Here is a 67,322-nt window from a genome sequence, read left to right as displayed (position 1 = left end):
CATACAGACAGAGCTTATGTTCTACAGAAGGTAGCGTGAGGAGCGTGGTTTACAGAAATAAGGACAAAAATAAAAGAAACATGATAAATGCTATGAAAGGAAAAGTTTAGGAATTCATGAGAGCATACACAAGGGGGCTCCAAAAAGTCTTCCCTGGAGACGTGAAATTTGATCAGAGACTTGAAGGATGGTGGGATTTAACTAGACAAAACATGCAAGGAAAAGCATTTTCGGGGAGCAGGTGGTGTGGTAGAGCACCTGGTGTGGTGGACATAGAGCCAGCTCGCCCGTGACCATAGGGGGCAGAATGAGGACTGTCAGATGGCAATATAAGGACGCTGCTTTCGACCAAAATTAAGACTGTCTTCCTTGACCAGCCAGAAGCATGACTCCTTCCATTCTGCCTCGTAAGACATTGCTCTTGGCTAACCTGTACCAGGGGAATCAGGGGATGTGACTTTTGCCACACATGAGCAGTCCTCAGTCACTGTTGTCACGATGTTATGGGCATTCCTTTCCAACTGATGCTTCTTACTTAGTGTGTAAGCTTGAGGTGATTGCCTAAGCTCTCCACATTAATAAAACATGGGGGCCATTTTGGTATCCACCTCCTAGGGTTGTTCTGAGGATTATAAGAGATAATACATGTAGTATATTATCTGGCACATAATAAGTGCTCAATAAAGTTAGCTGCCACCGTTAGTGGAATCTCCAGCCTCCCTGCTGCTGCTGCTGCTGCTAAGTCACTTCAGTCGTGTCCGACTCTGTGTGACCCCATAGATGGCAGCCCACCAGGCTCCCCCGTCCCTGGGATTCTCCAGGCAAGAACACTGGAGTGGGTTGCCATTTCCTTCTCCAATGCACGAAAGTGAAAAGTGAAAGTGAAGTTGCTCAGTCCTGTCTGACTCTTCCTGACCCCATGGACTGTAATCTACCAGGCTCCTCCGTCCATGGGATTTTCTAGGCAACAGTACTGGAGTGGGGTACCATTGCCTTCTCCTACTCTCCCCTCAAATGATACATCTTAGATATGAGGCAAGTTTAAACAAGTTCTTTTGCTGAGAGATTAATTTATTAGTTTTTACCCTGTTGCCAGCATCAGAACCCTATGTTCAAATAGACTTAAACAAAATAACGACAAAGGAGATGGAACTTACTGGTACACTAAAAAGTCCCGATGTGTTTGACTTCAGATGTAGTTGGATCCAGGTGCTCGGAGGACCACACTATTCCTTTTCCCTGCTCAATGTGACTCTGTGTTGACCTCCTTCTCAAGCTGATTCCTCCCGGCTGGGAGAAACAATGGCCCTTGGCAGTTTCAGGATCAGCTCCTATCAGCTGAGGAACGCAGACAAAACAACAGCAAAGGCCCCCAGAATTGCCTCATTTGTCCAGCATAAACACACACCCATCTCAGAAACAGTGACAATGGCCGGAGGTACAGCTGGCTGGGCACAGTGCATATGCCCATTCCTGGAGGTGGGAAAGAGGGCCATACACAAAACCGTAGGAGCTGAACATGTGGGTAAGGATTCCCCGAAGGAAAATATGGGTGCTGTTACCCAAAGAGGAGAGAATTGTTGTTGGGCAGGGGGAATACAAAAGTTATCCCCTACAGTTGAATAGACATCTGCTTGGAGGACTCAGGGCTTCCCAGGGGGCGCTAGTGTTAAAGAACCCTATGATGGATGCAGGGGCTTCCCTGATAGCTCAATTGGTAAAGAATCTGCTTGCAATGTAGGAGACTTGGGTTCGATTCCTAGGTCAGGAAGATCCCCTGGAGAAGGAAATGGCAACCCACTCCAGTATCCTTGCCTGAAGAATCCCATGGACGGGGGAGCCTGGTGGGCTGCCATCTATGGGGTCGCACAGAGTCGAACATGACTGAAGCGACTTAGCAGCAGCAGCAGGGAGGTTGGAGATTCCACTAACGGTGGCAGCTAACTTTATTGAGCACTTATTATGTGCCAGATAATATACTACATGTATTATCTCTTATAATCCTCAGAACAACCCTAGGAGGTGGGTACCAAGATGGCCTGCATGTTTTATTAATGTGGAGAGCTTAGGCAATCACCTCAAGCTTACACACTAAGTAAGAAGCATCAGTTGGAAAGGAATGCCCATAACATCGTGACAACAGTGACTGAGGACTGCTCATGTGTGGCAAAAGTCACATCCCCGATTCCCCTGGTACAGGTTAGCCAAGAGCAATGTCTTGGCTAAGAGTCAGGTACGACTTAGCGACTAAATCACCAATGCAGGAGGCTTAAGACGTGCAGATTCAATCCCTGGGTCAGGAAGATTCCCTGGAGTAGGAAATGGCAACCCACTGCTGTATTCTTGTCTAGAGAATCCCATGGACAGAGGGGCCTGGCAGGCTACAGTCCGTGGGGTCACAAAGAGTTGGACATGACTGAAGCAATTTAACACACACGGAGGACTCAAGGGCATGAGTTTATCCACCTTTCTTGCCTCCTTGAACCACATCAGGGAAGGGAGCCACCCAAGCTGTGCTCTTGGGAAGGTAGGGGTCAGGAGGGAAAGACTCTCTTTCTTGCTCATTCTTTTCTCAATCTTCCGCCTATAATCCCCTTTTCAGACTTTGAATTTGGTATTCCTCCTCTCTTCCCTGTGAAATTCTATCCTCCTGTTTATTTTTTGGATCGAGGCTTCAGTCAGATGCTACTAGAAGCTCTCCTCTGACAGTTCTCCTCCTTCCAGTGGATGAGGCCCGCGTTTCAGAGTTTGGATTCACCAGAGAAGCAGGTGATAGGTGAATATCTATGAAGGAACTTGTATCTGGATTTGATCTTATCTAATCTGGGGAGATGAAACAGTCTCCATCAAGGTATTATCTTTGAATGACGCTCAAACCTGAGGTCCACAGGGCAGGTAGTCAGGAAGAAAGATAGATGTCAAGTTGATGAGGGTAAGAATAAGCTGGAACACAGAGCCCAGGCTGGACTCCATGAGGATGGGCTGAACCCCTTGCCCATTCTTGTCACCTCTGATGACCTTGGTGTTGTGGGTATCCTGCTGGAGTCAGGGCCCTTTGTGCCTGCGCGCTCCGTCCTGTCCGCCTCTTTGTGACCCCATGGACTGCAGCCCCAGGCCCTTCACCATGGGGCTAAACACACACCTGGAGGGATTTCCCTGGTGGTCCTGTGATTAAGAATTCACCTTCCAATGCAAGAGACCCTGTTTGGGGAACCAAGATCCCGCATGCCGTGCGGTGATGAAGCTGCGACTATGGAAGCCCTCTCACTCTAGAGTCCTCGCCACAACTAGAGAGAAGCCATGCACCACAGCTAAGACCCGATGCAGCCAAATAAGTAAATAAATATTTTTAAAACAAAGAAAAGCAAAAAAACACACACCTGGCCCAGAAGGAAGGAGGATTCAGAGGAAGGTGGAGCAGTGGCAGGACTAACAAAGTGAGCCAGCAGAAAAGAGATAGCATTAGGAGATGCTAAATGGAGGCTACTTCCCCTCTCCCCACTGCGTCCTTAAGTCTCCCATAGGAATCTCTCCTGTGGCTGAAAAAGGAATTCTGGGAAGTGTAGTTCTAATCTAAGTGAGTCATATTACAAAGCTGCCACGGTCTATGTCAGCTTGCACTTATGCATTTCTTTAAACCATATTTAATCTCCAAATAGAGTAATAAGAGAGTCAGGCTTTTAGCTAAAATTAACTACAGTTTACCATCCAAGCTTTCCCCTGGATGAGCCTTCAACAGACTCCAGAGTTCCAAAATAGCTGTGTCAGACAGAGCCTGCCAGCGCAATGTTGTCCGGATGGGAGACAGACAGATTGCTGCTGTTTTATACTCCACCATCTTCCAAGAATCCTCCCGAGGTTTCTTTTTGGGGTGAAGAAAATGTCCAAAATCGATGGTGGTGGTGGTTGTACATATCTGTGAATATACTAAAAATTACTATTTTTGTTGTTTTAATTTTATTGAAGTATATTTGATTTACCATGTGTTAGTTTGAGGTGTATACCACAATGATTCAGATATATCTATACGTGGATATATATAGATACATATTTTCAGATTATTCTCGCTGAGAGGTTATTGCGAAATACTGAGTATATTTCCCTGTGTTATCCAATAGGTCCTTGTTGATTATCTATTTCGTATATAGTAGTGTGATACTAAAAATTATTGATTTGTACACTTTAAAGATGTGAATTGTCTGACAGGTGAATTATACCACAATAAAGCTGTTACAAAAAAAGAACAAAATGTTGCTCTTTCCTTGAAGGAAGCAGTTCAATGAAATCAACCACCTCCACCTGGTTTATCCTCTTGAGGAATGAAAGTAAAGTGAAAGTGTTAGTTGCTCAGTGGTCTCTGACTTTTGCAACCCTATGGACTGTAGCCTGCCAGGCTCCTCTGTCCATAGAATTCTCCAGGCAAGAATACTGGAGTGGGTATGCCCTTCTCCAGGGGATCTTCCCAACTCAGGTATTGAACCTAGGTCTCCTGTACTGCAGGCAGAGAGACTCTTTACGCTCTGAGCCACCAGGGAGCGAATGGTGCCATATAAGGGTTCACTGCTGGTCTCTGCTGCTGGCAGATGGAGCACTTGTCAGTGGTGGCAGCTGGACTAGCCTTGGTAAGGGGAAGTTCTTATTGCTGAGCCTGTGTACAGCCTCCATTGCTGCCATACTGGCCTCCCACGAGCTGATGTAGATCCATACTTCTGGACATCTCTCCTTCCAGTCAAATGGACCACCAGATGCAACGCTCAAATTTCTGTCCTCTGGGAAAATTTCCCTTTAACCCTGTCCTTCAGGGGTGTCCCAGAATGGGGCTATATAGCTGCCCACTTTGGGGTGGTCCTTGCACGCCCAGCAGCACTGTATGTAAACCAGGTCTGAGTTTTTTTCTCCCTCTGTCAGCTGATCACAGGGAACGCCCCATGAGCCATCAATGTCTTTTGAGAAACAGAAGACAATGAATCAGACATCTGAGCAACTTCCTCATGCAAATTACTTGTGCCTCCAGGACCTGCTAGAGCCCAGCCTTGTATAAACCACTTCCACGGAGTGTTGCTGTGCACACCCAGCGTTATGGCTTGTTGGATCAGACAACGCACAGATAATGACGAATAGCTCAGATTACAGGGCATCTTGGCACCTGTGATCAAGCATTCAGTCTCTACTAAAGCCCAGTAGAAAGCGTAAAACTCTCAAAAGTAGAGTGATTAGGACTTCCCTGGGGATACAATGGCTAGCAATCCCTGGGGGTACAATGGCTAGCAATCCACCTGCCAATGCAGGGGAAGTGACAGTATTAGTCGCTCAGTTGTGTCAGACACTATGCGACCCCTTGGGCTGTAGCCCACCTGGTTCCTCTGTCCATGGATTGCTCCAGGCAAGAATAATGGAGCAGGTAGCCATTTCCTTCTCCAGGGGACAGGGGTTCCATTCCTGGCCCAGGAAGATCCCACATGCCTCGGAGCAGCTAAGCTCTCTTGGTGCAACCACTGAAGCTCATGTGCCTAGAGCCAGTGCTCCCACCACAAGAGAAGCCACGCTTGAAAAGCCTGTGTACCACAAGGAAGAGTACCCCTGCTTGACGCAACTGGAGAAAGCCTGTGTGCAGCAATGAAGACCCAGTGCAACCAAAAGTAAATAATTTTTTTTTTAAGTAGAGTGGTTTTTTTCAGTGAATGACATGACTTCCTTCCAAATCTTCTAGGTCTACACTGTGATTCTGCAGGTGGAGGCTGCCAAAATCTCCATCAGCATCCCTATTTTCCACCAACACATCAAACACCATCATATCAGCCTGAATCTGTGGCTGAGCTTTCTCCTGAGCATGCATGCTCAGTCGCTCAGTCGTGTCCAACTCTTTGCGACCTTAAGGACTGTAGCCTGCAAGCCTCCTCTGTTCATGGGATTTTCCGGGTGAGAATACTGGAGTGGGTTGCCATTTCCTTCTATAGGGGACCTTTCTGACTCAGGGATCGAGCCCGCATCCCTGGAGTGGATTATTTACCACTGAACCACCAGGGATGCCCTCTCGTGTTCGGGATCCCACTCAAAACTGAGCTTTTCAGGTCGCTCAGTAAATGAATCACACAACAAGTGAGATATCTGTTGACTCCAAAATCCGAAGGGGCTCCCGGGGTCTTTGCCTCTTTCTGAGTGTGAGAAGGGGCCAGGAGCAGCAACTCTTCCTCCTGCTCCAACATGCCTCAAGTCACTGGATCCTAAGAACTTTCACTCAAGCGACAGACCCCTGAATTTTTGTGGGTGGGATTGGTTTCCCACCTCTAGCATGTGAATGTCTTTCAATAGTGTCTAAAGAGGTGGCTACTTCTTGTTCGTCAGATCCAATCATCATAATATCATCAATGTAACAGATCAGCATGAAATCTTGTGGAAAAGGAAGAGAAAGTGAGTTCAAAGCATATTATGATACAGAACTGGAGCATCCTTGCGGGGGGACAGTGAAGGTGGATTGCTGCTTTTGCCAACTGAAAAACAAGCTTCGTCTTTCTTTACTTCCTTTACCAACAGGTGTCAATTAAAAAGCATTTTCCAGATCGATAACTGCAGACTAGATCCCAGGAGACGTGCTGATGGTTCCAGCAACAAAACTCCCTTCCAGAACAGCAGCTGCAACTGGTTGCTGTTGTTGCGCAGTTGCCCAGTCATGTCCGACTCTTGAGACCCCATGGGCTGCAGCACACCAGGCCTCCCTCTCCCTCACCATCTCCCGGAGTTTGCCCGAGTTCATGTCCATTGCATCGGTGATACCGTCCAGCCACCTCACCTTCTGATGCCCTCTTCTTCTGCCCTTGATCTCTCCCAGCATCAGAAACTTTTCCAATGAGTCGTCTGTTCGCATCAGATGACCGAAATACTGGAGCTTCAGCTTCAGCATCAGCCCTCCCAGCAAATATTCAGGGTTGATCTCCTTTAAGATTGATTGGTTTGATCTCCTTGCTGTCCAGCGGGCTTTCAGGAGTCTTCTTCAGCACCATAGTTTGAAGGCATTAAATCTTTGACATTCTGCCTTCTTTATGGTCCAGCTCTCACAACCATATGTGACCGCTGGGAAGACCATAGCCTTGGCTATACGGACCTTTGTCAGCAGGATAATGTCTCTGCTTTTCAACACTCTGACTAGGTTTGTCATCACTTTCCTGCCAAGAAGTAATCATCTTCTGATTTCATGGCTGCAGTCACTGTCCACAGTGATTTTGGAGTCCAAGAAGAGGAAATCTGTCACCACTTCCACCTTTTCCCCTTTTATTTGCCATGTAGTAATGGGGCTGGATGCCACGATCTTAGTTTTCTTAATATTTAGTCTTAAGCAGGCTCTTTCACTCTCCTTCACCCTCATCAAGAGGCTCTTTAGTTCCTGGATGGCTCTAGCAACAAAACTCCCTCTGCAACAGAAGCTGCAATTGGTTAAGTCTCTGATAATTCACTGCCATTCTTTAATGACCCATTTACCTTCTTCACTGGCCAGATAGGCAAGTTGAATGGGGATGTGATAGGAATCACTACGCTTGTATCCTTAAGGTCTTCAATGGTGGTGCCATTCTCTGCAATCCCTCCAACAATGTGGTATTGTCTTTGGCTTAGTGTTTTTATAGGTACAGAGAGTGCCAGTGGCTCCTGCCTGGCTTTTCCTATGATAAGATCCCTCATCCATGGGTCAGGGAATCAATGTTGGGATTCTTCTAGTTGCTCCAGATGTCTATTTCAATGATGCATTTCAGCTTTGAAGAAATATCTAGAAGGTGGATTCAGGAACCAGTTAGGCCTTCTGTGAGAAGTCTGTGCCCCCAGATTCCACTAATCATCTGACCAGAGCAATGCTTTGGGATCCTAGGAATTAGAGTCAGTAATCACTGTGTCCAGTAATCCTTAGAAAGTTTGATTATTTCCTTTTGCACACAGCTCCCCTGGTAGCTCAGATGGTAAAGAATCTGCCTGCAATGCAGGAGACCTGGGTTCAATCCCTGGGTTGGGAAGACCCCTGGAGAAAGGAAAGGCTACCCACTCCAGTATTCTTGCCTAGAGAATCCCATGGACAGAGGAACCTGGAGGGCTATAGTCCATGGGGTCGCAAGGAGTTGAACGTGACTAAATGATTAACACTATTGCACAAGCTCCTGGTGAGTAGACACAGGTCTCTGTGGAGAAGACTGGAAGGAAGGTTAACAGCATACATTTTTGGCAGTGTAACAGGGCCCTTCTTCAAGGAGTCACCTCTCCTTTGATCAAGGGCTCAAGTGTGGGAAGTGATTAAGGGTTTGTGACTCTCTGTTTTGGCCATTCAGGTTAGGCTTCTGTTCACCAAACCCAGAACTCCTCCACTTAGTCAGATCAAGCAAGACTTAACTTAGTAGGTTCCCCACTTATTTCATGTCTACAGGTACTGCTGTGATAAGCTAGTGAATGCTGAAGACCTCTTTCAGTCACACTGTGCTCCTTACTGTTTTGGCTTCACTATTCACTATGGTAACCATGCCCATCTTATCTTTGGCGTATAACTGCCACCAGGACCCATGCTACCTCTGGGTTCTAGTATGTCTATTGCTTTGAGAGGTCCCACTTAATCATAGCTATTTCCACTAGAATTTCTTTCTGACCTACAAAGAAGCACCACCCCAGAGCTCCTCAAGGATGTTCAGACTCTCCATCATGAATTTATTTCTGACAGCTATGGTGAAAGTTGCATCCCCTTGACCCTCCAGATGCGTGTGGGTATACAAGTCTTAAATGACAAAGCCACTTAACGTTTCAATCTGCCTAAGCCTGTGTGGTTTTCCCCCCAGTTTTATTGAGGTGAGTGCCTGCATGCTAAGTTACTTCAATCGTGTCAGACTATTTCTGATTCTATGGACCTATGTAGACCACTAGGCTCCTCTGTCCATGGAATTTTCCAGGTAAGAATACTGGAGTGGTTGCCACTTCCTACTTCAAGGGATATTTGTGATCCAGGGATTACACTCACCTTAACGTCTCTTGCATCTCTGCCATTGGCAGGCAGATTCTTTACCACCTCCGCCACCTGGGAAGCCCTTTTATTGAGGTATGAAAGTGAAAGTGAAGCCGCTCAGTTGTGTCCGACTCTTTGTGACCCCAGGGACTATAGCCTACCAGGCTCCTCTGTCCATGGGATTTTCCAGGCAAGAGTACTGGAGTGGGTTGCCATTTCCTTCTCCAGAGAATCTTCCCGACCCAGGGATCAAATCCGGGTCTCCTGAGTTGCAGGCAGATGCTTTACCATCTGAGCCAGCAGGGAAGCCCTTATTGAGGTATAACTAACAAATAAAAACAGTCTATGATTAAAGTGTACAATATGGTGTCCTGATAGATACGTATACAAAATGTGAAATAATTAGCTAATTAGCATTTCCATCATCTTACATCAGTCACTGCAGTTCAGTCACTCAGTCCTGTCCGACTCTTTGCGATCCTATGGACTGCAGCATACCAGGCTTCCCTGTCTATCACCAACTCCCGGAGCTTGCTCAGATTCATGTCCTTCGAGTCGGTGATGCCATCCAACCATCTCATCCTCTGTTGTCTCCTTCTCCTCCTGCCTTTAAACTTGCCCAGCATCACCTCATATAGTCACCCTTTTTTTTCCTCTGTGGATGAGAACACTAAAGATATATTCTGTTAACAAATTTCAGTATTACTCTAATAAACACAGTATCATTAACTATAATCACCACACTGTATACTAGATTTCCAGAATTTATCCCTCTTTTATAACTAAAATTTTATGCCCTTTGACCAACACCTCCCCGTTTCTCTCACTCTTCAATTCCTGGCAACCACCACCCCACTCTCTGCTTGACGTTTTTAGATTCCACTTAGAAGTCATATCATGCAGTATTTGTCTCTTTGTGTCTGGCTTCTTTTATTAGCATAGTGTCCTCCAGGTCCTAAGCCTTGGGATATCATCCCCCACAGCAGGGGTCAGCAAACTGCCGTTCAGGGGCCACCTCTAGCCCACAGTCTTTGTATGTCCTGCAGGCTAAAAGGGGTTATTACATTTTCAGTTGAAATTAAAATCAAACAAATAATATTTTGTACCATTTCAAAAAATGATACCAGCTGCCTGTTGCAGTGTTCATAAATCATATTGGAACACAGCCATGCTTATCCATTTACAGGTCATCTTTGGCTGCCTTCCAGCTATGACAGGAGAATTTGAATAGTCACAACTGACACTGGCCTGTGAAACCTAAAACACGTACTATCTGGCCTTTGACAGAAGAAGTTTGCCAACTCATGCTCTGCGGGTACCAAGGAACTTCTGACATTTCCACCCAGGATAGGCCATCTTCGGGAACATACACCAAGCCAACTGTCAGAGCAATTCCCAGCCCCTCAGCTTCAACCTCTGAATGCAGAGTCTCTGCTTAGTGGACCAATGTCAATACATTTGGTCTGAGCCACTTTGTAATCCTTCCACCTTGACGCACCTCTCTTAAGACCCATTTCCGTACATATGTTCCAGTTTTCTCTTGATATAGATTGGCAAACAGAAATTGGAGATTGTTCTGGTATTTTATCACACCTCCACATGGGTCATATTTTGATCTCATCCTTTGGGTTCTGTTGAGACTCGAGTCTAGTTATAGGTGTTGGGAGCAAGAAAAGGGAGTAGGTTCTGAGTAGGATTATCAGGGTCTTACCATGAAATTGCCTTGTGCAGACCAGTACAATAGGGCATAAGCTGCTGCTTTGGGGTAAAGAAGATGGCAGCATTAAGGGGTTGGAGGTACCCAGCCTTATTAGAATCTTCTCATACATCCTAATCCCAATTTTCAGGATCCTAGCGCTTCCCAGGTGGCTCAGTGGTAAAGAATCTGCCTGCAGTGTGGGAGACCTGGGTTTGATCCCTGGGTCGGGAAGGTCCCCTGGAGAAAGGAATGGCAATGCACTCCAGTATTCTTGTCTGGAGAATTCCATGGACAGAGGAGCCTGCAGGCTACAGTCCAAAGGGTTGCGAAGAATCAGACACAACCGAGGGACTAGCACTTTCACTTTTCAGTCTTTCCCAAGCAATGTCCTAACTTTAGCAAGAAAGACCCCATGAGGTTGGAAGTTCAATTTGTGTTATAATTCGGTCACCCACAGCATCAGACTTTAAACTTGGTCTTTAGAACTCTTGGTCCTGTGACAACGAGAAATAAGTTTCTTTTGATGCAAACTGTGCAAGCTTCCAAGTCCCTTATACAGGTCTTGACTAGGAATTTAAAGCTCTGAGCTCATCATTTCTTTTCCCCCATGTTTTCCAGCACAGTTAGAAGCAATCAACCAAACCAGCATGCTCTCTCATTTTACTGAACTGTTCTATGGAAGCAAATGTGGAGTCACCCAGAACCTTGTTTCCTGTAGAAGCTGATACAGGAAACTACAAGCATTGATCTGAGTAACTGCTCTGCTACTTCATGCCTCGGACTTCAGCGGCCCATTTTTCGCTGGAATCAGGGTCATTAACAACTTCAAATCTGATTAGATCAGAGATCCAATTTCGGAAAAACCCAAAACTCATCCTTTAGGGCCTGTTCTTCTGGAACCACTTGTAGATCCAATTCTGTATCAGCAAAGCAAAACCACTGATACATACACACGCGTGCATGCATGCACGCGTGCACACACACACACACACACACACACACACACTCATGATTTGTTATAGGGATTTCACCTTCCCCCCTTGTGGGAACTGAGCTAGCTGTCTCTGCAAGGCTGCTGTGTTTGGTGCTGGAACTTGAAATTCTTGGTGTAGAATGGGCAGATAGATATTAAGTCAGGGAGAGCGAGAACGATCTGAAATCCACAAGGGTGGACGGAACACCATCATTCTTTATTTTTCAAATTTATCAAAGTATAGTTGATATACAAAGTTGTGTTAATTTCTGCTAACAACGAAGTGGCTCAGTAAAAAAAATATATATATTTACACACACACATATATTCTTTTTCATATTCTTATCCATTATAGTTTATCACAAGTTATTGAATGTAGTTTCCTGTGCTACACAGTAGGACTTTATTATTTATCCAGTCTAAACACCTGTTTATCCTGTCTAAACTCCTGCACCTGTTAATCCCAAACTCCCGGTCTTTCCTTATCCCACCTCCCTCCCCTTTGGCCACCATGAGTCTGTTCTCTACGTCTGTGAGTCTTTTCTGTTGTGTAGATGAATTCATTTGTGTCCTATTTCAGATTTCACACAGAAGTGATATCTTATGGTGTCTTTGTCTTTCTGACTCACTTAAGTCAGTGTGATAATCTCTAGTCCATCCATGTTGCTGCAAATGACACTGTTTCATGCTTTGCTTATGGCTGAGTAGCATTCCATTTATATATATGTTCATACACGTACATATATACACACACACACGCATCCTCTTTATCCATTCTTTTGCCGATGGGCGTGTAGGTTGCTTCCGTGTCCTGGCTATAGGAAATAGTGCTGCTATGAACATAAGGGTGCGTGCATCTTTTTGAATAACAGTTTTATCCAGATATACGCCCGGGAGTGGGATTGCTAGATCATATGGCAGCTCTATTTTTAGTTTTTTGAGGAAATTCAATACTGTTCTCCAGAGTGGTTGCACCAATTTACATTTCCACCAATAAGGTAGGAGGTTAATCGCATCATTCTTGTCACCTCTGACCTGGGTGGCAGAGCCAGGGCCGCTGATCACAGGGCTAAACAGACACCTGGCCCAGGAGTTGGATCTGGGAGGAACAGGAGCACTCACAGGCCCTTTTGCTGCCTGACATCAAAGAGATGAATGGGCAGGTCAGTGACAACCAGTTTGAGCTGCAAAACAGCTATTGCCGTCATCTCCACCCAGCAGCCCTCCCTGGACGTCTCTCGTGGCCCACCCTCACCAGAAGCACACAGGGAAGGGGAGGACTCTGGAATATGTAGGTTAACCTTGCCAAGTGGACACGTCACAAAGCCACTCAGAGAGTTTTTGAAATCCTGCTTAATCTCCCACCAGCAGAAGCCAGAGTTCAGTCACTCATCAGCCTCTTCAGAGGCAGCACCCCTGCCTGAAGCAAGCATTTGGAGGACGCTCCTGGTGCCCAAGAAAAGCACAGTCTAGTCTCACATGAGCAGAGTAGATCTCTTCCAGTTACTGTGACTTGGCCTTACTTCTCCCAGAACCCGAAGCTCATCAGTATTGTACTCAGGAGCCTGGCTGTGTGACAAGAACGACTGCATTAGCTCTTGGCAAGAAACCTCGCCCCTGATGTCAGAGTAGAGGGTGAGGCTTCAGCTCAGATACTACACAGCAGAAAGAGGCGTCGGGCCAGAAAGGGTGCAGGCAGCAGATAACAGCTTTTAGGGGAGCCCTGGGGCACTAGTGGAGAGGTTTCTGGGTGTCTTTTCCGAGTCTGAGACCCAGTGCTGCGGTCTCCCAGAGGTTTCAGCAGACCCCAGTCTTAAGAATTGCCTTCTCTCTCTTTTTGCTTTGTTTTGTTTGATGTGGACCATTTTTAAAGTCTATTGAATTTGTTACAATGTTGCTTCTGTTGTTTATGTTCTGATTTTTGTTTGTGGGTTGGTTTTGTTGGGCTGTGAGGCGTGCAGGATCCTAGTTCCCTGATGGATCAAACTTGAACCGCCCAAACTGGAAGGTGAAGCCTTAATCGCTGGACGGCCAGCAAAGTCCCCCTCTCTTTTTATATTTGAATTAAAATTGCTTGAGCTCCTATCCCTCAACTTGTTGAGAATGAGAAGCTCCACCTCCTTCTCACCATCTCCACAAATTCCTCCAGGCTATCGTTTTCCTTGATGGTATTCAGGGTGCTGTAGACTCAGCTGAAAGACCACATTTCCCAGTTTCTTTTTGCTGATAGAAGTGGCCGATCGGAAGTAAGTATTAATGGAAGCCTTTGGGTGGGGATCCTGAAAAGACTCTTTTAAAGGAGCTGATTCATCTAGCGGTGAGTGGGCAGATCAGTGACAACCAGTGTGAGCCCCAAAACAGCTGTTGCTCTAATCTTCACCCCACAATTCTCCCAGTAGAACATCTCTCATGGCCCACCCTAACCAGAAGCACATGGGGAAGGGGAGGATTCTGGAAATATGGGTTAACCTGTCCAAGTGGTTAACCCCAATTATTTCTTTTCCTCTTGCTTTTTTTTCCTGGAATATGGTGTGATGGCTGAGGCTCCTGCAGTCATTTTGTGATCTTGAGGATTAGAGCCACATTCTAAGGATGACAGAACAGTAAATCAATAGGAGCCTGGTCCCTCAAGACATCAAGGAACCCCTTCCGCAGCCTTGGACTATGTGCTCCAGAGTTCTGTTATGTGAGACAGAAATAAATTACCTTGTTTACATCACTGATGTTTCTGGCTTATGTCTCTTGCAACAGTTTCTGTTTTCAGAATTCTTGCCATGTGAGATAATAAACTTCCTGTGCAGCAAGCTATATTACTGTTCAACAATACCCAGTTTCCTCCCTATAAGAAGGTTGTAGTTTCCTGCTCTCTCGACCGCCTCTATAGTCTTATGATTTGTTTTGGCCAAGAAATCTGAGCAAAAATGATGAGTATCTCTTCCTGGCAGAAGCTACAAGAGCCAGTATGTATTTCCTCTTGTCCTCTTTTCTTTCTGTCAATGATAAGTAGGAATATTTCTATAATAGCTTCTCCATCAGTTTAGGTCACATTATAGCTATTGGCTGACCCATGATGGACATGCAATGTAAGTGAGAAAAAGAATCTTCATTGTTGAAAGTCACTGAGATTTTGAGATTGTTTATTACTGTCAAATTTAAGGAAAAAATGGGCTGGCTTGATACAAGGGATTAGCAGCTGACGCGTTTTTTGAAAAGGGTGGTGGGAAAAGAAAAGGCTAGTGGAGTGGGTTCTAGGCTAAGACTTTGCAAATGAATCTCAGAACATAACTGTAATGAGAAACTCATTCCTCCTTCTTGCATTTTCCTTTATTTTCATGCTACCGTCACACTTCTGATACCAAGTATGGGTTTTTTTCCCCCCTCACCAAGCAATTGTGTGTCACCAGCTAGATGTCCTACAATTCAATTCAACTCTGACATTAGCCAGAATTAATGTTGACAACACAAGTTAAGGGCTTCAGATGCCAGTCCCTAGCAGGTCCCCAGGTTACCCACAACGTGTGTCCAACTTAGTTACTAACTGGAGGTTCCCATGACTCCCCCAAATCTTCGATTCAATTGTTTCCAGAACAGTTTATGGAACTCCAGGAAACATTTACATTGACTGGTTTATTATATAATAAAGAATGTGATAAAGGATACAGATGAAGACGTGCATAAGGGAAGATCTGGAAGGGTCCTGAGCACACAGAAGCCTCTGTCCCCTTGGAATTTGGGTGCATCACTCTCCTGCTATGTTTTAATGAGTTGAAAGTTCTCTGAACCCTGTACTTTTGGGATATTTATAGAGGTTTCTTCATCATGCAGGCATAATCAACCATTAACTCAATTTCTAAGCCTCTCTCTCCTGCCCATGAGATAAGGAGTGGGACTGAAAGTTCTAAGCTTCTAACCATGGCCTGATCTTTCTGGTGACCAGCCGCCACCCAAGAGCCCACCAGGCATAGCTTCACTAGAACCAAAGACACTACTATCACTTAGGAAATTCCAAAGTCTTGAGGAGCTCCATGTCAGGAACTGAGATCAAAGACCAAATATTAGAATAAAGGATACTCTTAATGTAATTTCCTATCACTTACGAAATTAGAAGGCTTTTAGGAGCTGTGCCAGGAACTGGGAACAAATTCAAATATGTGTGTGTGTATATATATATATTCTTTGAACTGATCCACCTGGAGAGCTTCTTCCTCCATCCCAGGAGAGAGGATCTATTGTACATGCCATCTTCAGAATCTTACAGCTCCATCTCTGATCTCTGATCTAGGACCCAGAAGTCATCACAGGCCAGGATATAGCCCTTTTGTTCTCAACTTTGTTGCGTTTTGTATTCAGTAAAGTGTGATAGTAACTCAGTTGTGTATGACTCTTCAAGACCCTATGGATGGTAGCCCACCAGGCTCCTCCATTCATGGAACTATCCAGGCAAGAATACTAGAGTGGGTTGCCATTCTCTTCTCCAGGGGATCTTCTCAAGCCAGGGATTGAAACCATATCTCCTGTTCTGCAGGCAGATTCTTTTTGTCTGAGCCACCATACAGTAATCTGAAGTGTACAGTTCAGCCAATTCTGATCAATAGGTACATTCAGTTTATCTGTATCGCTGTCAGGGTGTAGAACACTTTAATCCTTCAAGAAAGTCTCCCCATATCCCTTCTCCATCAACCTCCTGCTTAGTAGTGGAGGCCACTATTATTCTGACTTCTGTTACCATCAGTTCAATTTGCTTACTCTAGAGCTTCACATAAATGGAATTATACCGTGTGGAATTATACCTATCTGGCTCCTTTCACTCATGACAATGCTTTTGAGATTCATTGATGTTGTCATGCATACCAGTAATTCTTTTCATTGCTGAATAGTGTTCCATCACTAAGTTTGCCACAGTTTGTTTCCACTCACCTATGCTGATGGACATTTAGACCATTTCTACTTCTTCGCTATTATAAATACTGCTGCTGTAAACACTTGTGTAGTACAATGCATTTCTGGACACCTGGTTTCCTTTCTCTTGGACAGATATTTAAGAATTGAATTGTTAGACCATATGTTCAATGTACATTCACCTTTTTAAAGAACTGATAGAGACTTCCCTGGTGGTTCAGGGACCCAGACTAACAAAGCAGAGGCTCCAGGCTCCATCCCTGGTCAAGGAACTGGATCCCACATGCTGCAACTAAGAACTGGCACGGCCAAATGCGGCTGCTACTGCTAAGTCGCTTCAGTCGTGTCCGACTCTGTGCGACCCCATAGATGGCAGCCCACCAGGCTCCCCCATCCCTGGGATTCTCCAGGCAAGAATACTGGAGTGGGTTGCCATGTCCTTCTCCAATGCATGAAAGTGAAAAGTGAAAGTGAAGTCGCTCAGTTGTGTCCGACTCTTAGCGACCTCATGGACTGCAGCCCACCAGGCTCCTCCACCCATGGGATTTTCCAGGCAAGAGTACTGGAGTGGGGTGCCATTGCACGGCCAAATAAATAAGTATTAAAGAACTGTTAGTTTTCTGAAGTGACTGTACTGATTTACACTCCAGTTCACAGCAATGTATGAAATTCTCCTTGCTCCACATCTGCCGCACTTGACATTGTTAGTCTTTCTAATTTTAGCCATTCTGCATGAGATGCTGTCTCATTCTTATTTTCATTTACTTTTTTGCTCATGACTAGTGATATTGAACATCTTTCCATGTGTTTATTGGCCATTTAGAAATCCTTTGTGTGTGTGTGTGTGTGTGCGTGCACACACACATATAACTGCCTCTTAATGCCCACAAAGCTAGTGACTAGATACTGGAATGATGTGGTCCCAAACTCATCACCTTGGCAACCCTCCTTACCGGCAGAAAATAGCCAATTGAGCAAAAAGATGATCGCTTTGGCCTTCCAAATTTCATATGCATGTGTGAGTGCTAAGTCATTTCTGTCATGTCTGACTCTTGGTGACCCCATGGAGCCCACAAGGCTATTCTGTCCATTGGATTTTCCAGGCGAGAATACTGGAGTGGGTTGCCATGTCCTCCTCCAGGGGAATCTTCCTGACCCAGGGATCGAACCTGTGTCTCCTGCATTGGCAGGCTGATTCTTTACCACTGAGCCACCTGGGAAACCTCCAAATTTCAGATAAGAGCCTCTAATTGGCAGAGCTGAATCTGCATCCAAAACTCCATATCATGGGCATCTTCAAAACACAGTATCAGTGTTTTCATCTCTGCCCCATGGGAAGATGGCATGGGGAGGGAATGGACACCTAACACGTAACATAATTCCCCTAGTTATGAATGAAGTAGGTCAGCTCTGCCCTACTTCTTCCTGAGAGGCAGTCAGGTGTGCCTCTGAGCTGGTGATTCCTTGAGTCCAGGCTATGCTCTAGTAGTGGCACAGAAAATGGTTTTAGGCCCCAAACAATATTAACTCACATTGAATTGCATCACAAGAATGAATTGCTTTGCGAATGTCTTTTACAAATCATTTGTTTTTGGCGGTGCTGGGCCTTTGTTGCTGCACAGGCTTTTCTCCAGCCGTGGCAAGCGGGGGCTGCTCTCCACTGTGGTATGTGGCGTCTCACTGCGGTGGCTTCTCATTGCAGCAGCTTCTCTTGGTTTCAGAGCACAGGCGCTAGGGCCCTCAGGCTCATGGGCCCAGTAGTTGCTGCTGTTGGACTCTAGAGCACAGACTCAATAGCTGTGGCCCACAGACCAGGGATTTTCCCAAATCAGTGATCGAACCCGCCTCTCCTGCATCAGCAGGTGGATTCTTAACCACTGAGCCACCAGGGAAGCCCTTGAATATCTTTTAATGATATAAGAAGACTCTGTTTGGTAGAGACAGCTAGCTTTTGTGCGCAGCTCCTGGAAGGTAATCTCTAAACCCCTGGAATGTCCTGCCTGAAAGCAGTGTCTTTCTTTACCTGGGGGCCTTGGGCCAGCTTAGACAGTTCCTAACAATGGGATGGATGGCAGCAGCTTTGGGTCACAGGTATCAGCCAGAGGGACAGGAAAGGAAGGTGACCACACAAGTGGTCAGTCATGTCTTGGTGACTGAGCTCCAGTAAAAACGTTGACACCAAATCTTGTGGGGGCTTCCCCGACTGGCAGTGTTGTTGCACACTGCTGCCAGAACTTAGCACTGTCCACTGCTCCACTGGGAGAGAACCCCTGGGAGTTTCAAGGCTGGAACTCTTCTGGTGTGTGGGTGTGTGTGTGTGTTAGTCACTTTGTTGCGTCCAACTCTGTGACTGCAGAGACTAGCCTACCAGGCTCCTCTGTCTATGGAATTCTCCAGGCAAGACTGCTGGAGTGAGTAGCCATTCCCTTCTCCAGGGGATCCTCCCAACCCTGGGATCGAAAGCAGGTCTCCTTTACTGCAGGCAGATTCTTTACTGCTTGCGCTACCAGGGAAGCCCAATAAACCATAACTGTGAGTATAATGGCTTTCAGTGAGTTCTGAGTCCTTCTAGTGAATTATTGACCCTGAAGGTGGTCTTGAGCACACCCAGCCTTGTAGTTGGCATGAAAAGTGAGGGTGGTCTTGGGCCTCCCAAGTTCAGCAGTATCTTTGGGCAGTAAGGGGACGATCACACACCTCACACCTGATGATGTCCTCCAATGCATCAGACTCTGGCCTCCAACTCAGAGCCCTCAGTCAGCAACTCAGTATCCAGCTCAAACTCAATATATCTTTTTTCTTGTCTGTCTTCACGGGATTTATCTTTATGGTTGTTTTCTATTCATATCAAGCAGTACTAGGTCTCCACTCCAGTACTTTGGCCCCTTGATGGGAAGAACTGACTCACCGGAAAAGATCCTGATGCTGGGAAAGATTGAGGGCAGGAAAAGAAGGGGGTGACAGAGGATGAGATGGTCGGATGGCATCACCGACTCAGTGGACATAAGTTTATGCAAACTCTGGGAGATAGTCAAGGACAGGGAAGCCTGGCGTGCTGCAGTCCTTGGGGTTGCAAAGAGTCAGACACAACTAAGTGACCAACAGTACTACTACCATATATCATGTACATATAATGTACATATCACACATATAACATGCATATGTTATACATATGTATACACATGTCACACATATATATACAAAATATAACATATGCAATATATGCATTTTAATTGAATGTATCTTTAGGGCTACCTGTTATTTATATGAAACAATACAGATTTTCCATATATTAGTGTGCTTTTAAAATATTTTTTAAGTTAAAATGAGAGTTCCTCTATTAAATAAATGAATAATAATAAAGTTGTGATGAAAATGTGGCAAAAATTGAGAAGAGAATATATAAACAGTTGTATTGTGTTCTTTTTTTCTCATTTAATTACTTTGGGCTGTGCTGGGTCTTTGTTGCTGTGCGGGGGTTTTCTCTAGTCGTGGCGAGCGGGGGCTACTATTTGTTGCAGTACAAAGGCTCCTCATTGCAGCGGCTTCTCCTGTTGCAAAGCACAGGCTCTAGGGCGCACAGGCTTCAGTTCTGCCCAGTGGGGCTCAGTAGTTGTGGCTCCTGGGCTCTAGAGCACAGGCTCAATAGTTGTGGCACTTGGTCGCTCCGCAGCATGTGGGATCTTCCTGGATCAGGGATCAAACTCTTGTCTCCTACATTGGTAGGCAGGTTCTTCACCACTGAACCACCAGGGAAGCCCCAAATCATATTATTTTCTTTTCTGATACTTTTGTTTCTATTTTATTACTCATTTTCCTTCCTTTTTTTTTTTAATGCTACTCAGCCCACTAAACTGATTTTGTAACCCGTGAACAGGCTGTGACTAGAAGTTTGTGAAACATTGTTATGCAACCACTTTGAACTGGACCCTGTCTCTTTGCTTTGGCACAATGACCCTTGACCCTGGGCAGAGGCCTCCACCCCCAGCCCTGTGATTCCAAGGGTCTACTTTTGACTAAACTGGTTGAGTCCCTCCCCACAGGCGACAGAACCCAAGGGTCTTCAGGAAGTGCCCACTGGGGCCTATACCCTTCTTGACCTTGCTATGGGACCTCAGGACCCTGGAATTCCCCACCCAAACTACTCTGAGCCCACTCTAGTGGCCTTCTTGTGGACACACCCTAAACCAAGAGGGAACCAGGAGTATGGCTGGAGCTTGGATGTGCAGGGTGGGGTGTCTACACTCACGTGCTGGAGGTACCCAGAGTGGGGAAAAAGCCAGTTGCCATGGGCCTGGGGCCTCCATTTGTAATTGCCCAGTTACCAGAACCACCTCCCAACATCAGGGGCCAAGCTGGCTTTGGCTCTGCACACACCGAGGGTCTCCACCTGCCGTGGGCAGAATCCAGCGCTGACTCTCTCATTGGCCAAATCCTCCTGAGGCCCACCCCTCATTCCTCCCACCTCACCCCTGCTGGCTTGGTTCACTGTATCCCCCACCAAGGCTCTCAAGTCTGTGACGCTCCCATCTTACTCCTGGGGGCTCTGCCCCAGCCCCCGCCACTTTGTTCCACTCCCCGGTCAAGAGTGATCAGAGACCAAGGGACGGAGAACACAGGGCTTTACTTCCTGTCTGAACACAATGGATACATGGGGTGGGGGGGTGGGGCGGGCAAGCAGTCCTCAGGCAGGCAGGGCTGGGAAAGCAGGGGGCTCAGGCCATCAGTCCTGGCTCTGGCTCCATCCGCCTCTTCCCTCTCAGGCTGGGCTTTGTTGTAGGTCCAGCAAGGTCACAGTGAGCCAGTGGGGGCTCAGTCTCGGGGTGCCCATTAGATCTTCAGCCCCTGCTTCCTCAGGACTCATCTGTCACGATTCCAGCACAATCGGGGCAACTGTCTGCACTTGCCACCTGTGGGTGAAAGAAACAGTTCAGTCGTGAGTCAGAACGATACTGATTATTACGTGTGATCTGGGTGCTGGAGGATGAGGCCCATCCGCCCTGTCCCTCAGAAGGCTCCAAGGCAACTCTGAGCAAGTGACAAGAAGCTGATGGGGAAGAGCTGGCTCAAGGGTCCCCAGGGGTCACTCACATGTTCAGCAAATATTTACTGTGCACCCAGTGGGCCAGGCAGTGACCTGGGGACTGGGGACACGGGAACACGGCCAGGAGCACGAATGGAGGAAATCCCTGCTCTGGGAGCACTGACTTGCCAGTGGGGGAGACGGACAATGAGAAAAGCCCTAAGTCAAGGGTACGGATGGTGATGAGTCAGTGATGAGTGCTATGAGGAAAAATAAAACAAGGAAGGAGGCAGGGAGGCCCAGGAGTTGGGAGCATCCTCATGGCGATGATTAGAGATGCCTTAATGGGGAGGTGATATTTGAGCAAAGACCTGAAGGGGATGAGAGGGAAGCCACGTGGACATCTGGAGGAAGAGTGTTCCAGGCATAGGGAACAGTTGGGTCTAAGGCCCTGAGTGAGGGAGTAGACAGGAGGGATTAAAGGAGAGCCAGAAGGCCAGGGGATTGGGCCAAAGCAAATGAGGGGGATCTTAGAAAACAAAGGAGGGGGACTTCCCTGGAGGTGCAGCGGTTAAGACTCTGCTCGCAGTGCAGGGGGCCCAGGTTCAATCCCCGGTCAGGGAACTAGATCCTTCGTGCCTCAACTAAGAACCTGCATGCTGCAGCCAACGAAGACCCCAAAATGTGTGAAAGTGTGTGTTAGTCTCTCAGTCATGTCCGACTCTTTACGACCCCATGGACTGTAGCCCACCAAACTCCTCTGTCCATGGGATTCTCCAGGCAAGAATACTGGAGTGGGTTGCCATTCCCTTCTCCAGGGGGTCTTCCTGACCCAGGGATCTGCATTGCAGAGATTCTTTACCATCTGAGCCACCAAAGCAGCCGACTAAATAAATTCTTTTTTTAAGAAAGAAAACAAAGGGAACTTCAGAAAACAGCCCTTTTCCATCTCCCAGCTGCCACCCTTACCTACCCCTCCCTGTCCCTCTGGACTCATCTCCTACTCCTCTTCCCTCACACCTTCCCAGCCACTCCGCCTCTTCCCTTGGTTATTTTAACAAGCTCAGCTCATTCCTGCCTCCAGGGCTTTCCACTTGCTGCTCCCTCTGCCTGGTTTTTAAAATCGTCTTTGTCATCATCAGAATCCATTCTGCTTTGACCTCTTAAGAGGAAGTGCCTCTTCTCATCCTTCTCAATCTCATCTTTATTTTCCTCTTGGCAAGTCTCTTTTTCTGTATTCACACTGCTCACGAAAGCATTGACCTATTTATTGTGCTCTCCCACCAGCTGTGAGTTCCCCAACGATGGGGACCAGAGTCCCCAGCATCACAGCACAGGAGGGCACAGGGAGTGTGTGTGTGCCCAGTCGTGTCCGACTCTTTGCCACCCCATGAATTGTAACCAGCCAAGCTCCTCTGTCCATGGGATTTTTCCAGGCAAAAATACTGGAGTGGGTTGCCATTTCCTACTCGGGGGGACCTTCCCGACCCAGGGATTGAACCTGCGTCTCTTGTGTCTCCTGCACTGGCAGGTGAATTCTTTACAACTAGTGCCACCTGGGAAGCCTGGGCACAGAGTAGGTGCTCACAAATGCCACTGGAACAATTTATAGCCCTAGAGGTAACATTCAGGCTCTGCCCTCACACAGACATAGGTCCAGCCCTTCCCTGATTTTTATGTGCTGTGTGACCTTGGGCAAACTTTGCAACTCTCTGAGCCTCACTTTTCCCACAGGGGATAGCACAGTGCCTGGCACAAAGTCAGGATCTATAAACACGAGTTGAAAAACTGAGTCAACAGTGCTTGACTCCCTTATTTAACACTGATCAGACACGTGTCAGTGATCTCTTTTTAATTCTATCCATGTTCTGCCTCCCGCCTTAAGGCAAAAAGATATGGCTGTGCCCCTTTTCCTGATGAGGAAGCTGGACAAGAGAGGTCATAAAACTTGGCGTGGGTTATACAGTTTAACTGAGAGCTTGCAAACTGGTGGCCCTTGTATTTTATTTAATCTGTAGCATTATTAAAAAATCAGTTTCTCTGCTTGAAATCCTCCCTTTGTTCCCCTTTCCTGCCTGACACTGGGCCCTGGGAGGCTGAGCACAGCCTGGTGGGAGAGACGAGGGCACAAAGGAGAAAGAGGCTGAGGTGTCTGATCCTCTTGACTCCTGCTCTGCTCCTTCCTGGGGAGCTTACCAGGAAGCAGTGGCTGGAAACCTCTCTCTGGAGTCACAGCTCCTGTTTGGGGGCCCCTCCTTCAGCTCCATCTCTCACCAGGCGCTGGTGCAGCTGCTCCTTCCCCTCACTGCCTCAGGCTGCGGCATCACAGCTCCCAGGTGTTGCTACTCCTGGGGAATTGCACCATTGCATTTCCCTGCCATGTGAACAAGCCCAGGCTAGTTTGCTAGAGAAGACCACCAGGCGAAGACCTGAGGTTCCCGTTCAAACAGATCCCTGCTGACCCGCAAATGCCCTCAGAGGCACGAATACATCCAGCGGCAACCGGAAGAACCACCCAGCTGAGCCCAGACTATGTTTCCAAAGTGCAGAAGTGAGAGCTCAGTAAATGGTTATCATCTTAAACCACTGAATTCCGGGGTGGTTTACATGGATGTGCATTCTCAGTCACTCAGTCATGTCTGACTCTTTGCAACCCCACAGACTGTAGTCTGCCAGGCTTTTCTGTCCATTGGATTTCCCAGGCAAGAATACTGGAGTGGGTTGCCATTTCCTTCTCCAGGGGCTCTTTCTGATCCAGGGATTGAACCTGCGGCTCCTGCATTGGTAGGTGGATTCTTTACCACTGAACCACCTGTGAAGCCCGGTTTACATGGATATGTCTCCTTTAAAATGATCTTGTTAGGGGCCTTCAAGTCCTGTCCGGTCAGAGTGTAAGCCAAGGTCTCCTCCCTCCCAGTCCTGATGCCTCCCCCACCCAGCCCCCATTCTCACTGGTGAGGATGACGATGCCTGTGATGAACAGCACTGCTGCCACCATCAGCCCCCGTTTCCGGAGAGTGTCCTCGTCTGCAGAGAGAGAAATGGAGGAACGTGATGAGAGGGGCCTTCAGCCTCCTTTCCCCCACAGCCTCCCAAGAGTAACTTACCATAGAAGAAGGGGTCATCCTCCTTTGACCCTGGAGGGGACAGAAGGGAACAAAGGTTTATGGAGCAAATTGGCGAGCAAGAGAGTCAGAGAGGAGACACTTGGATCTCAGCCTTGGTGCACTTGGGGCAAAACCTGAAGTCCTCACAAGGAACACAGTCGGGTTCCCATCACCTCTAAACTCTTCTCGCTCATCCCCTTACTCACTGCGCTTTTCTCCCACCCCCATTCCCTACGGGTGAACTGTGTGAAGCCCTGCTCACCCCAGGGCCTTTGCACCGGCTGCTTCCACTGCCAGAAGCTCCCTTCCTCTGGCATCCACATAGTTCCCCTTAGCTTCTTCTCAGTGAAGTCTCCCTGGCCTTTTACAGAAAATACTCTCTGACCACTCTCTCACCCTAACTCTGTTGCGTCTTTCTTTTTCCCCTCCTTCATTTTCCTTGACAGCAACTTAATATATGGCTATTATTAACTTATTATATATAGTTATTATGATCCTTATTTACTGTCTCTCTCCCAAGAGAACATCTGCTCCATGAAGGGAGAGATTTTCATCTGTCTCACTCACTTCTGTACTCCCGGCACCTAGAGGAGGGCCTGGCCCACAATAAGTGCTCAGTGACTATTGTTTGAATGAATGAGTGATTGAACTCTCTATGTGATCCATGGCTGTATCATTTCCATCTGTTCACTGAGGCTGGCTGCACAGGAAGTGGAAGATCAGGCCAGGAGGGGAAGAACCAAGGTGCCCCTATACACAGAGCTCTTTGCTGACCCCAGACTGATCTCCAATGCACAGGTAAATCCAGCTGAGACCAGAGAAGCACCCAGCCAAGCCCAGACTAGACTTCCAAATTGCAGACCTGAGCGCTAAACAAATGATTGGCATTTTAAGCCACTGGGTTTTGGAGTCATCTCTATGCAACACTCACACATTCATTCATCTCTTCAGACATTTACTGTGTGCCCACCCTTTACTCACTCACAATACCAGCCCTGCAGTCAGGTATTCACCCGACACCTAGTTACTGCGCTTTCTTCTGTGCTGCGCGGTATTGAGGTGCTAAGAACATGCAGTGAATAAGAAATAGCCTGTGTCCAGTCTGAGGAGGGAGTTACTGACCAGGTTGTCTGAGAATGGAGTCCTTCCTCTCATGCCTGCTTGGGGATCGTGTCTTGGAGGGCGTGGAGCCTCGAGTGGGATTGGCAGGGGGTTTCGTCTTGGAGGGCGTAGAGCCTTGAGTGGGATCGGCAGAGAGCAGCCAGAAGATGGTGGAGGGCAGGAGTGAACCAGGGAGAGGAAGGAGACACACCGTTAATGATCTTTGGGAGTAGCCCCTCTCCCACGCCTACACTCAGTGAGCTGGCACAGGTGCCCCCCACCAACCCACAGAGGCAGCCAGGAGTGGCAGGTGCTCACCCTGATTAAGACCAACAGTCCAGGCTAGCTTGCTAACCCCGGAGGAACCCCTGGACCCTCTCTGAGGACCTTCTGCACGGCCCCATGATCAGGAATAAAGGGTAATGTCTGTCAGACCCAGACAAGGGCCTCCAGGATCTTGACCCAGTCACAGAACTTGGAGATACTGGTTACAAAACATGTTGAATATCACCTCTGCTCCCAGACCAAGAACATCAGAGGGTTCCTCTTGGTAAAAACATGAATATCCCCAAGGAAAGTCCTGCCCCTCTGGCACTGAGAAGCATCCCCAGTAAGGTGGTCACCCCTGACGGATGCCCAGATGTGAAGTCAGCAAGCAGAGAAACTGCCTCGTGACTGGCTCCCCAGGCCAGCCTCAGTGCCTCGCTTCCTAAACATGAACCAACAGCCAAAGGTTATAAGATGTTCAGGAAAGCTTTTTCCAAGAAAAGGGAGCAGCAAAGTCATGGGCAAAGATGGAAGGATCACAGGAAATGTAAAAGGACAGCCTCAGTGGTACCTAGGGCTTATCACCCCCTCCGCCAGTGTGAGGAAGCCTGGGCTCAAATTTTGGTTCTGCCATTTTGCACCGTGTGGCCTAAGGCCTGCCGAGTAACCTCTCTGGGCTTTAGTTTTCTTCCCTGTAAAATGGGGTACCAACAGCTCCTACCATGTAGGGTAGTGATCAGCACTAAATGACCGATCATGTAAAAGTTTAGCACAGTGCATGGAGCAACCCTCAGCACACTGCTGTATTGTCTACTTGGCTCCGACTCTCCCCTTCTTATGCGCAGTCCACCTTTTTCTCAGGGGAAATGATGCTGCTTCCCCAGATCATCTCGGTCTCCTACGGTAACCCAGCCACAAGGGGGAGCATGTGACCCAGTCTCATCCTTTCCCGTAGCGCTCAGTGGCTTCAGTTGTGTCCAACTCTGTGCTACGCTATGGGCTGTAACCTGCCAGGCTCTCCTGTCCCTGGGATTCTCCAGGCAAGAATGCTGGAGTGGGTTGCCGTGCCCTTCTCCAGGGGTTCTTCCGACCCAGGGATCAGACTCGCATCTCTTATGTCTCCTGCATTGACAGGCGGGTTCTTTACCACTGAGCCACCTGGGAAGCTCCATCCTTCGCTGGGACCTTTCAAATTCCAAGTTAAAATTTTCAGCAGATGCTGGGTGAAACTCAGAAGTTCTGAGCCTGCAGGTGATGGAGCCACTTCCTTGCCAGGTGAAAGACAAGTTCCAGCACGAGAGAACAAATACACAGGAGGGAGAGAAGCTCTGTGGGGGCTGGGCAAGCTTGCGATTCAGCAGTGCCTTTTACCTCTTGGCTCCTTGACCCCCTCCGCCCAGCTGAATTTTCATCACGAATAACCAGGGATATAGAAGAACACATAGAGTAACCCAGGTCAGCAAGGACTCAGAGTAAGAGAATCCAGAAATATGAAGATGTTTTCTCAACTGGAAAATGTGGAAACAGCTGCTATACCCCGACACCCATGGTTGTACAAAATTAAAAAAAAAAACAAAAACTCCCTTCCCCCAAGACACTATATTTCCATCTGTTGTAAAATTGTTTTAATAGACAGACTGTCAGCAAGAGATGCTTTACTGTCATCACTGGGAAGTTGTAACAATGATAACAATAAAAAAAATCTACAGGGGGAGGACTTTCCACGTAGTGCCCTTGTGCAGTGCCCAACCTGAGCAACCATGCATGCATTCCAGCTTGTGAGTGGCCTAAACTATAGGATTTTCCAGTGGGGGCTGCTTCTCAAATATGGGCCATCACACAGGCATTAGAAACCACCTATTACCTTTATTTCCGCTCATCTCCCTTTCCCAAATGTTACCCCTAGTAACATTGACTCACTTGTCCTGTGGTGAGTCACCTCTTCCCTTATTCTTGATCTAAGTGGTTCAGACAGAGCTGAAGGGGTTTTCCAGCCCCACGATGGGGCACAACACTCAGCCCTGACCAATCAGAGCTGTTCATTTCCCAGGCTCCCATTGGTCAGTCATGGGCACATGACCCCACCTGGGCCAATGAGAATCAGCTCTAGGCCTTCTAGCTAGCAAGGCACTCTAGTTGCTGAGTTTGTAATTGCAACTTAGGACTAGTGGACCACTTTTGCCACTAAGATGGGAAAGACCTCTTCAGAATGAAGATAGCAGAGCTGAGAGAGGAAGAAAGTCGTGATGACAGTGCTTGAGCTCTTTGACCCAGCTGTACCTGACATTAGTGCCTCTATACTTAACAAAGCATATATTGCTAATAATTTTTTTTTCAGTTGGGTTTTCTGAATTTTGTAACTGAAAAGCTCCTGCTCTAACATTAAGAAGATCTACACCAAGGATAAACCCACAGGCACATTTCCCGCATCAGCCCTATGAAGGGACCTGAATCTTTTATTCAGGGTCTTGGAGGGACTTCCCTCGTTGTTCAGTGGTTAAGAATCCGCCTTCCAATGTAGGGGACACAGGTTTGATCCCTGGTCCAGGAAGATCCCACATGCCTCAGAGCAACTAAGCCCGAGGGCCACAACTATGGGGCCCAAGCACTCTAGAGCCCATGTTCCATAACAAAAAGAGAAGCCCGGGTACTGCATCAAAGACACTGTGCAACCAAGACCCAGTGCAACCAAAACAAAATTAATTAATTAATTTAATCAAGTTACATTAAAAAAAAAAAGAGGGTCTCTGAGTCTATCAAATTTGAAAATGCTGCAAACCAGATGGGCCCTCTTGGGATGGCTGCTGCAAATAAGCTTTATTATGACTCCGAGAAGTCCCAGCAGATAGAAACGTGTTTAACTCAAGAGTTTCCCAAATATCTTTAACTGCAAACCAAAAAAAAAAAAAAAAATTGGAAAAATGTATTAATTCCCCAGACGGATGCTCTGAGAAACGTACTCAGGGAAATGCTGCCCTAGATGGAGAATTAAACACAACTCAAGTATGTTGCTGGGCCAGTCCCAGGTCTACCTTGCATCGTGCTCTTGTCCGTCCCCTGACCTGTTGTTAGAAGCACCTCCGTTTCCGTTGTTTGCTGGGTCTCGGTCTCCATCTGGTTCGGGGTTGCTTCTACTCAGGGCAGAAGAGAAAGGCGGGGAGGGTGAGAAAGGAGTGAATCATGGATCTGCAGAAAACAGCAAGGGTCCTTCTCCTTGAACCAGGCTGGCTAAAATCAAAGATGTCCACAGATAAATGTCGCTGTGGGGGTGAGACCACACGTGAGGGGGGGGACCCTCTCACGTGCCGCTGGTAGCAGGGCAAGTCGGTGGTCCTGTGCCCCACAGGGTCATGATTAAACTTCAGAGCCAGGTTCCTGGACCCTCATCCCAGGCATGTCACTGACTTTTGGTGACTCCTTCGGTGAGTGACTCTGAGCCTCCTGTAAAATGAGGATAGTGCTCATTTCTTTCTCAGAGAGCTTGTGTGAGGACTGGGTGAGTGAATGCAGGGTAAGTATTTAGAACCATGACTGTCCCTTCATTTGTGCTGTAAGTGCTCAAGGAGGAAGGGACGAGGTTTCTCATTGTGGCGCTGTGAGCAGCAGGATGAACTGAGCCTAGATGGAGCCATGCCTGAAGGCGCATCCCTGGACTTTTCAGTTACACAAACCCCAACACTCCCATTTGGTTCAAGCTTGAGATTTTTGTTGCTGTGACAGGATGTTGACAGACCCATTCCTTGTTCCTCATCTGGGGCTGGAGTAGGGACATGAGTGATTTCAGTCACTGGATCTGCTGGAGTTACGACCTCCTTTGATATCTGTCCTGGAAAATCAAGGATGAGAAGTCAGTGGGGAGCCTTTGGTCCCCCTTCTCTCACCAACACTCTTACCGTCTCCTCCCTTCTGAAACCTTGGTGGTCTGTTGGTGGGGCAGCAGTTGACCGATCAGCTTTGGTGGAAGTGTTTTAAGAAATGCTAACACCACAGCACCCTACCTCCAGCCGCCTCTCCCTATCCATCCTTGTGGGATGAGAGAGGCAGTTAAGGCAAGTATGCCCAGGTGCTAGAGTCAGCCAGGGGCCTGATTTCAAATTCTGTTCCCAATAACTTCCTTGCTGTGTGACCTGGAGCAAGTGAAACCTCTCCGTCTGAGCCCTGGTTGCCCCCTCTGCAAAGTGAAGATAATTCTTGAATCTATTTCTCAAGACTGTAGAGAGGGTGAAATGAGATGGAGGTGGGAAGAGTCTCCCCTACTGCTTAATATGCAGTCAGTGCTGGATATCGGATATCATATCTATCAATCGCCACTGCCCCCAGCCTGGCCCCGCCTCCATCCTCTCCCTCTGGGACCATCGCACAGCTTCCTCCCTGGTCTCCCCGCTCCCCACACACAGCCAGAGGGAGCCTGTGAACCTGATTCAGATCAGGCTGCTGGCTGAGTGCCTCCTCTGGCTCCACCTTGCTCTGAGTAAGAGCCAAAGCCCTCATGTGGCCCATAAGTGTCCCCCCCAACAACCCGATCTCCTGTCACCTCTCTGACCTCTCCTGTTTCCACCCCACCCCTTGTTCATCCCAACCCAGGCCCGGCCTGCCTGCTGTCTCTCACGCTCTCCAGATAGAACTCATATTCCTCACATACCTGCTTTGCTCATCCCCTCCTCTCCTTGTATCTGCCCAAATGTCACTTTCTGGTGAGGTCTTCCCTGATCACTCTATTTAAGCAAGCCTCATTTCTCTCTTCTATTTTCTTCCCATAGCATTTTCCACCTTCTAGCATATAATATTGGGTTGGGCCAAAAGTTCGTTTGGTTTTTTCCATAAGATGTTATGGGCCAACCCAATATAAGTTACTGAATGCATCTGGTGTCTGTCTTTCCAATTAGAATGTGAGCTCCTGTTTTATGCCTTGCTGTTTCCCCCGTGCCTAGAATAAGATCTGCTCAGTGAACGCTTGTTGAATGACTGAATGAACACACCAAAACCATTTTATCCCAGAGAAATGGGGCCACTTCGGTGCAGAGTTTGCTCTGGGTTCCGGGGTAAGAGCCCAGCCCCTCCACACACTAGCCTCTGGCACAGGGCACTTTCCTTCACTGAGCCTCAGTTTCCTCATCTGTAAAATGGCCATAATAGCATCATAGATTAGAGCAGAAGCTGAAACAAGCACCTGCCATGTAGAAAGCACCTGCAAGGATCCCCCATAGATACTGTTTTCAGAAAACACTTCACAGGCAAGAGTGACACGTCTTCAGCTGCTGGACTGGCCTCAGCTCACCCCCTTCCCCTAATCACATATCACCCGAGGATCCAGGAAGCTCCTGTGCTGTGAGTCGAGGGTTCCTGGCTGCCAAGTAGAAAACCTACACCCATCTCCCTGCCAAATCAAACTCCGTGAGTTCTTCTTGGAAGTCAAATGGAGGATGCTCAGCAGGACAGGCCCTGGCCAGACTCACTGGAAGCAGCCACCCAGGTCTGAGGTATCTAAACAGGGTGTAACCTTGGCCCCCTTACTGGGGCCCCCACTTCCTGGTGCCAGCTCAGTAGAAGACTGAGGACACAGGAGAGAGAACCCAGATTCACCAGGCAGCCGCCCAGCAACACAGGCACTCGAAGTGGGGCTGGGGGCTCTGCAGCAGGGTGGAAAGAAAGGGCTGGGCCTTACCTCTGGTGGGGAGAATCAGGCCAACGGTGATGAAGAGACACAGGCGACCAGAGGGCGACATCTATAAAGCAAGCCAGAGCTGGGGTCAGCCAAGATGTCAGGGAGGCAGGGACAGGGCAACCCCCGGGACCCTGCAGCTCCCTTCCTTACCCTGAGCAGGCCCCTCTGGCTTCAGAGACCCCTGCTAGGGCTGATGGTTGGCTGTGGGGAAGGGGGCCAAGGGGAGGGTCTCAGAAGTGGAGGTTCCCAGCAGTCAATCCCTGGTTCCCTCTGCAGGTCCCCAAAGATAACAAAAAGCATCAGTCTACACCAGGCTCCAAGAAGCAGCCACTGCCCAGGACAGTCCCCCTGCCCCACGAAGTGGAGAAGCACTCAGGGGCCGGCTGGGACTGACCCTGCCGGGCAAGGGGAAGGCGCTGGGGCACAGAAGAGGAGATAGGAGGGCCTCGGCCCTCCCTCTGGGGCTGTCCTCAGAGCGAGGAGCCAGCAAGGAGGGGGAAAGAGGAAGAGTGAGTAATGTGCTTCTGATCTCAGAGGAAAAAGTGAGTTGGTGTGAGGGCCTCCCAGCAGGGACAACAGAGCGGGATGCCGGGCAGATCTGAGCGGGTGAGCGGGAGGTAGGCGAACTGGGGAGACTGAGGCAGGAGGCGCCGAGTGGTGCCCACATGGCGGTGCCGCAGACAGCGGGACGGAGAGTGAGCATGAATGGGGGGCGGAGAGGCGCCGAGAGGATGGTCTCTACCCACCTGAGCCCGGCGCTTGGGCAGAGGGGAGCGGATGGGGGACAGTCGGAGCAGACACTCACGTCAGCGCCGGGGGTCCCAAGCCGGCAGCCTCGTACTGAGAGGGCGGCGGCGGCGGCTGCGTCCGGGCGGAGGGTGTGGCCAGGGGAGCGCGCTGGCGGGCGGGGACCGAGACGGGCTCAGTCATTTCCTCTCGGGCTTCCTGGCTTCGGAGCCCGGGGTGGGAGCAGGAGGGGGAGACGTGGAGGGCGATGCGGGGGCCTGCGGTGAGAGGCAGGGCGGAGGCCTCCGCCCACCCCGCCTAGGGGAGGCTGGGGGCGGGAGCCGCGGGGCGGGCAGGTCTAGGCGGGGTGGGGTCTGGGGAGGCAAGGGGAGCAGGGGGAGGGGTCTACTCTGGGGTCTCGGGGATGGGCCGCTGGGTTGGGGCGGGGGTGGCAAGGAGGGAAGGGAGCGGAAGTTTGAGGGGTTCCGAGAGAGGAGGCCACTAGGGAGCTGGCGGAGGGGAAGGAGAGGAAGGGGGTAAGTCTGGGGATGGAGAGATAGCTCCCCAGGTTCGATTTTGCCCCCTCCCCGGTTTCCTCCCCACAGACGAGAACACACACACAGAAGAGGGGGGAAAACCAAACGCAGATTTATTAAGCTCAAGACATAGACACCGAGGGTGCCGGGGTCCGGGTCTCCTAAGAGGAGACAGGGTAGTCCCTGGGAGCAGCACCCCGGGACGGCGAGGGGCTGAGCGTGGACTCAGGACCCCAGGAGATGGAGGCCTGAGTCTCCGGATCTGGGATGCAGACGGGCTCTTTGGGGGGTCGTCATTGCCAAGGCCTAGGGAGGTGCAGCGGCTCCAGCCTTGGAGTGGGTGGGGCGGCTCATTCAGGGGAGCGCTGCCGGGGGCGGGGCCAGGCTGGGGTCCCCACCGCCTCCACCCGATCCTCAGGCTTCCGCTCTCAGGCAGGGACTGCAGTGGAGGTGACCGCGACTGGTTCTACACGCCGCCACCTCCGGGGGCTGGGGAGAGACAGAGAGAAAAAGAGAGAGAGAGACAGAGCCGGGGAACGTCAGTCGGAGACAAGAGGGGTGGCAGTGGGCCCTTCATCCCCAGCATTGAGGTCAAGCCTGCAGATTGTCACCCCTGAGCTAGCCCTCGGATGTTGTCTTGCCTCCCTGCACCCCAATGTCTGGTCCATATAGAGACACCTTGGTGGCTTTTATCCTATCCCACAGGGCACCTGTGATGAAGCTGGGAACCCCTGGCCCACCCTGGGCTCTTCTGGGGTGTCCCCCTTCCAGAAGAAGAGTCTCCATCCCTCTGCCAAGCCCCCAACCTCTTCCTACACCCCAACACCCCATCTCTGGAACTTGGTATACAACAGGAATTCTCCTGTCTCCCACCCACTTGGGACCATCATTCAACTGTCATGGGTCAAAATCTCATATATACTCTTAGACTGTGGTCAGGTGTCTGGGCCAACCCCTTCATCATTCACAAAGTGACCCTTTAAGTTCTTCAATCTCACGAAATAAACATGAAACAAAACACACGAAATTCAACATCAAATCCTCCAAATGTTGATTACCCCAAGGCCCCCCCTTTTTTTTTTTAGTTCTAAAAACAAAAGAGCCAAAGAGATTCCCATCTCTGGTTTTTTAAAAGTCCCTGGAAAGGACACAGTTCCATCAAAAACAGGTCGAGATATTTTTACATAATTAAAATGAACACCCCCAAGGAGTCACAATCTTTCATCTACATGTTTATCCCTGCTCCTACATCCTACATCTCTCTCCACCTTCCTTTATAGCCTCTCTGCACCTGACTTTCCCCCTCCTCCACCCATCATCCCCTCCACTCTCCACATCCCCATCCTCCACCTCTCTTCCACCCTCCACCCCCCACCCCCACCCCCATCCTCCACCACCCCCCACCCTACTCCCTCCTATATTCTCTCTTTTCTTCTCCAATATCAGTGTTTAAAATCTGCATTCTATATGTGTCTCCTTTTGTTTTTTGATACAATGATTCTTAAGCCCTTCCTTCCTTCCTTTCTGCTTGCCTGCCTTCTTCCCTCCCTCTATTCCTTTCCCCCCTTGCTTCCTCCCTTCTCCCTTCCTTTTTCTCAGTCATTTCATCCTTGATTGTCCTAACTGAACAGGAAAGTCAAGAAATGGTTCTATCTTCCTACCTTCTCTAGTGCTCAACTCTGCCTTCATTCTGATTGCCAACGCTCTTTTCCCACGTGGGACCCCTCTCTTCACAGGCTGTGGCTCTTTCCTCTGAAGAATGAGTTCATCCTTGCTTTTATAAGATTAGGTACTTGTTTCTGGGCATCTTCTAGGACTCTTTAGGAGTCCATGTCACATCCCACTAACTTTATGCTTTAACAGGTTTGATGTGTGGAATCTCGGCCGCATTGTTGGCGGCCCCATTCTTAGGGAGATCCAGCACAACGTCCCCTTGGACTCCCCTCCCCACTCCCACTCACCCTCGCAGAACCACACTCTCTCACACCCTCACCTGAGGAGGGAAGCTCCGACTTACAGGATTTGCATGTTGGGCTGTGGAAGCAAAGATGAGAAAGGCATCAAGAGACTCAACTGAGCAGGCTTTCTGGGAGACCCCTGGCTGGCTCTGGGATCCCTTTGGTTATGGCAGCACCCCTGGGGGCTCCCAGGCTGTTCCCATCCCTCCCTTTCTCTCCCCTCTGCTGCCAGACCTCTCAGACCTGGAGTCCGCCTTTCTGCACTTCACCTTCTTGCCTGTTAGGAGAGACAGAGAACAGAACAAGGAGACAGGACATAAGGGTCTGGACAAAAGCCAGTAGGGGAATTGTAGGTGCCTGGGGACCCCGAGGGGCCCTCTTGGAGGGGCTTTGGAGCTCAGGAAAGGGTCACACTTACTGAGGATAATGAGGATGCCCAGCAGGAACAATATGGTAGCCAGAGTCATGCCTACCGTCTGCACAGTGTCATAGTCTGGGGAAGAAAAATTAGAGGTCATCAAAGTAAGGACGGCTCCTCAGCGCCCCCCCCCCCCCCACCCAACCCTGGAGCCTTGGCCCCAGTTCAAGGCTGCAGGCTTCTCCCATGGGTTCATGTGAGGATCAAAGACATGGCCCTTGGACACCAAGTGCTCCCCTTAGACCTCTCCCCACTACCCTTCTCTGGATTCTTCAGCCATAGATATAGATAGGACCTTCTTCTACTGCAATGGTCCCCAGCATTTTGGGCACCAGGGATTGATTTTGTGGAAGACTATTTCTCCACGGACAGGGGTTAAGGGATGGTTTGGGGATTATTCTTATAAGGGGAGGGCAACTTAGATCCCCCGCCTGCACAGTTCACAATAGCGTTCCTGAATCTATCGGAATCCAAGGAGGCGGAGCTCAGGCAGTAATGCCAGTGATGGGCAGCAGCTGCAAATAGAGATGAAGCTTCACTCGCTTGCTCACTGGCCACTCACCTCCTGCTGTGCGACCCAGTTCCTAACAGGTCACTGACTGCTACCAGTCCTTGGCCCAACCATTGGGGACCCTTGTTCTACTGCATATATTTACTTTTTTCAGCAAACAGCCTTCTCTGTGGTCTCTCCATCATCCATCCCCCCACTCAGCGCCTCAGCCACAGGGATCCTGTTAATACTTGAGTCCAATCAGGGTCCTCCTGAGCTCAGAGCACACCACTCCACTCCCTCTAACCTCCACCTCATAGCAAAGAAAAGCCAGAGTCCTCCCCACAGCCCATGAGGCCCTGTACCATCTTGTCCTGATCCCTTCTCAGACCTCATTCCACTTCGCTCTCCTTCTCAATTCTCTTGTCCAAGCAAGGCTCTCCCTGCAGTTCCTGGAGCCTATCAGGCATGGTCCTACCTCAGGGCCTTTGCACTTGCTGGGCCCTCTTCCTGAAAGCTCCTCTCTCAAATGTCCCTCCCTTACCAACTCCTGGACTTTATTCAAATGTTAGCGACCCCTTCTCTGGCTGTCCTGTTTAGAATTTCCCATCCTCTCCTCAACATTTCTTAATCTCAGTCTTTCTTTTATTTTCCTTCATAAGAATTATTCTTATCTAGTATGCCACAGTACATATCTATAGAAATATTTACTCTGGACCAGCAGTGGTCCAGGCCTCTGCCCTCAGGGAGTTGTCTTTCATTTGTGATAAAGAACATAAAACCACACACACACACACACACACACACACACAAAACCCCACAAAACTCAGTCATGGGACCATGCCTAGATCTATGTGTGGCTTCTCTTGTTGCGGACTCAAGAAGGCCTCTCATGACATACGGCTCCTAACAGTCATTATTTGATCTGAGGCCTGAAGAAGAAAAGGGAGCCTTAGCTAGCTGTGTGGAGAGCTAGAGGAAGCGTATTCCAGCAGACGGAACAGTAAGTGCAAAGGTCCTGAGGCAGGAAACAACTTAGAACATGGAGAAGAATATGAGTGAACAAAGGGAGAGAACAGGAGGGTATATAGAGAGGGATCTGGGCTCAGGTCCACTAGACCTGGAGTCACTTTCTGACTTCAGTGCTATGGAAAGATTTAATGATATCTGAGTAAATCTTTCCCACAGTCCTTATGGGTGAAAACTTAGTGTTCTTTATTTACAGAAGGGCCCAGAGAGACAGAGTTGCTTGCTCAAGGCCACACAGCTAGTGAGTGGATCAGCCAGGATTCAAATCCAGCCAGCCTGGTGTCAGAGCGGTTGGCTTCTCTGATGACCCCAGCAAACTAGCCCAGAGTGCTGGTGAAGCCTGAGGAGGGTCCTTAGAGGGCACCCCCTCCCCATGTCTGATTCAACCCTCCATAGGCCAGGCTGATGTCAATTATATCCACAGGGTCATGTGGCCAGTGACCCAGCACATAACATGTAAGCCATAGCTGAAGCCACTTCAACAGTGACCTGTGGGGATCTACAGCCACCCCTCCACCCAGCCCCTGGGTACCCTCGTCGCAGAATCTGCCACTCACCATAGTAAAATGGGTCAGGATCCTGAGGAACTGTGGGAAGAAGGCAGAGAGAGAGGGAAAAACATTTCAACACTGGGCTTCTTAATTATTTGAGGATACTAATGGGGCCACTGGCCCAGTGGTTTCTGTGTAGAAATCAGATCATTGAGACCCCTTGCTCTGGACAATGTAACCTCATGGCAGGACACAAAACTTAAAGACTGGAGCATAGGCTGGATTCCAGCCCCAACTCACTCCATTGCTCGACACCTTCCCTTATATAATGCCCAACTTACCTAACCACACATGGCAGTCCTGATCCTAGACCCCTGTGGAAATCTAATGCAAGCATGGACTCATTTCTTGAGAAACACGTATACACTCTCTTTTGCATATGATGCTGGGAGTATGAATCCCACTGGAGAACCAACTGCTCAGTGTATCAGCTTCCCCTGAACACTCCCTACAACTTCTCAGTCTTCTGAGAGCTCTCATCCACTTGTTCCTGCCACCAAATCCAGCAGAGAGGAACTGTCCAAAAATTCATATTATTACCTATATTACTTATTTCTCGGACACCATCAAATTAAAGATTCAAAACTGAGTTTGTACTTTCCCAGTGTGTGCATGTATGCATGTATATGTATATAACTGTACCACATAAAAACATACTCATCCACTAGAAGACTCGCCCCGATTTCTAAATGTTAACATGTGGATAATGTGTATGGCGGCTTCCTTGGTGGCTCAGATGGTCAGGAGTCCACCTTCAACGCAGGAGACCTGGGTTCGATCCCTGGGTCAGGAAGATCCCCTGGAGAAGGCAATGGCAACCCACTCCAGTATTCTTGTCTGGAGAATTCCATGGACAGAAAAGCCTGGCGGGCTGCAGTCCATGGGGTCGCAAAGAATTGGACAAGACTGAGCAACTCACACTTTCACTTTCACTTTCACTAATGTGTGTGTGTATGTGTGTATTTACTTTTCCCTATCTCCCATTTCCCTGTCTCAAACGGTAGTCTCCTCCAGGAGAACTCAGAACATCCTTCCCATTCACGAAACCCATCCTGCTGCTTCCCTAACACACTGACAGCTTGTAGTACACCCTGCCTTGTTTAGAGTGGAATTCTGCCAAACATGCCCCACTAGGGGAGGGGGGTGTACTGGGGGTGCCAGGGTGATGCCAGATGTTGTCATTAGTGTCCTTCCCCCACCCAGGCTCAGCAAGGATGGCTATCTTGAGGTTGGGAAGAACATGTGACTAATTCTGGCCAATGAACCGTGAGTCTGGTCTGCAGCATTAACTGCCCATGCAAGAGCTCTCTTTTGCCTTTGGCTTGGTGACATGAATGTTCAAGATTGTGGCTGCTCCAGTTTTCTTTGGGAAGTAGAGACCCTAGTCAACCCGTGGTGGACACATAATCTAAGAGAGAGATCTACTTTGGTTGTCAGAAATCACTGGGATTTTTGGTACTTCATTTGTTGTTGTTTAGTAGCTCAGTCGGGCCTGACACTTTTGTGACTCCATGCCCGCCAGGCTCCTCTGTCCACGGGATTTCTTCAGGCAAGAATACTGTAGTGGGTTGCCATTTCCTTCTCCAGGGGATCTTCCCGACCCAGGGATCAAACCTGTGTCTCCTGCATCTGCAGGCAGATTCTTTACTGCTGAACCAGCAAGGAAGCCCTTGGTAGTGCATGCTGCTACTGCTAAGTTGCTTCAGTCGTGTCCGACTCTATGTGACCCCATAGACGGCAGCCTACCAGGCTCCCCTGTCCCTGGGATTCTCCAGGCAAGAACACTGGAGTGGGTTGCCATTTCCTTCTCCAATGCATGAAAGTGAAAAGTGAAAGGGAAGTCGCTCAGTCGTGTCCAACTCTTGGCGGCCCCATGGACTGCAGCCTACCAGGCTCCTCCGTCCATGGGATTTTCCAGGCAAGAGTACTGGAGTGGGGTGCCATTGTTACTGCATACTGTAGCTTAAACTGACTGATCCAAGACCCTGAAGAGCACCGATTCACCATAAGTTCACCTTCTTCAGTTCCCTGTCCAAAGAGACATTCTTAAAAAGGAGCTGATTTATCTCTACACCTTCCAACCCTTGCTAATCTCTCAAGAGAAAACAGGCCTTGGGCTCAGGGTCTTTAGCCGGTAATAATATCTAAGTAGACTGTTATGACATTATTTGATTTTCTCCTTTATTTATTTATCTAAGCAGCACTTGATAGCATTGATTCCATGCCAGGCCCTCTTCTGAGCACTTTACAGATATTACCACATTTAATCTTCACAGCCATTCTCTGATATAGGCACTATCTTCATTCTATTTCCACTAAAGAGGAACACTGAGGCCCAGAAAAGTGAAATTGGTTGTTTAATATAATTTTAATACTTGCTTTCGGTGTAAGACAAAAAAAAAATCCTGATTTTCCATTTGCGGAGGTGATATAAAATAAAGCTAACAAAGTTTTTTAAAAGTTAATCCTTTGAAGGAAAAAATGTTAAATATCAGTGTGGGGAATATTTGGACAGGGCAAAAATCATGAAGGTGGGAAAGCATCAAGATGGGAAAATATTATTTTAGAATCATCTCTGCTCTGTCCTAGCTCCCCTACCAGATACAGAGCAAATTTATTCGACTCATCTCTGCTGTTAATCCTGGCATTTATAAAGTTCTTCAAAAACTTTTCTAGAATGAATGAATGAATGAATGAACCCCTGCTAGGCAGCATCAGAGATGGAACAGTTGAATTATCCTGCTTTTGTCCCCTGTGTTTCCACACATCCTGCCTCCCCAAACCATCTGAGAAGCCCTGCCCCAGAGGGTGAGCGCCTGCCCCAGAATCCTCCCTGGTTCCTCTCTGGTTCCACCCTCCTGGGGTGCTCCTTGCTCCATGCAGAAGTTCCTCTCTAGTTCCTGCTGTCCCAGCAATCTGGGTCCTCAAGGCAGGCTGAGCTAAGGGTGGAGCCAGGAGGTAGGAGAAGGAATGTGCACCACTCCTGGCCAGTTGCCAGGGAGAATCAGGAAGGAGGTGGTTACTATGGCAACTGGAGCATCTTGAGAGGTGAGGAGAGGTACTGGATCCGGGTACCCCAGGCTGGATGGGGTCCTGTGTGGGACTTGAGGGTTGGGTTTCTAACTCTGGGGCCCTGATTCCCTCTGCTCCCTTTGTACTTCCTATTGTTGCCCCTGAACAACTGACTTGTGGCCAAGCTGAGGGTCCTTCTTAAGGATGGGGACCCAGGCCCAGGTGTGCCTTTCCATCTCCTTTCTGTTTGTCCCCAACACTCCCTCCTGCTCTCTGACAAGGTGGGGGTGGAGGCTAGGGGTGCAAGGGAGCCGTTCCCCTCCCTAACGATCTGTTAATTAATTTCATTAAGCGGTTTACGACAGGCAACATGCGTTTCCTGCCTCCGGGTTTCCCAAGACCTGCGGTCCCCTCTCCTGCTGTGACTGGGGAAAGGGTGTGTGTGGGGGATGGGAGGCAGGGCATCTTCCTCCCACTTCTGCCCGTCTGCTGCCATCGATCCTGCTAACCACCATCTCTGCGAAAAGAAGCGCTGGGCTCCCGCCAGGGCTGCTGGCTCAACCCTGCCCCCTCTCCCTAGGGTGGCTTCCAGCCTCTGCAGCCGCCCCCCCCACTGCCCCCCCTCCCCGCCCTGCTTCAAATTCTGCAGATATGGTTCAGTGCAGCAGCCCCCGCCTGCCGGGAAAGGGGGCAGGGAAGGAGAGATCAGAGTGGAATTGGGGTTCCCTTCAGTGCCAGAGGCTCCTCAGCAATGATGGCCTCTTGCCTGACCCTGCTCTCAGGGCTGGAAACCCCCTCCCTGCCCACCTCTCCCCCACCATGAAAGCATTCTTCCCCCTTGTTCCTCTGCACAAGTAAGCTCAAGAAAGGGGGAATGTTGTGGGGAGCGAGTATTTAAGGGGTGCCTAATCGGGCAAATGGTGTGAAATGTCCATCTCTGTGTGGCTGGAGGGAGGTGGGAAGGCATCCGTGTGCACACCCAAATGCACCTTTTGGACAACACCCTTGAATGAGGGCTGGGAAGGAGGGTCCTGCTACCCATCCCCGCCCATGGGGGCTCACTGCAGTGGTGCAGGCCCCACCCTGTGCCACCCTCCTTCTCTCTCCCATTTCCGTCTCACGCTGTCGGTCCTTCTCGCTCTCTCCCCCTCTGTGTCTTTACGCCTCCCTCTGTCTCTTGGTCCCTATCTCTTTCAGGCTGTCTCACTCAGTCTCTTTCTATATTCCTTACTGCCTCCCTCTCTCTTGCTGTCTCCATCTCTCACTTCCTACAGCTCCTGTCTTTCCCTCTTTCTCCTCGCTTCCCTCTGAACCTGCCTGTCAGAGATTTCAGGAAACACCCACCACAGGTGCCAGCACTAGAGAGAGAAGCGGTGGTTGGGGTGGGGCGGGGGGCGGTGGATAGAAAAGAGGGAAATGGACCCCGTCCCCTTACGTTCCGCAGGGACCATGAAATCTGGGAGAACCTCTGTGGCTGCAAACCCAGCGGCTCCCACCCTCGAAGACCATTTCTCCGAGTCCACTACTACCGCTGCGCTGGATCAGCTGCACGGTTGCTATAGCTACCGGTCCGAGCATCCTTTCTCCCGGGACTGCTGCTCTCCAACCAACGGTCCCGCACAGGAACCGAGACCACCGGGAGAGGATGCCCAATGGAGTACCGAGGGGTGCAATGCAGGGGCCTCCGCCCATGTGAGGAGGGAACATCCCCTTCCCCATTCCCCTCCCCTTTCAGTACTGGGCTCTCCCCCAGATCCTCTGTCAAGCTTTAAGATCCCGGAGCCCCGCTGCGCCCTCTCCCCAGGCGACGCTCACCCTTTGTGGGGACCTGGGTCGCCATGCCGGGCCGGAGCAAGGGGCGGCTGGATGTAGAGGCGGTGAAGGAGCGCTGGCTGCAGCAGCTGGAAGCCGGACCGACTGTTGTCAGGGGTAGATGGGGGGGGAGCCCTGGTGTTCGGGGGGCCGTAGCCAATGGGGGCCCGGAGAGCCCGCCCCCGTCCCGGCCACCCCCACCCCCGCCCCCGCCCACTGCCGACGTCCCCGCCCCTTCCCCAAGGGTGGGGGCGCCCTCTGCCGGGGCCAAGGGGGCGCCCAGGCTTTCCACCGCGAAGGGACTGACAGATTCGCACAGCGCTGTCAAGAGAGAAAAGCACGTTTTATTGGAAATCTGAGCGGCAGTCTGTGGGGGGCAGGGCTAGGGAAGAGGGCAGTCCAGGTGGTGGTGGGCGTGCAGAAGGTGGGTGGGAAGCGTCAAGTGCCAGGGGAATCCTGTGGGGGTGAAAAGGGTGAGGGGCAGGAGAGCCCTCCAGGCCCGCTACCCCAGCCCTTTGCCCCCTCCTCCTCCTCTCTCCTCCCTTCCCCAGCCTAGTTAGAGCTGCGGGACCTGGCAGGGGTCCATCGCGCCAGGTGTCTCTACCGCCGGCGGGTGGACAGACCTGAGGAGGAAGACAGAGAATCCGGAAGTCAAGAGGGGCACCCCAGCTCCTCTGAAAGGTCGGGGCACGGCAGGGCAGATCAAGCCCCTCCCCGCGACCCCCCTCGCCCAGGGAGGGCCCGCAAAGGGCTTCTTGGAATCAACTCGCATTCCCAAACACCCGAAGTCTCCCCAGACTCACGGCGGATTGAACTGCGGAAAGTTCCCTCCTCTTCATCAGGTTCCCCAGTCCTGGGAAAGGAGATGTATCAGGAATTGGGGGGTGGAAAAGGAGAGAGACAGCTACACTCGGAAGACCCCAATGCCGGCCCCATTTCACAGACCAATCCACTGAGACCCACAGATGGGCAAGGAGCAGGCTGGAGCCGCCAGAAAATCCAGTGCAACCCAGGAGCAGTTTAAGTGTTTGGCAGGAGGCGCTCCAAGCCGATAACAGCGAGTACCTCCCACAGTGCTGAGGAAGGAACTAGAATTTGGAAGAGGAGGTATACAGCCAAAGCAACTTGAGGGCAGATTGCCTGGAGACAGCCTAGGTTAGAAACCTAGAGCCCTCATCTTCCAGTTGAATGATCTGGGGCGTGTGAACACCTTCCCATGTCTCGGTTTCCTCATCTGTAAAATGAGGTTAATAACAGCACCTACTTTATAGAGATGGTGTGAGAGGTAAATAACACATAATGAAATAGCATCTTGAACGAGGGACACAATAAAATACTACCTTTATTTATAATAACATCTACAAGTATCTTAATAGGAAGAAGATATTCATATGTTGCTTGGGCTTTAAAATTTTATTTAACGATAAATCAAAGAGCTAGGAACAGGGCTCTGAGCTAAACTGGGCCGCCAAGTGAGGTGATCTCATTTCACCCCGACTCTTTCACAGCACTTATCATGCTTTGTGGTTTTATATTTGTGGGTCTGTTGGAACCCATGGCCACCGCCCCCACTTGGCTGGAAGCTCAGACATACAGAGAGGGCAGTTAACTCGTGGCTTGGTGCCAAGGCCTGGCTTGGGGCTGGGCACGTAGTAGGTGTTTAATACATATTTGCCGACGGGTCTGTGGATCAAGTGGACTTCTGGCCTCACCCCCAACGCTCCTTTAGAGCGAGAGAAGATGACGGTCCAGAGAGGCTTCTTACCTCTGCTGCTGGTTGAATTTGCACCGGCATCTTCTGCCTGTGGGTGGGGGCATGGAGAGGAGTGCGCTGAGATTCCCCTGTAAGCCGCACAGCGAGCCACAGATCTCGCGTGCCCGGGCTGGAGTGGCTGAGGATAAGGGTGGGGCAGGGGCGGGGGCGGGGCCGAGGGCGGGGATAGAAGTGGGGGCGTGTCCAGGGCTGGGATAGGAACGGGGCGGGGCCGGGAGCGGGGATAGAAGTGGGGGCGGGGCCGGGGCGGGGATCGAGGCGGGGCGGGCCCGAGGGCAGGCAGGATAAGGACGGGGCGGGGCCGGAGGCGGGAATGGGGGAAGGGCAGAAACTGGGACGTGGCTGAGGGCAGGGGAAGAACAGGTGCGAGGCTGAGGGCGGAAAGTTGGGTGGACAGAAACAAAGGCGGGGCCAAGGGCACAGAAGGGGCGGGGTTGAAGGCGGAGCGGGAGGTTGGGCAGGGCTGGGGCAGACACCGGAAGCGACTGAAGGCAGGATAGGGGGACTCACTCAAGACGATGAGTATGCCCAGGATGAAGAGAATTCCGGCGATTATAAGGCCTCCGATCCGCAGGGATTGGTAGTCTGTGGGCAGCAGGGAGGCGGGTGAATGCAGGGAGGAGGGTGAATGCAGGGAGGGGAGGAGGAAGGATAGGAAAGGGGCAGAATGGGGAGGAAGGGGCAAAGCGGGAGGATGGGGAAGAGGAGAGAAAGGACATCAGTGAGAGGAGGAGGGAGCGATGTGGGAGAAGGGGGATCAGGGAGAAAAGGGAGGAGGTGGACAGGGCAAGGAGGAGGGAGGAAGCAATCGAGTAAGGAAGAATGATGGAGAGGGAAAGGGGGTCAGGGAGAGGAGAAAGGCAGGTGGCAACAGAGGATGGGCCGTGGGATACTAAGAGGTAAGAAGAGAAAGAATCAGAGAGACAGAGAGGGACCACATGGAGAGACAGAGACTCACACCACAGAGAGACAGAGACAAAGGGAGATCGAGACAGAAAGAGTCAGAGAGCCAAATCAAGAGAGAAAGAATGAGAATGACAAAGATATAAACACCGAGAGTCTAGAGAATGATGGAGACAGAAACAGAGAGAGGTAGGGAGAGGGGAGGAATGAGAAGAGGGCAGGCTAACCACCTAGCACCCAGAGAAAGATGCCCCTCCCTCACCGTAGGTGAATGGGTCGTGTTCCTGTGGTGCTTCTGGAAAGAGAAGAAGAAATCAGGGTTGGATGCTTCCTGGGACCCTGGACAGAGAGCAGCATCACGAGACCCTGTGGGAGTTTTACATTCTCGGGGCAGGAGTCTGGGGACTGTTGGACTCTGAGTAGGCTGCCCACCCTCTCTGGGTCTTGGCTGCCTCTCTGTACTGTCCGGAGTAGGGCAGGAGGCACCTGACTGCCTCAGCTCTCCATCTCATTCCAGGTTGTCTATGATTCCATCGTTCATGGGAAGCCGGCCTCCATCCCACCCTCCCCCTTTGCCCGACCTGGGGCATCCTCTCCCCTCCCCCAGATACCAGCCTGTGACTAGACCCCACGTGAGACCCCACTGAGACTCAGTTCAGACTGGAGGCTCCAGCTTGGTTCTCTTGCAGAATTTTCCCCTACCCTTGCCACCCCTGTGGCTGAGGTGGTAGTGGGCTGCCTCCCCCAGACTCACCTGCGTTGACCATGGCAAGGAGACCCACACAAAGAACCAAGATGTGGCTGAGAGATGCCATTGTCCTGGGGAATACCAAAGGTCAGGAAATGCATGCCCTCATTCTCCCACCACTGGGGCCTGAACCCAAGCGGTTAAGTCAGAGACAGTCCAGGGACTTAATTCCAAAAGCATCTATCATCCGGCTTGGTCACCCTGAGAAACAGAGGCGCCCCCTGCTTCACCAGGACACAGTGTCACCAAAACAACCCACACAAAGGGGGTCACCCAGCAGCAAGGGCAGGGGTGAGGCCCACACAGTCCACAAGGATCTCCCGCAGGCCGGGGCCTCCCCCACTGCAGGCCCCGGGTTCCCAGCACCTACCCTGGCAGGGGAGAGCAGATGCCTCACCCCACCCAGGTGGAGAGACAGACACTGCCAGGGACGAGACAGCCAGGAAACGCCCAAGGGCCACCTGCCCGCACACCACGGCCTCACTGTGTCCGTAATAGCCCGGCTCTCCTGCCCTCGGCCGCTGGCCCGCTCTCTGCCTGACCCTGGGTATAAATATCTCCCACTTCACCCTGGAGGAATTTGCCTCGCACAGGCCACCATGGCAACAGCCTTCCTCCCCCCACTTGGGGGTCATGCACAACCCTGCCTGGGTGAGGCCGGGCTGCCTCACTGCCACCAGCTGCCCCCGTGGGAAAGGCCACCCCTTCTCCTCTTCTGGAAGCAATGAGAACAGGGAAAACATCCCCTGGCCTGCCTCTGGGTGACATCTTTCACCAGCGGACAGCACCAGGCAAGTGACATGAGGCTCGGGCTGGTGGGACTGAGATAGAAGACAGATGCCAGGGGTGGGGACGATGCACGCATGCGCAATGCATACAGACACACAGTGGGGCTGCAATGGGGACGGCGCCCGCTCCCCAAACTTCTGGTTGGAGCAAGGCATGGGGTGGAGACACAGGCACACGTATTAGTCCCCATCTGGGCCTCCGGAGCCCTCAGTGAGGCAACCGACCTACACACGAGTGTGCGAAACCCACACCCAGCCAGTGTGCACGCACCACAGCAGAGGCAGGGCGGAGCTGCACCCACACTTCCACCCCAACGTCCCAACCACACTCCCTTCCTCTTGGGTCTGGCTTGCCTGGGAAGCGGCTCCTGCTCCCAAAATAGGCGGCCCAGCCAGGCCAGGGGTGAGGCCCTGGAGGGGAGGGGCGGGGGACGCTCACCCCAGTCAGACTGTCCCCTGCCGAAAGAAGGCCCCCAAACGTCCGGCTGTGCCCCGGGGCCGAGCACTTTGGACCCCCTGGCCCAGAGCTGGCCGCGCTGCCCTCAGCGGTCTCCCCTCCCAGCCCCACCCCACCCCTACCCTCCCCAACCCGAGGCTGTAACTGGAGCCGGGCTGGAGGGGGGCCAGGGGGCGGCCCCCAGCCCAGACCGCCCTGGCCCGCTAGGTTAACTCTCTCAGCTCGGAAGGAGGAACAGTAGGCAGCCAGCGATGGGGAAAGCTGGGGAGAGGAGGTGCTGGCAGGCAGGCCGGATTACAGGCAGGCATGCACACACACACACACACACAAACACACACACACCAGCCTCACAAACTGCTCAGAGAGCTTCTGAGCTAGGGTGAGAGGGGGTGTCAATGATTTTCTGTGCTGCACCCTAGGAACTGGGCCCAGCCTGGGCTTAAGGTCACATGGCCTAAGAGCTTAGGAGTCCACTGACCCTTGACCCCGGTGCCCTCCAAGGCCCTCATCAGCACCACAGGGCTGTCTGAGGGGCATTTCAGTGTGTGAGTAAGTTGTCTGCTGCTGACTATGAGGACTCACACACACACACACACACACACACACACACACACACACACACACACTCAGAAACCCAAAGACCCAGATAAACAGGCACAAAACAAGACAAATACATGCATGTACGTAAATACAAACTCAGAATTACACACCCAGGGAGAAGCCCAAAGACACACACACACACCAGCACTTCTTACACCAGTCACAAAACATCAGGACAGACACATCTGTATACACACACAACACATACATATGCACCAAGCTGGTGCCCGTATGGAGACACAATCAAAGACCCAGCTGGACACAGAGCTTTAAGCACACTTACAAATGGTCACAGAGATAACACACTGTCTGTACAGAAATACACCAATGCGCACACACTTGAATACATTCAAAGCCACATTACAGCTTCTGAGCTAGGGTGAGAGGGTGGGTGCCAATGATTTTCTGCACTGCTTCCTAAGAACTGGGCCCAGCCTGGGCTTAAGGTCACCGGGCTTAAGGTCAGCACTCCTACACAATCTCGGGCATGTGAAGGCACACAAACTGCATCCATTTGTACACACACACACACACACACACACACACACACATATTTATGTGGGTTCACAGAGAAGCAGAAACAGTCAAGGACACAGCCATACAAGCAGCCACGCTGTGGTTTCATAACCATAAAAACAGACACACACACACAGATGCTTGTGTTCACATCCTCACACATGGGCAAACAGGCACACCGCTGGCCACACAGTGACATGTACAGGCTGACACACTGTGGTCACACACTCGGAGACACCACCAAACCTGTGTTGATCTGTTTAGCCCCAAAGCACCCTGTCCCTGAGATCCTGTGGCCCCCCAGGCCCCCGTGGAGGACAGCGCACCTGGCATCCTCATGGGTGGGCTGGGCTCACAGGCTCTGGTAGCCAAGAAATCGGGGATCAGCTCTGGACGCTGCCATTCCCTGTGGAGTGAGAGAGCTCAAGCAGCCCAAGAGACTACTCCGTGCCTCGGTTTCCTATCCTACAAAAAGGAGACGTCACTAAGGCCACACGTATCACTCCGGGCCGGGCTCAGAGGTCTTTGAACCCAACCTTGTCTTATTATTAACCCCATTTTAGAGATCTGCAAACCAAGGAAGGGTTAGCAAAGTGGAGATCCTTCTCCTAAGGTCCCTCTGGTGGTTAAGGGTAGAAATTGCCTCTGCCTGAAAGAGACCTGGGCTCAGGTACCGCGCTCTGCAGGACACAGATCAGCGGCAGGTAGATGTACTCACACTCAGGCACGAGTGGCCCTCACACACACACAAACACACACATGCATACGTGCAGGCATGCGCACATGGCCTCACAGGACCCTGGCAGCTTCAAAAAGCTCCCTCATCCCCATCCGTCTGAGCCTCTGACCTCGATGGCCCTGTACTCCAGGGTCACCAGCAGTCCTGGTTAATGATAACCCTAATGTGTGCGTAGCCTTGGGGAGGGGTGGTAAGGAGTCAGGGGGACAGGCGGGAGGGGACACCTGGCTAGCTTTAGCCAGTGCGCCGTTTTCCTCCCCTTCAGAACCCGCTGCTCCAAAGAGGACAGGCCCTGCCACCTTCTAGCTGGTGATGTACCAATGACTTAACTTCCTGTGGCTCAGTTTCTTCTTCTGTAAAATGAAAATAAAAAGTGTATTCGACTCAGAGGGAGGTCCGGATGATGATCTGAAATGACCCATGGAAAACATTTAGAACACAGTTAAGTCTGGCACACAGTAAGTGATCCAAAAAAGAAAAAAAAAAAAAAGCTCTCACCATCATCATCCTTGTGATTCTTCTTATCGTAAACAGGAGTAAGAACCCAGCTGTGCTGAGAACTCAGTGAGTATGGATTTAAGCCTGTCTGTCTTTACTCTGTGTCCCTGGCCCTAAGTTCTTTATTTAGCTTTTCATAGACCCTGTAAAGAAGTTTCTCATCCTTGTTTTACATCTGAAGTACCAGAGATTTGAAGGGCCTTGCTCAAATCACAGAGCTCCTTGGGTGCTGGATAAGCACTTGGTCCAAAATTCACCCCAACCTGTTGGGTACCCACTTTGCTCTAAACCCTCTCTATCCTCTCCCTGAATTCTCTACACATCTGAGAAGTGGGTGCCACAATTGCCCCATTTGACAGATGGGCAAACTAAGGATTAGGGACCCAGATATGAGTGGCCCCGCCAGAGCAGATGCTGCTAAGCCCCTTGTCCTCCAAGGGTTCTGGGTGTGTGCAGCAGTGCCAACAGAGGCTGTGTTCTCCTCATGCCTTAGTTTTCCCATCTGTAAAGTGGGAGTTAGTAATACTACCCACCTCACGGGCTGTTGGCGGGAGGGGGGTGGGTGGGTGGAGAGCCGAGTAAATTTGTGTCAAGACTGATGCACAGCAAGCTCTCACTGAGCATTATTACTGCTATTTCACATTGACTGTTGAGTAACAAGGGTCATTTATTTCCTTTTGTTATTTAATGGATAGAATCTATCCAGACTGCTAAAAAGCTTGGTCCAAAATGAAAGCAGCCAATATCCATAGGTTCTGACCTCCAAAGGAAGAGAAGCCATGGAGCCGGCTGCCTGGGCTTGCTCCCTGGCTTTGCCCCAGTTAGATAACCTAGATCGCAAATGACTGGACCCGTTTCCTCAGTATTTCCTTCTGTAAAATAGCCGTATGATCGTCCCAGCCTCAGAGGGTTGTAGTGAGGCAGCATGAGCTAACAGATGAACTGGTAGGACAGGGCGTGGTACAGAGTCAATATTAAAGAAAGGGCTGGCATTCTCATCCTTTTTTTCCTCGGTTTGACTCCCTACCCCTAGTGGGTGGTGGGCACTCAAGGGGTTAACTTCAGGAGGGGCAAGAGAGGTTGTCGGTTTGGAGCAGGGTGGCTGTCCTGCTGAGCATTGCCACCAGAGGGAGCAGCTGGACCTGAGCTGGTCCCTTGAAGCCTTGGGGCCAGTGCCCACCACACCCTCCTGGAGCCAGGGGAGGGGGCTGGATGGGAGTGGCCTGGACGGCTCCAGCCCCTAGTGGTCTCTCCTTCCACTCCCCCTCCTGCCGACAGAGCCATCCGGTCCCCACCCTGGTGACATCCTTCTCACCCTCCGTGAGTGGAGTGGAGTTGGGTGTCTGGGGAGGGGGCTGGCTGGGAGGAGCCAGGGCAGCTCAGCCCCCAGTGGCCCCTCCCCTCCCTTGGGGCCCTCTGGCCCCTTCCCCAGGGGCTGCTCTTCCTATGGCCTCTGACCCCCGCCTCCTTTCCCTGCTTTGCCTTGAGCGCCCGGTGCCCAGAGAGTCCCTTTCCCAAACCTCCCGGGAGAAGAGACGTGGGAGGAGGGGAAGAAACTTCCAGGGAGCTGGAAGGGTTGGGGGGGGGGGGGGGGGGCAGAGGGACAGAAATAAAGACATCAGACAGACACACACACACACACACACACAGAAGGAGAGGCCAACAGACAGAGACAGAGAAAAAGAGAAAGAGAAAGACAACTCAGATAGAGAGACAGAGATAGAGAGTGGGAACCAGACTAACAGAGTCAGAAATACAGAAAAGGAGAGACACAAAAACAGGGAAAAAGACATAAGCAGAAATTTAGACACCGAAGACAAAGAGGAAGAAAGACAGGCTGAAGAGAGACCGAGAGGAGAGAGAAGCCGGGGCAGGGCGTGCCAGCTGGCGGCATGGAGGGTCGCCTGGCATGGGAGATGTAGTGGCCAAGACCTGGGCCGAGCTGGGAGGGCAGAGAAAAGCTGCTGCCTCGGCGGGGGTCAGGGGGCATGGGAGGGGCGGGAGTTCTGCTACTGCTGCTGCTGGCTGGGCTGGGGGTGGGGGAGGCCTGGAGACCCCCAAAGGGAAAGTGTCCTCTAAGTTGCTCCTGCTCCAAAGACAGTGCTCTGTGTGAGGGCTCCGTGGACCTGCCCGAGATCCTCTCCCCGACCCTGCTGTCGCTGTGAGTGTCAGCCCTCTGGGGGCCTGAGGCTGGGGATGGGAGTCCTGGGACCCTGGGGGCTGGAGGGCCCGTCAGGATCTTGGGAGGGGGCAGCAAAGGATGTTGGGAGTCCTGGGAGGGGGCTACTGGGATTTGAAAGGGAGCAGGGGTGGGGATGGGAATTCCAGAGGGCAGGGGCATCTTGTGGGGGGACCTCGGGGGAGGGAGAACCATGGGGTGTGCAGAGTGCTGCCAGGATCCTTGCCAAGCAAGGAGGGCAATTGCCCGTCTCCCCTGGAATGCAGGGGAAATACACACACCCAGGATCAGGTTCCCTCCTGCCCCCCTCGGACAGGAGCCGGCTCTGGGATGGGAGTGGCGCACTGGAGCGGTTTTCTCCTCACCCACCATTGCGCACGTCCCCAGCTCATTCGTTAGGACCCGAATCACCCAGCTGAAGGCCGGCAGTTTCCTGAGGGTGCCGTCACTGCACCTGCTGTGAGTGGGGTCCGGCTGAGCGAAGGCCACCCGAGGGAGGGGCTGTCCACGCACATGCACGTGGGGGGCGGGGCGAGTGTGCACACTTAAGTGTTTGTGCATGTCTGTGAAAGTATCTGTGTGATCCACATCGTCACACTGCATGCCTGTGTGTGTGACCATGCCCACGTGGGCTGGGGTTGGGGGGAGCCGAGGTTAACATGTCAGGTGGGGCGCAGTGACTCTGGAAAAATTGCTCTCTTACCTCCTTGCCAGCCTCTTCACATCCAACTCCTTCTCCGTGATTGAGGATGATGCGTTTGCGGGCCTATCCCACCTGCAGTACCTGTGAGTGAGGCTAGGAGGGGTGGGGCAGGAATGGGGGCCTGGGAGAGGAAGGAGGTGCTCCTCCACGGCTCCTAGAGTGGGGGGAAAGGAGGAGCTTGTTGCCCTAGAGAGAAGTGTCTGGAGGGGCAAGACAGCCGGCCTCTTGAGTGGGGTTGGGGCTCCTGCTCAGCTGTGTAATCTCAGCCTGCCCCCACGGCCCTCTCTGTTTCAAGATGCACGAAGTCCTGGGTAACCCATGATTGTTTCTGGTCCTACCTGACTTTCAGGAGACCAGGGAGGGTACAAAGAGGCCAGAGATAAGGAAATGTTCCCAATTAAGAGGCAGCGACTCTGAGTTAGCTGGTGATGGTAGTACTGATGGCGGTGGTGGTGTTGACGGCACGACGCCAGCAGTAGTGTTGGCGGAGATGATAATGGGTATGGTGCTCACAGGGAAGCAGTGGCATTATTGCGGATGACGGAGTGGGGATGATTTGGATAAAAATGGTGGACCCAAGGGTGATGGTGCTGTTGGACCATCAGTGGGCACTGATGATGAAGTCTGAAGGGTTGGTGTTCGTAATAATGATCAGTGCTGTGGACACTGGTGGTTATGATATGGGTGCTGGTGGTGGCAGTGGTTTGGGGTAGGATGTTGGCGCAATGCAATGTTGTTGGTATTGGGTTTGGCGGTGATGGTAAAGGTAGGTGTACGTGCAGGAATTGTGGCAGTAGTGGTGCTGATGGCAGTGATGCTGTGAGCGCCGAGGGTAATGATGTTGGGACTGGCAATGCTGGTGCTCGTGGTAACGGTGGCAGTGTGGGTGATGATGGTGGCCGTGGTTTTGGTGCTGATTATGAAGAACGTGTTCTTGGTGATGCTTATCAATGTTGCTGCTGTGAGGCTGGATGATGTTGATGCTATTGATGCTGGTACTGATGATGGGAATAGCGGGCGATGTTGGTGTTGGTGATGGTGGTGGCGTGGTGTGTGGTCGGTGATGCTGGCAGTTTTTGGTACTGGGGGTGATGATGGTGGGAGAGGCACTGGACATAATGGATGATGGTGCAGGTGTGAGTGGTCATATTGGTGTTCGTACTGGGGTTGGTCATGGTGGCTGTGGTGGTGATGGTTCCTGGTGAAGCTGGCAAGGACCATAAGGTCAGGTTCTTGGCTCCTGGGATTGCAGGCTGGGACCTTGGTGAAGAGAGAGGCTCCTGGGAGGTGTTTCCCTGGGTTTATGCAAGGCGTTGGGAGAGAATTCCACATGTTGCCGTGGCCTGTGGCTACCATGGGGTGAGTTCCCCAACCACTGTGGGGCTACAGCAGGGAACCGGGGGACCTCCCCCTGACCCAATCTTCCCTCCGCAGCTTTATTGAGGACAATGAGATTGGATCCATCTCTAAGAATGCCCTCAGAGGACTTCGCTCACTCACACATCTGTGAGTGCTTCCACTGCCCCAGCCCACCCTGGGAGGCACCCCACACCCATCACCCTGGCATCATCCTAGGAGCTGCTGATGGCTTCTCCTTCTCTCCCTCCACCAGGAGCCTGGCCAATAACCATCTCGAGACCCTCCCCAGGTTCCTGTTCCGGGGCCTGGAGACACTGACTCATGTGTGAGGCCCAGGGGGACGGGGAGGGTTGGGGGGGTTGGGGGACATGTGGGTGGGGGAAGGGGGCGTCTGTGCCCATTTCTGGTTGGAACGAGTGAGTGTGACTGCGATGGGTTTTACGTAGTTTCCGCACCGCGGTGGGGCCCTAGCCTGGGAAGGGGTGGGGAGTGTGGCCCCCCGGCGGGCTGGAAGCCGGGTCGCAGCCCCTCCCCGGCCTCTTGCCCCAGGGACCTCCGTGGGAACCCGTTCCAGTGCGACTGCCGCGCGCTCTGGCTGCTGCAGTGGATCCCCACCGTGAACGCCAGCGTGGGGACCGGGGCCTGCGCCGGCCCCGCCGCCCTGGCCCACATGCAGCTCCGCCACGTGGACCCCAAGACGTTCAAGTGCAGAGCCATAGGTGGGGGCTTTCCCGGCGGGGTGGGAGGGACAGCAGGGGTGGCCAGGGCTGAGGGGCTCACCTCCCTGCCCTGCCAGTTCCTGGCTGAGAGTCTGCTGAGCAAGCATCTCCCGGAGCCTCAGTTTTCTTACCTGTGAATAGGGGTAATACACCGTGACACAGGACTCCTGCAAGAGAGTTCAGTGATGTACTTGGCAGGACCCCTGGGAGGGGAGGCCCTCATAAATGTTCATTCTCATTGTTGTTGTTATTAATATGAAACTGACCATGTAAAAAATATTTCCTCCGATCACTTTGCTTTTCCGCAAATATATTCTGGTACCTTTATGGGTACTGGGCAAAGCAGAGAGCACAGGAGTGATGAAGCCAGCCCTGGGTCTGTCCTCACAGAGCCCACACCCAGAGGCAAGCAGAGAGGGCTGGCCTAGAATGACCAGGGCTGAAATGGGGATAGCACAGAAGGGTCAGGGCCAGGACTGGGGGAGAGAACCCATGGACATGTGGGAGCCCTGAGTCAGAGTGGGAGCCAGGCATAGCTGGAGGGTTTGGAAGGAGTGAAACTTTGAGTTCAGACCTGAAGATTATTACTAACATCATCACCCTCAAAATGTAAGACAAGTTTTTGGTCTTCAGAATTCATAGAACAAGGAAATTTAACTTAGTCACTCTTGGTTCAGTTATTCAACAAACACCTACTGAGGTCCACTCGGTGACCAGCTCTGTAAGAGGCAATGGGCACACTGTGGTGACCAAGATAACCCGGGGCCTTTGCCTCACGGGGTCACAGTCCTGGAGGTGGGGCCTCAGACATTAAATAAACATTGCACAGTAAATGCATGGTACCCATTGTGATAAACACAGAGGATGATGAGGGAGTTTAGGGGGTGGTCCTACCTTTCCTGGGGCATCGGAGAAGGCTTCTCCAAAGAGGTAGCGCCAGCTGTGGCTGTAGCCAACTGGAGGACAGAGGACGGGGTCAGCATGTGCAGTGACCCCCCCCCCCAAGGCAGCACAAAGCTTGTCCTGACTGAGGATGGAAGGAGGAAGTTCTTGGCGGAGTGAGGAAGGGAAGGACACAGATGAGGTGTCTTACCTGCGAGGGCCTCACTCTGCAGAACTTTGAAAGACACAGAGAAGAAGGTGGACTTTATCCAGAGGACTGTGGGAAGCCACAGAGGGACAGTTTTGAGCACACAGTGACATGATTTGGTGGCCATTTGAAAAAAAATCCCCTTTGTATGGGCATCCTTAGCTGTTTGGTTCATTGATTCAACCCAGGCCCCTAGAAGTAGGTCCTGGCTTGTAGAATGAAGTATTGTCACCTGGAGTCCACCGCCACCACACTGGACAATCTGGGTGCATTGTTACCATCAATGCTAAGCTGCTGTAACAGAGAGGGTCTAAATACCATGACGCAAAGAAAACAGAAGGGTCTGAGATGAGAGGAGTTCAGGGCGGTGGGGCAGCCCCTGGGTGTTATCCTGCTTTCCATGGTTGAAACCAAGTTGTGAGCCCATCCACCTGCCAGTTCACAGGAGGAGGGGAAAGGGACCTAGTCCAGGACAAGCAGTCCTCCTAGAAGCAAGGCGAGCACTAGAACCATCACTCTGCTCTGGCTCATGGCCAATGTCAGGAGGTGGCATGGGGGCAGTGCTGGGCTCACGGCCTCTGATTGGGTGGCTTTGTGGCCAGATGCAACCCTGTGTGATGGAAAACAGGAAGGATGGATTTGGCTGGACAGTTGGCTCCCTGTGCCTCAGTTTCCTCCTCTGCAAAGTGGATATAATAACAGAATATACCCCACAGGGATCTTGTGGAGTTAAATGAATGATAAAAGTACTGTTTCTAATTATTTGATGATGCCATCCAGATTAGAAAATAGAGTATCACCGTGTGGTTGTGAGTTAATACGTCCAGGGAGATAAAAAGATTCCGCTGTGTATCCCCATGAGGTCAGCACCGTGGCGGTCCTCACTGCAAAGATGTGCAAGCTGAGGCTAGGTGATGAGGACCCTTGGGTGTCCCCCTGGCCTGTCTGACTCTCTCCCCTCCCCCTGCCTCCAGAGCTGTCCTGGTTCCAGACGGTGGGAGAGTCAGCGCTGGGCGTAGAGGCTTTCTCCTACCAGGAGGAGCCCTACATTGTCCTGGCACAGCCCTTTGCCGGCCGCTGCCTGATCCTGGCCTGGGACTACAGCCTGCAGCGCTTCCGTCAGGAGGAAGAGTTGTCTGGTAAGCCCCCTTCCATCCTCCCACCTGCCGGATAGCCTGCCCAGCTGGTCTAACAGGGCCCCCTGCTCCCCTGCTCCCCACAGCGCCCTCGGTGGTGTCCTGCAAGCCGCTGGCACTGGGCCCCCGCCTCTTCGTGCTGGCCGCCCGCCTGTGGGGAGGCTCGCAGCTGTGGGCCCGGCCCAGCCCCGACCTGCGCCTAGCTCCACTGCAGGTCCTGGCCCCACGGCGGCTGCTGCGGCCCAATGACGCTGAGCTCCTGTGGCTGGATGGGCAGCCCTGCTTCGTGGTGGCCGACGCCTCCAAGGCGGGCAGCACAACACTGCTGTGCCGGGACGGGCCCGGCTTCTACCCGCGCCAGAGCCTGCATGCCTGGCACCGGGACACGGACGTCGAGGCCCTCGAACTGGATGGCCGGCCCCATCTGCTGCTGGCCTCTGCCTCGCAGCGGCCCGTACTCTTCCACTGGTTCGGCGGCCGCTTCGAGAGGCGGACGGACATCCCTGAGGCTGAGGATGTCTATGCCACGCGCCACTTCCAGGCCGGCGGGGACGTGTTCCTATGCCTGACACGCTACATCGGGGACTCAATGGTGAGGCTGGGCACAATCCTGCGGGGTGGGCACAGGCCCCACCTGACTGGCAGCAGCTCACTCCCACTCCAGGCTGGCCTCTTAAGCACTGACCCAACCTCACACGCTGGCCTCTGAAGGCTGACCTGCCTGACAGCTGACCTTCCTAATATGCTAATCTTTGAGCTCTGACCCTATCCCAATGCAAACTCCAAGAGTGTGACCCCTCAAGACTGTTGTTTGGTTATTCAGTTGTATCTGACTCTTTGCGACCTCATGGACTGCAGCACGCCAGACTTCCCTGCCCTTCACTATCTCCTGGCGTTCACTCAGACTCAAGTCCATTGATTTGGTGATGCCATCCAACCACTTTATCTTCTGTCGTCCCCTTCTCCTCTTGCCCTCAATCTTTCCGAGCATCAGGGTCTTTTCCAATGAGTCAGCTCTTCGAATCAAGTGGCCAGAGTTTTGGAGCTTCAGCATCAGTCCTTCCAATGAGTATTTAGGGTTGATTTGCTTTAGGATTGACTGGTTTGATCTCCTTGCTGTGCAGGGACTTAAGCATCTTCTCCAGTGCCCCAGTTTGAGAGCATCAATTATTTGGTGCTCAGCCTTCTTTATGGTCCAACTCTCACATCTATACATGACTACTGGAAAAACCATAGCTTTGACTAGATGGACCTTTGACCCTAAACCACTCTCCATCTCCCAACACTGACACCGGCCCCAAGATTCTGCTTCTACTCCCAAACTGACACACTCCACTACCTACAATTTTTTTAAAGTTTTTATTTATGGCTGTTCTGGGTCTTCATTGGTTTTTGCTCAGACTTTCTCTAGTTGTGGCAAAGAGGGGCTAGTCTTCGTTGCAGTGTACAGGCTTCTCATTGCAGTGGTTCCTCTTGTTGCAGAGCACAGGCTCTAGGCACGTGGGCTTCAGTAGTGGGGCACACACAGCACTTAATATTTGTGGCTTGTGGGCTCAGTAGTTGTGGCTTGCAGGCTTAATTGCTCCACAGTGTGTGGAATCTTCCCAGACCAGGGGTCGAACCCATGTCCCCTGCCTTGGCAGGTGGATTCTTATCCACTCTGCCACCAGGGAAGTCCCCAGTACTTACATTTAACCACAGCCACCACACCCTGAACCCCCAGGGCTAATGGCCCACTCCCTCCAGCACTCTCTGGAGTGAGATATAGCCATGGGCAGGGCTTTGAGCCTGAGAGGCACTGATATGACTCAGGGGTTCACAGGGTGTCTGCGTGGGGAGCAGACTGTAGGCACAGGGACAAGAGCAAGGAGACCAAGAAGACCAGGGAGGAGGTTATGTGATGGTCCAGGAGGCAGGTGACTGTGGTTGGGCCAGAGTGCAGTCAGAGGAGATGGGAGAAGTGCATACCATCATAGATGAAACTGACTCCAGGGCTGACTGATTCTATGTGGGGCTGAAGGAGAGGGAAGGGTCCAGAGTGACTCCAAGTCTGTGGGCTGAGCAGCTGGTTGGTGACATTTAGGAAGATGAGAAAGCTGTGGGAGTTTGTGAACCTACAAGCCTCTGTTCCTAAGCTATTTCAAGTCCTCCGGAGCCTAGGGGACCACTGACCAGCAAGCCTGGCCCTGGGGACCCCAGCCCTAATGAGCGGCCCCCCTCCCACAGGTCATGCGCTGGGATGGCTCCATGTTTCGCCTGCTGCAGAAACTTCCCTCTCGAGGGGCCCACGTCTTCCAGCCACTGCTCATTGCCAAGGACCAGCTGGCCATCCTGGGCAGTGACTTTGCCTTCAGCCAGGTTTTCCACCTTGAGCCTGACAAGGGGCTCCTGGAACCACTGCAGGAGCTGGGCCCCCCAGCGATAGTGGCCCCTCGGGCCTTTGCTCACATCACCATGGCCGGCAGACGCTTCCTCTTCGCTGCTTGCTTCAAGGGCCCCACACAGATCTACCAGCATCATGAGTTAGACCTCAGTGCCTGAGTCTGGAAGGGACGTGGGACATGGCTGGCAGGGGGCTGGCATGGGGATTCCTGGGCCTCAGGATGTCCCCTTTACTGGCCTCCTGGCCTTATTCAGAAGTGACAGCTGGTCCTGTGAGATGCTGACCACAAGCCAAGTTCGAGGCAAGAGCTGCCCTTTCAGTCTTAAGCAACATCTTGGCTGGGAGATGACACCAGATGATACTCATCAAAGATGACTTGGGGGCTCAGGCTGGGGGACCACTGCATGGAGCCGGTAGACAAATCATGGTGGGAGGGTAAAGTGAAGAGCTCCATGAGTCTGGAGAAGTCTCCCTCAACACACTCCCACCCCTTCTGTTCCCTGTCAAAGTACTGAGAAGGCGATAGCTTTCCTTTTCCTTCTAAACTCAATCCGGCCAATCGCTTTTAGTGCCCGCCTTCATGACGTCATCAGTCGCTGGGCAGTTTTCCCTGCCGGGCCTGCTAACTTCCTCTACTGCTTGTGCGCACGCCTGCTGCCGAGGCGGAAGCCCAGCGTGTTGTTCCTCTTGCGCGTGCGCGAGGGATAGGTGGGAAAGACCGCGTTTTAGCCGGGAGCCAGGGGTGCCTCTCCCGGGTCGGTAACACGATCGCGGACGGAAAGTGCATGGGCTCAATAAACGCGCTGTGCACCCGCCCCACCTGCTGTTGTGGGGTTATTGGGAGAAGGTGTCTCCTGTGGCATGGGGTTGGGGTAGGGAAGGAGGAGTAGTGTCCCTGGAGCTATATTAAGGAGAGGGGAGGTGTCCCAGGGTGCGTTCTGGCTGCCCTTGGTGAGCTTTCACGAAGTCTCTAAGGAGCGTGGGCTCGTATGGGGGGCTTTGTGGGGGTGTGCAGGGGATATAAAGGCATTGTTAGGGGGTGAGGTCATGGGCTTAGTGTTGGTCTGTGTATTCCAGGAGATATTTGGAGATGTTTTGAAGGGTTTTAGGCATTTTTGTGGTTCTTGGGGACTTTTTGAAAGTCTTATTGGGTATTGGAGGCTGTGTAAAGGAGTTCAAACCTGGTTAGAGGTTCTCATACCATGTAGCTGTTATATATTATTAGAGATATTGTGGGGAGTAATTTAAAGTTCTCATAGGAACATTTGGGTGTTAGGAAGCATCTTTTATAATGAAGTGGGATCTGAGGTGAGTGGGAGGGCCATGAATGCATGCAGGCTAAGTTGCTTCAGTCGTGTCCCACTCCGTGTAACCCTATGGACAGCAGCCCACCAGGCTCCTCTGTCCATGGGATTCTCTAGGCGAGAATACTGGAGTGTGTTGCCATTTCCTTCTCTAGGAGGGTCATAGGGCCTCACTATTATAATCAAGCTGTCTGGGTACTCCTGCGTACTAGGATCATTCCACATCCTAGCTTTCCTGGGATGGTCCCAGCGTCCACTTGAGGGCCCAGTATTTCATCTGGCTGGAGCTCCCTTTCAATCTCAAAAATATCCCCTAAGTAGAGCATTTTAAATTGCACGTGTGGCTCCCATGGCCACGGAGGCAGAGGTCGGGCCCCAGGTCATGCGGAAGCAGGCCTGTGGTCTCATTCCAGGGAAGAGATTCAGCTGCCAGCTTCCATGCCAGCCCCCATGCATATCAACCTTCTCCTGCCCTTCCCGCCACAAACCCCAATGCAAATATAGGGAGTCTCAAGGCTGCTTGGGTATGAGACAAAAATCATTTTAGAGTAAAAATTGAACAGAGACCCCTCCAGGGAGAGGTGAGATGGAGCCCTGGCCAGGCGGTTTGAGGAGGGAGTGGAGAATTCCATCTGGGAGTTCAGGCTCCCTTGCAGAGCCAGGACTTGGGGAAAGAGTGGTCCTTGGAGCTGATCCATTCTCAACAGTTTTGGGCGGAGCCTGGAAGAGGTGACAGAGTCAGCTTGTGAGAGTGGATCAAGTTATTTCTCCCCAGGGTGCCTCCATACACACACACACACCCCATCTCCTCCCTACCCCACTGTGTCCCTCTCAGCCCTACTCTGTCCCTATCTTACCTGGAGTGATGAGAGGTGGGGCATCTCCTGAACGGTGGCTAAGGAGAGAAAAGTGGTGAGATCTCTGATCCCTCCTGTTTCTCCTCTCCTTCACGGCTAGAGGACTCTCAGCTTGCCCTGACATAGCTCCCTAGCTATTTTTTCACAGGGTTACACCATCCCGGGGACCAAAAGCACTTCAGGATTTGAGGCCCTCTGAAGATTCATGGCTCTGAAGAATGAGCCTGGAAAAATCTTAGGGGCAGGAATTTTCCAGGGCAGGGCCCGGAGGCCTGGCTTTTTCCTGTGAGATTTAGCTCTTTATCCCGGAAAGGCATCTCCAGCATGAGGCAGGCACACTGCCGGGAACCCATCTTACCTGGGCTTCTGTCGGAACTTGCATTTGCATTTCCCACCTGTTAGGGGGAGAGGATGTCAGGGGAGGACACCCCCAGCCCTGCCCTGCCCTGCCCGCCACCCCGCCAGCCCCTGCACTCACTCATGAGGACAATGATGCCCATGGCACACAGAATCCCTGCGAAGATGAGCCCGCCAACCCGGAGGCCGTACCAGTCTAGGAGAAACCCAGAGGGGGCCCTTGGTGCCAGCCCATGCCCTCCCCAACCGAGCCCCCAGCTACTTGACAATGTCCCTTGGGCACCTCTGATGTGGGTTATAGCAGTGGAGAGAACAGGTGGCTCCCCCCATGCCCCTCTGCTAATTTTACAGGTTGCGCAGAGCAAGCACCAGAGACTTAATGTGGTATTAGGTAGAGAGAAGGAAGGGGTCTGAAGACAAATCAGCAAGTCCAAGAGACAGAAAGCCAGAGGGGAGCTCTTTGAGGGAGAGTGGCCAGGGAAGACTCCTCCGAAAGGGCACATTTGAATAGAGACCTGAAGAGGGAGGGAGCGTGGGGCTATGTGGAAGAAAATGTGGGGAGTCCCAAGGACCAGACTGGCACATCTGATTCCCTTAATCCATCATTTTTACTGTTCAACTGGGGCATTGAACAGTACACCATCAGTCTCACCCCTGAGGTCACCCCCATCAGACCCTCACCCAACCTGTGTGGGACCCTTGGCACAAAATAGGTACGAGGGGTGGGTGGGGGATGCAAAGGGAGAGGCAGAGGCTCTCACCATAGTAGAAAGGACTGTCTTTATCTGCAAGGAAAAAAATAAAGAACATGAATCGAGGACAAGAGCTGGGATGCAGGGCTCATCAGGGAGACTTTGGAGGTGGACTGGTGGAGGAGTCAGTCTGGCTCACCTTCTGGGTCGTTGGCATCCAAGGCAGGCAGGCCTGGTGGGGAGAAGCAGGGAAGGAGAGAGATGGAGGTGCTGGCCTCGGCAAAGCTGGGAGCAAGGCCATGGAACCCTTGGCCTCAGCAAAGGGTCCCCTGATGGACAGTTCCCCCCATCTTGAGGGCACAGGGGTTCAACCCCAAACTAGTTATCTCTGCACATTCCACCTTGAGAGTGAGGGTTTCCCCTACTGAGCCCCACCCCTGAAGCAGGTTTCCATTTGGGTGGCTTTTGATCGCCTAGTCAGCCTTTGGCCTGATGTTGCAGACACCTGAGTCACACCCCCCATAGAAACGAGCGAGAGTCTCGTGGGGATGACAGATGGCTTGCACTCCCAGGTGTTCTCAGCCGTCATCTCCTGGGTCTGCCACATCCACATCCCAACCCCCATTTCCCTGAAAGTGACTTACTAATTACTAATTTGTTGTTCAGTTGCTACCTCATGTCCATCCGACTCTGCGACCCCATGGACTGCAGCACACCAGGCTTCCCTGTCCTTTACCACCTCCCTGAATTTGCTCAAACTCATGTCCATTGAGTCAGTGATGCCATCCCAACATCTCATCCTCTGCCGCCCCCTTCTCCTCTTGCCCTCAATCTTTCCCAGCCTCAGGACTTTTCTTTGCATCAGGTGGCCGAGAGTATTGGAGCTTAATAAACTCAGTACACCTTAAACTTAATAAAATGAATACACTTTTTTTAAAAAAGAACTTTCCATCACTATCCTGAATGGAATACCAGTCTTGCTTGATATAATGGATAAAAACAAAGACAATGAAAGCAAAGGACTAGGACTGAATTCTGGCTAGAAGCAGTCGGCTGTTTAGCTTTGGGACTAAGCTCTATTCACCCTTTGTTAAAGGGATATTCACATTTTAAAAATTATATTTAAAGCATAGACACAGGGTGCTTATTCTGCCCCAGGCACTACCCTTGCTGCTAAGTCACTTCAGTCGTGTCCAACTCTGTGCGACCCCATAGATGGTCCCTGGGATTCTCCAGGCAAGAATACCGGAGTGGGTTGCTGCAAATTGTAACTCGTTTAATCCTCATAGTGACTCTCTGAGTAGGTGCTGCTATTGTCCAGATGGGGAAACCAAGGCCCAGGGGGTTTTTGGTAATTGCCACATAACCACGAAGCTCTTCCCACTTGTAATAAAGTGTTTCGTAGTGTTGAAGATACGGTAGCCCAGGGCCGAGCCGTCTCCCAGATGTCATCAAGGAGACCTCAAGACGATGATGAGCTGTGTGAGCCTTGGCTGTAAGAGGCCCTCCTTTTCATGTCCCTTGAAATCATCCGTGTGACACGCCCTACCCTCTAGGAGATGCTGTCCTGAAGCTCCGCACCCCATGGGGGAGGCAGAAAGCATGAGAGTAACGTGCACACGTGATCACCACCCAGCTGAGGGGATGTAGGGAGACGCAGTCCAGGAAGGGACACTCACCTGCCAGGAGGACGAGCAGCCTCAGCGCCACCTCTTGCATGTCGATCGCTGGCCTGGTGGGGTCTGGGGAGAGCGACCAGCTTCAGCAGGGACCCCGGAGGCCTCTGGTTCCCAACCTCCTGCTACTCTGCTCCCCACCCAGGGTACACAGCTCACCCCAGGGCAGAAAGCCTGGCCTTGAAACTCACTGGGCTGAGAGATAAGGAGTGGGAGAGTGCAGTGGGGGCTGGGTGAGAACTCAGACCGGAAGAGGGAGGAGCAATAATAACTCACTGGATGTGGACTTCAGGCTTAAGCGAATCACCCTGGAAACCAAATGAGGAAGGGGCTGCCCACTGTTATCCCCATCTTACAGATGGGGACATTGAGGCTCCAGAGGTGAAAGTGGGTGCTCGAGGTCACCTTGCCAGAAGGCGGGATTTAAACCAGACCTGGCTGACTCTCTCAGGGCCTCGGGGTGTTGTAGGGAATGGAGTGTTGGGAGCCAGGTGGCAGGAGGCCTGGTCCCCGGGGGTGTCTCCCATAGACAGTTTGGAGCCTGCCCGCCCTGCCCAGACTTTGCCGGGCCAGGGCTGGAGCCTGGGCTGGGGCCTGGGCTGCTCAGGGCAGGATGTGCAGGAGAGAGAACTCAGCGAGGGGTGGGGTGCAGGCCTGGAAAAGAATCGCCTGGCTGCAGCCCCAGCCTTATCTTCTGTCCCACACTGCCAGCATCCCACCATCCTGCTTCTGCCCCACCCCCGCCTATCCCACCCTGGTCCTCGGGTCCTGTCTCTACCCTAGTCCCAGCCCCAACCCCTGTCCCTGCCTCTACTCCCACCAATCTCCTGCAGCAGCAGACACTTCCTCTTTCCCCAGGTAGGTCTGCCTAGGACGAAGAACACTCCACCGTCCCCTTCCTCGTCATGTTCAGTCCCCCGTGCGTCCCCCTGTCCCCTCCCCTCCCCCTGCCCCACTGCCATAGCACAGCATAGCTTGTCCCAATCTTGATAGCAAGAGCTAACACTTCGATCCACCTGCTGCTGGGCTCCACCAAATGACCTTGTTGGGTTTTCACTCATGGAACCTCCCAAGAATCCTGGAGACCCCATTTCACAGATGGCAAAGCATACCCCCCACCTCCCCTGAGCCTGGCAGGAAGCCCATTGCATCCCCTGCTCTGCTCCTGTGCACACCTGGAGACAGCACCCGGTTTCTCTCTGTGCGCTCAGTTGTGTCCGACTCTCTGCCACTCCATGGACTGTAGCTCACCAGGCTCCTAAGTCCATGGAATTTTCCAGGCAAGAATACTGGAGTGAGTTGCCATTTCCTTCTCCAGGTTATCTTCGCAACCGAGGAATTGAAACTGTATCTCTTGCTTGGCAGGCAAATTCTTTACCTATAAGCCACCTGGGAAGCCTGCAACCCACCCCCCACTACTTCCTCTAGCCTCCATAGAACCCCTACCCTGAGTTTCCTTTTCTGTTTCCAGAATGTTCTACAGATGCCTTTATCTCTCTGTGCCCACCCCAGATCCTGGGAGCCTTCTTAGCGCCCTTGTGTCTGTGCTCAGTCGCCCAGTCATCTCCAACTCTGCAACCCCATGACCATAGCCCAACAGGCTTCTCTGTCCGTGGGATTTCCCAGGGAAGAACACTGGGGAGAGCTGCCATTTCCTTCTCCAGGAGATCTCCCTGCCCAAGGATTGAATCCGTGTGTCCTGCATTAGCAGACGGGTTCTTTACCACTGAGCCACCTGGGAAGCCCTCTTAGCTTCCTTGTTCATCCTGTATACCAGACCCACAATGTCAGTCTGAAAATACATTTCTTGCAAGGAAAGAGCCTGTTGCTTTGGGAAACATTATTAAGGGGTTTGCTGCTGCTAAGTCACTTCAGTCATGTCCGACTCTGTGCGACCCCATAGACGGCAGCCTACCAGGCTCCCCGACCCCTGGGATTCTTCAGGCAAGAACACTGGAGTGGGTTGCCATTTCCTTCTCCAATGCATGAAAGTGAAAAGTGAAAGTGAAGTTGCTCAGTCGTGTCCGACTCTTAGCGACCCCATGGACCGCAGCCTACCAGGCCCCTCCATCCATGGGATTTTCCAGGCAAGAGTACTGGAGTGGGGTGCCATTGCCGTCTCCAATTAGGACCCCCCCAAATAGGGGGCAGGGGCAGAGCTGGAGTGGGTGTGTGGGCAGGAAAGCTTACAGGGCCCCAGCTTGGGTCTGTGGAAGGACACTTGTCTAAAGTGAACACACTAGTCTTTGTCCCCCCATGGTAACACTAACGCTGGTGATAAGAGCTGATCTGATTGAGTGTTTACCCCACGCCGGGCACACTTTTCAGCTCTTTGCACTTATTCATGCATATAATCTTCGCAGCTTGATGAAGTTGGCACTATGATTAGCCCACGTTGCTGTCACAACCCTAGAACCCCTGTGAACTGAATTTAATGCTCTAGACTGTCTTGCAGGACTCAGTCTCAGGGCTTAAGCTTCTTTCCATGGGAGCCTCCAAACCCCCCTTGCTGGTGGGGGGCTCCATAGGCCCCATCTCCAGGGATCTCCCAGCATGCCCAGCACAGGGGGCACTGATGGGTGGTCTCAGCCACACCCTAGCCCCTGCACATTGCCACCTGACTGTCCCACACTGCTGGCCGCTGGGAGCTGGCGTCTGATCATGTGCCCTCCCTTGCCCTGTTCAGGCTGTTGTGGAAAGAGGTCTCTCCGGCTGCTCCAGAACAGACTGCGGTCAGGGTGAAGACTTGGAGAGGAAGGCAGCCTGCAGTGGAGGCTGAACCCACCCCTCTCTGCTCTCTCCCAACCCCAGAGATCCCAGTGGTGGTGGGAGGACCATTTCCGCCATCCACCCCCTACTGTCTGTCCCTCTATTTCTCCATGATGGTGGCCAGGCCCTACAGGCATGAGCAAAATGACTCCCTTGTGCCCCCAAAATCTTCTCCCCACCCCCCTGTTTTAGAGCTTCCCCAGGAAGCCTCCAGCCCCTTTCCCTAGAGGTCTTCAGGACCAGCATATTCCCAACATGAGGACACCCCAAGTCCATCATCATCCACCCATCTCCTCTGACCCCCAATCCAGTCTGGGGTCTATGCAGACACCCCAATATACCCAGACCCACCAGTTTTCCGGACACCCTGTTCCATCTGTGGGCCTTACCCTCACCCCAGCTGGCTCACTCAGCCCCTTGTACAGAGACTGATGGGGAGGGAAGGTGTTCTCTAATCTGCTCCCCCAGAGAAGGACCCTTGATATGGGAAGGTCCTAGGCGTCTTTAACAGAAAGTAGTAGAGAGAGGGGCAGAGCCAAGAAGGAGTTGGAGGGAGAGGGCCCCAGCCCCTCACCTGCGTGCTTCCCAGGCTGTGAGGAGGATCGGGTTCCGGGAGAGTGGGCCGCTTAGCCTGAGTCCTGCCTTTATCCACAGCCACCACGCCCTAAGCAAACCTGGGCAGGTAGAGAACTAGTCTGACTCCCTAAAGCTCAGGGGTTCTCTCACCTCATGCCTGCTCTTAAAGAGACAGTTCCCACTCACACCCCCCAACCCCCTTCCAGTGGCAGGGAGCTCCCCTGGGGTCTCCAAGATCATAGCAACCTTAGGCAGGGCAGGA

At 51.6% G+C, this 67,322-nt stretch overlaps 5 protein-coding genes across 29 annotated transcripts; 1 reads left to right on the top strand and 4 right to left on the bottom strand.

Moving 5' to 3' along the window:
- Nucleotides 1–21,147: 21,147 nt before the first annotated feature.
- FXYD5 (FXYD domain containing ion transport regulator 5) lies at nt 21,148–32,568 on the bottom strand. Of its 12 annotated transcripts, none has more exons than XM_012190166.4 (9): nt 32,452–32,568; nt 31,856–31,975; nt 31,706–31,766; nt 29,774–29,866; nt 29,073–29,171; nt 25,795–25,908; nt 24,673–24,702; nt 24,518–24,592; nt 21,148–21,452 (listed from the first exon to the last, which is right to left on the bottom strand). In XM_012190166.4, the coding sequence occupies exons 3-9, from the start codon at nt 31,764–31,766 to the stop codon at nt 21,403–21,405; spliced, it is 522 nt and encodes a 173-aa protein (XP_012045556.3). In that variant the 5' UTR covers nt 31,856–31,975; nt 32,452–32,568; the 3' UTR covers nt 21,148–21,402. The 12 variants fall into 12 exon arrangements, with proteins under 12 accessions (XP_012045556.3, XP_012045557.3, XP_042087915.1 ...); XM_012190167.4 differs by having other exon boundaries at nt 32,511–32,568; XM_042231981.2 differs by having other exon boundaries at nt 32,100–32,547.
- A 488-nt stretch (nt 32,569–33,056) lies between these two features.
- FXYD7 (FXYD domain containing ion transport regulator 7) lies at nt 33,057–42,350 on the bottom strand. Its single transcript, XM_027977447.2, has 6 exons — nt 42,241–42,350; nt 37,420–37,449; nt 35,344–35,418; nt 35,160–35,202; nt 34,961–35,001; nt 33,057–33,456 (listed from the first exon to the last, which is right to left on the bottom strand). The coding sequence occupies exons 1-6, from the start codon at nt 42,263–42,265 to the stop codon at nt 33,434–33,436; spliced, it is 237 nt and encodes a 78-aa protein (XP_027833248.1). The 5' UTR covers nt 42,266–42,350; the 3' UTR covers nt 33,057–33,433.
- Nucleotides 42,351–42,561: 211 nt separating this feature from the next.
- FXYD1 (FXYD domain containing ion transport regulator 1) lies at nt 42,562–48,492 on the bottom strand. Of its 8 annotated transcripts, none has more exons than XM_042231979.1 (8): nt 48,350–48,492; nt 45,669–45,733; nt 45,177–45,209; nt 44,522–44,596; nt 44,003–44,039; nt 43,041–43,090; nt 42,809–42,860; nt 42,562–42,693 (listed from the first exon to the last, which is right to left on the bottom strand). In XM_042231979.1, the coding sequence occupies exons 2-7, from the start codon at nt 45,727–45,729 to the stop codon at nt 42,838–42,840; spliced, it is 279 nt and encodes a 92-aa protein (XP_042087913.1). In that variant the 5' UTR covers nt 45,730–45,733; nt 48,350–48,492; the 3' UTR covers nt 42,562–42,693; nt 42,809–42,837. The 8 variants fall into 8 exon arrangements, with proteins under 8 accessions (XP_042087913.1, XP_042087912.1, XP_012045553.1 ...); XM_042231978.2 differs by lacking the exon at nt 48,350–48,492 and adding an exon at nt 46,890–46,959; XM_012190163.3 differs by having other exon boundaries at nt 42,562–42,860.
- A 533-nt stretch (nt 48,493–49,025) lies between these two features.
- Nucleotides 49,026–59,644, top strand: LGI4 (leucine rich repeat LGI family member 4). Of its 5 annotated transcripts, none has more exons than XM_027977411.3 (10): nt 49,026–49,326; nt 51,362–51,421; nt 51,706–51,898; nt 52,154–52,225; nt 53,577–53,648; nt 53,755–53,826; nt 54,051–54,220; nt 56,285–56,449; nt 56,533–57,038; nt 58,673–59,644. In XM_027977411.3, coding segments are annotated over exons 1-10 (1,626 nt in total). In that variant the 5' UTR covers nt 49,026–49,325; the 3' UTR covers nt 58,988–59,644. The 5 variants fall into 5 exon arrangements, with proteins under 5 accessions (XP_027833212.1, XP_027833213.1, XP_042087909.1 ...); XM_042231975.2 differs by lacking the exon at nt 49,026–49,326 and adding an exon at nt 50,405–50,580 and having other exon boundaries at nt 51,358–51,421; nt 56,650–57,038; XM_042231974.2 differs by lacking the exon at nt 49,026–49,326 and adding an exon at nt 50,405–50,580 and having other exon boundaries at nt 51,358–51,421.
- A 1,014-nt stretch (nt 59,645–60,658) lies between these two features.
- Nucleotides 60,659–67,103, bottom strand: FXYD3 (FXYD domain containing ion transport regulator 3). Of its 3 annotated transcripts, XM_042231982.1 has the most exons (9): nt 67,059–67,103; nt 64,891–64,973; nt 63,719–63,781; nt 62,239–62,271; nt 62,109–62,132; nt 61,469–61,543; nt 61,349–61,385; nt 60,991–61,028; nt 60,659–60,853 (listed from the first exon to the last, which is right to left on the bottom strand). In XM_042231982.1, exons 3-9 carry the CDS (start codon nt 63,756–63,758, stop codon nt 60,834–60,836), a joined length of 267 nt encoding a protein of 88 aa, XP_042087916.1. In that variant the 5' UTR covers nt 63,759–63,781; nt 64,891–64,973; nt 67,059–67,103; the 3' UTR covers nt 60,659–60,833. The 3 variants fall into 3 exon arrangements, with proteins under 3 accessions (XP_042087916.1, XP_004015263.2, XP_060254031.1); XM_004015214.5 differs by lacking the exon at nt 64,891–64,973; XM_060398048.1 differs by lacking the exons at nt 61,469–61,543; nt 64,891–64,973; nt 67,059–67,103 and having other exon boundaries at nt 63,719–63,872.
- Between the last annotated feature and the right edge of the window lie 219 nt (nt 67,104–67,322).

This window comes from Ovis aries, chromosome 14 (assembly GCF_016772045.2).
Source record: "Ovis aries strain OAR_USU_Benz2616 breed Rambouillet chromosome 14, ARS-UI_Ramb_v3.0, whole genome shotgun sequence".
NCBI lineage: Eukaryota > Metazoa > Chordata > Mammalia > Artiodactyla > Bovidae > Ovis > Ovis aries.
Note: the sequence above shows the minus strand (reverse complement) of the source record. Positions and strands in the feature narration are given on the sequence as shown.

What these genes read in the sequence shown, in the direction of transcription:
- LGI4 (XM_042231974.2), top strand. Translation starts at nt 50,473, where the DNA reads ATGGGAGTGGCCTGGACGGCTCCAGCCCCTAGTGGTCTCTCCTTCCAC. An exon ending in TGACATCCTTCTCACCCTCC is followed by an intron (nt 50,581 to 51,357) that starts GTGAGTGGAGTG and finishes CCTGCTCCAAAG; the next exon opens with ACAGTGCTCTGTGTGAGGGC. An exon ending in GTGCCGTCACTGCACCTGCT is followed by an intron (nt 51,899 to 52,153) that starts GTGAGTGGGGTC and finishes CCTCCTTGCCAG; the next exon opens with CCTCTTCACATCCAACTCCT.
- FXYD5 (XM_060398042.1), bottom strand. Translation starts at nt 31,766, where the DNA reads ATGTCGCCCTCTGGTCGCCTGTGTCTCTTCATCACCGTTGGCCTGATT. An exon ending in CCTGATTCTCCCCACCAGAG is followed by an intron (nt 29,867 to 31,705) that starts GTAAGGCCCAGC and finishes TTGATTTTCCAG; the next exon opens with GACAGATATCAAAGGAGGTC. An exon ending in GGACAAGAGCACGATGCAAG is followed by an intron (nt 25,909 to 29,072) that starts GTAGACCTGGGA and finishes ATCCCACTCAAG; the next exon opens with GCTCTACGCCCTCCAAGACG.
- FXYD1 (XM_042231976.2), bottom strand. Translation starts at nt 46,606, where the DNA reads ATGCCTTGCTCCAACCAGAAGTTTGGGGAGCGGGCGCCGTCCCCATTG. An exon ending in GGGCATACTCATCGTCTTGA is followed by an intron (nt 44,040 to 44,521) that starts GTGAGTCCCCCT and finishes CCCCACCCACAG; the next exon opens with GCAGAAGATGCCGGTGCAAA. An exon ending in TTTCCGCAGTTCAATCCGCC is followed by an intron (nt 42,861 to 43,040) that starts GTGAGTCTGGGG and finishes CTTCCTCCTCAG; the next exon opens with GTCTGTCCACCCGCCGGCGG.
- FXYD7 (XM_027977447.2), bottom strand. Translation starts at nt 42,265, where the DNA reads ATGGCGACCCAGGTCCCCACAAAGG. An exon ending in TCCTGACCCATTTTACTATG is followed by an intron (nt 35,419 to 37,419) that starts GTGAGTGGCAGA and finishes TTTCTTCCCCAG; the next exon opens with ACTATGACACTGTGCAGACG. An exon ending in GCGGACTCCAGGTCTGAGAG is followed by an intron (nt 35,002 to 35,159) that starts GTCTGGCAGCAG and finishes TTGCTTCCACAG; the next exon opens with CCCAACATGCAAATCCTGTA.
- FXYD3 (XM_060398048.1), bottom strand. An exon ending in AGACAGTCCTTTCTACTATG is followed by an intron (nt 61,386 to 62,108) that starts GTGAGAGCCTCT and finishes TCCCCCTAACAG; the next exon opens with GTGGGAAATGCAAATGCAAG. An exon ending in AAGTTCCGACAGAAGCCCAG is followed by an intron (nt 61,029 to 61,348) that starts GTAAGATGGGTT and finishes TTCTCTCCTTAG; the next exon opens with CCACCGTTCAGGAGATGCCC.